The sequence below is a fragment of the Lampetra fluviatilis genome, chromosome 44, assembly GCF_964198595.1.
Source record: "Lampetra fluviatilis chromosome 44, kcLamFluv1.1, whole genome shotgun sequence".
NCBI lineage: Eukaryota > Metazoa > Chordata > Hyperoartia > Petromyzontiformes > Petromyzontidae > Lampetra > Lampetra fluviatilis.
In genome coordinates, this window is record NC_136318.1 from 8,713,595 (window position 1) to 8,769,106 (window position 55,512).

General features: G+C 46.3%; 3 protein-coding genes and 4 non-coding genes across 11 annotated transcripts; 4 read left to right on the top strand and 3 right to left on the bottom strand.

Moving 5' to 3' along the window:
- Positions 1-12,796: 12,796 nt before the first annotated feature.
- On the bottom strand, positions 12,797-17,491 carry RPS23 (ribosomal protein S23). The gene is made up of 4 exons (XM_078876386.1): positions 17,407-17,491; positions 14,868-15,027; positions 14,167-14,287; positions 12,797-13,013 (listed from the first exon to the last, which is right to left on the bottom strand). Exons 1-4 carry the CDS (start codon positions 17,408-17,410, stop codon positions 12,867-12,869), a joined length of 432 nt encoding a protein of 143 aa, XP_078732512.1. The 5' UTR covers positions 17,411-17,491; the 3' UTR covers positions 12,797-12,866.
- Positions 17,492-18,190: 699 nt separating this feature from the next.
- Positions 18,191-36,663, top strand: LOC144947358 (V-type proton ATPase subunit S1-like). The gene is made up of 10 exons (XM_078876633.1): positions 18,191-18,347; positions 22,299-22,422; positions 22,910-22,981; positions 23,718-23,911; positions 25,092-25,132; positions 27,579-27,664; positions 28,482-28,762; positions 29,959-30,021; positions 31,015-31,306; positions 32,680-36,663. Exons 1-10 carry the CDS (start codon positions 18,211-18,213, stop codon positions 32,893-32,895), a joined length of 1,506 nt encoding a protein of 501 aa, XP_078732759.1. The 5' UTR covers positions 18,191-18,210; the 3' UTR covers positions 32,896-36,663.
- A 793-nt stretch (positions 36,664-37,456) lies between these two features.
- LOC144947394 (U4 spliceosomal RNA) lies at positions 37,457-37,597 on the bottom strand. The gene has a single exon (XR_013640051.1). It is a non-coding gene; the product is annotated as a U4 spliceosomal RNA (small nuclear RNA).
- Positions 37,598-39,811: 2,214 nt separating this feature from the next.
- LOC144947400 (U4 spliceosomal RNA) lies at positions 39,812-39,952 on the bottom strand. The gene has a single exon (XR_013640056.1). It is a non-coding gene; the product is annotated as a U4 spliceosomal RNA (small nuclear RNA).
- A 951-nt stretch (positions 39,953-40,903) lies between these two features.
- LOC144947395 (U4 spliceosomal RNA) lies at positions 40,904-41,044 on the top strand. Its single transcript, XR_013640052.1, has one exon. It is a non-coding gene; the product is annotated as a U4 spliceosomal RNA (small nuclear RNA).
- A 1,254-nt stretch (positions 41,045-42,298) lies between these two features.
- On the top strand, positions 42,299-42,439 carry LOC144947396 (U4 spliceosomal RNA). Its single transcript, XR_013640053.1, has one exon. It is a non-coding gene; the product is annotated as a U4 spliceosomal RNA (small nuclear RNA).
- A 995-nt stretch (positions 42,440-43,434) lies between these two features.
- On the top strand, positions 43,435-54,354 carry LOC144947359 (uncharacterized). 5 transcript variants are annotated; one of them, XR_013640034.1, is made up of 10 exons: positions 43,444-43,519; positions 43,917-44,145; positions 44,769-44,878; positions 45,000-45,063; positions 45,412-45,479; positions 46,076-46,178; positions 48,210-48,328; positions 49,241-49,389; positions 51,020-51,208; positions 53,449-54,354. XR_013640034.1 is itself a non-coding variant. In XM_078876635.1 (9 exons), exons 2-9 carry the CDS (start codon positions 44,082-44,084, stop codon positions 51,123-51,125), a joined length of 783 nt encoding a protein of 260 aa, XP_078732761.1. In that variant the 5' UTR covers positions 43,435-43,477; positions 43,917-44,081; the 3' UTR covers positions 51,126-54,354. The 5 variants fall into 5 exon arrangements, 4 of the variants coding, with proteins under 4 accessions (XP_078732761.1, XP_078732760.1, XP_078732763.1 ...); XM_078876635.1 differs by having other exon boundaries at positions 43,435-43,477; positions 51,020-54,354; XM_078876634.1 differs by having other exon boundaries at positions 51,020-54,354.
- The last annotated feature ends 1,158 nt before the right edge of the window (positions 54,355-55,512 follow it).

Sequence of the window (55,512 nt, forward strand, 5' to 3'; positions counted from 1 at the left end):
ATGGAGGAGGGGGGAGGGAGGGATGGAGGATGGGGGAGGGGAGGGATGGAGGAGGGGGAGGGAGGGATGGAGGAGGGGGGGAGGGATGGAGGAGGGGAAGGGAGGGATGGAGGAGGGGGGAGGGAGGGATGGAGGAGGGGGGGGAGGGGAGGGATGGAGGAGGGGGTAGGGAGGGATGGAGGAGGGGGGAGGGAGGGATGGAGGAGGGGGGGAGGGAGGGATGGAGGAGGGGAGGGGGGAGGGGAGGGGATGGAGGAGGGATGGAGGAGGGGGTAGGGAGGGATGGAGGAGGGGGGAGGGAGGGATGGAGGAGGGGAGGGATGGAGGAGGGGGGAGGGAGGGATGGAGGAGGGGGGAGGGATGGATGGAGGAGGGGGGAGGGAGGGATGGAGGAGGGGGGAGGGATGGAGGAGGGGGTAGGGAGGGATGGAGGAGGGGGAGGGAGGGATGGAGGAGGGGGGAGGGAGGGATGGAGGAGGGGGTAGGGAGGGATGGAGGAGGGGGGAAGGAGGGATGGAGGAGGGGGTAGGGAGGGATGGAGGAGGGGGGTAGGGAGGGATGGAGGAGGGGGGAGGGAGGATGGAGGAGGGGGGAGGGAGGGATGGAGGAGGGGGGAGGGAGGGATGGAGGAGGGGGGAGGGAGGGATGGAGGAGGGGGAAGGGAAGGATGGAGGAGGGGGGAGGGAGGGATGGAGGAGGGGGGAGGGTGGGGAGGGATGGAGGAGGGGGGAGGGAGGGATGGAGGAGGGGGGGGAGGGAGGGATGGAGTAGGGGGGAAGGATGGAGGAGGGGGGAGGGAGGGATGGAGGAGGGGGGAGGGAGGGATGGAGGAGGGGGGAGGGAGGGATGGCGGAGGAGGGAGGGAGGGATGGAGGAGGGGGGAGGGAGGGATGGAGGAGGGGGGAGGGATGGAGGAGGGGGGGAGGGATGGAGGAGGGGGGGAGGGAGGGATGGAGGAGGGGGGGAGAGATGGAGGAGGAGGGAGGGAGGGATGGAGGAGGGGGGAGGGAGGGATGGAGGAGGGGGGGAGGGAGGGATGGAGGAGGGGGGAGGGAGGGATGGAGGAGGGGGGAGGGATGGAGGAGGGGGGAGGGAGGGATGGAGGAGGGGGGAGGGAGGGATGGAGGAGGGGGGAGGGAGGGATGGAGGAGGGGGGGAGGGAGGGATGGAGGAGGGGGGAGGGAGGGATGGAGGAGGGGGGAGGGAGGGATGGAGGAGGGGGGAGGGTGGGGAGGGATGGAGGAGGGGGGAGGGAGGGATGGAGGAGGAGGGAGGGAGGGATGGAGGAGGGGGGAAGGAGGGATGGAGGAGGGGGTAGGGAGGGATGGAGGAGGGGGGAGGGAGGGATGGAGGAGGGGGGGAGGGAGGGATGGAGGAGGGGGGAGGGAGGGATGGAGGAGGGGGGAGGGAGGGATGGAGGAAGGGGGAGGGAGGGATGGAGGAGGGGGGAGGGAGGGATGGAGGAGGGGGGAGGGATGGAGGAGGGGGGGAGGGAGGGATGGAGGAGGGGGGAGGGAGGGATGGAGGAGGGGGGAGGGAGGGATGGAGGAGGGGGGAGGGAGGGATGGAGGAGGGGGGGAGGGATGGATGGAGGAGGGGGGAGAGAGGGATGGAGGAGGGGGGAGGGATGGAGGAGGGGGTAGGGAGGGATGGAGGAGGGGGGAGGGAGGGATGGAGGAGGGGGGAGGGAGGGATGGAGGAGGGGGTAGGGAGGGATGGAGGAGGGGGGGAAGGAGGGATGGAGGAGGGGGGGAGGGAGGGATGGAGGAGGGGGGTAGGGAGGGATGGAGGAGGGGGGGAGGGAGGGATGGAGGATGGGGGAGGGAGGGATGGAGGAGGGGGAGGGAGGGATGGAGGAGGGGGGGAGGGATGGAGGAGGGGGAAGGGAGGGATGGAGGAGGGGGGAGGGAGGGATGGAGGAGGGGGGGAGGGAGGGATGGAGGAGGGGGGTAGGGAGGGATGGAGGAGGGGGGGAGGGAGGGATGGAGGAGGGGGGAGGGAGGGATGGAGGAGGGGGGGGAGGGAGGGATGGAGGAGGGATGGAGGAGGGGGGGAGGGAGGGATGGAGGAGGGGGGAGGGAGGGATGGAGGAGGGAGGAGGGAGGGATGGAGGAGGGGGGAGGGAGGGATGGAGGAGGGGGGAGGGATGGATGGAGGAGGGGGGGAGGGAGGGATGGAGGAGGGGGGGAGGGATGGAGGAGGGGGTTAGGGAGGGATGGAGGAGGGGGGGAGGGAGGGATGGCGGAGGAGGGAGGGGAGGGATGGAGGAGGGGGTAGGGAGGGGATGGAGGAGGGGGGAAGGAGGGATGGAGGAGGGGGGAGGGATGGAGGAGGGAGGGGGGAGGGAGGGATGGAGGAGGGGGGAGAGATGGAGGAGGAGGGAGGGATGGAGGAGGGGGGAGGGGAGGGATGGAGGAGGGGGGGAGGATGGAGGAGGGGGAAGGGAGGGATGGAGGAGGGGGGAGGGAGGGATGGAGGAGGGGGGAGGGTGGGGAGGGATGGAGGAGGGGGGGAGGGAGGGATGGAGGAGGGGGGGTAGGGAGGGATGGAGGAGGGGGAGGGGAGGATGGAGGAGGGGGGGAGGGATGGAGGAGGGGGGAGGGAGGGATGGAGGAGGGGGTAGGGAGGGATGGAGGAGGGGGGAGGGAGGGATGGAGGAGGGGGGAGGGAGGGATGGAGGAGGGGGAGGGAGGGATGGAGGAGGGGAGGGAGGGATGGAGGAGGGGGGGAGGGATGGAGGAGGGGGAGGGAGGATGAGGAGGGGGAGGGAGGGATGGAGGAGGGGGTAGGGAGGGATGGAGGAGGGGGAAGGGAGGGATGGAGGAGGGGAGGAGGGATGGATGGAGGAGGGGGGAGGGAGGATGGAGGAGGGGGGAGAGGATGGAGGAGGGGGTAGGGAGGGATGGAGGAGGGGGGAGGGAGGGATGGAGGAGGGGGGGAGGGATGGATGGAGGAGGGGGGAGGGAGGGATGGAGGAGGGGGGAGGGATGGAGGAGGGGGTAGGGAGGGATGGAGGAGGGGGGAGGGAGGGATGGAGGGAGGGGGGAGGGAGGGATGGAGGAGGGGGGGAGGGAGGGATGGAGGAGGGGGGGAGGGAGGGCGGGTGGCGCTCCCTTCCCTGCACGTGACGAGCCGCTCTTGCGGCACGTGCGGTCGGTGGGTTCGTCGTGTGGGTCGACTCAGCCCCCTCGAAATATCGCCACTCGGGGAGAGACAAAGGCGGGCCGGGCGGGGTTCTGGCCACCCACCCCTCTTCATGTTTTGGTAGTACATGTTGTTTGTCGTTTATTGTGAAAATTCGTTCACAGTTCCTATGATCACTGTTTCATTGCTTTATTTTGGTGATTTCCAAAAGTTTACTGGTTTGGCCATGTTTGTTTGTTGTAGTACGGAGTAAGACTGATGGCCTTAATCTAAGTTGTATTGTGGTTGTTGTTTGACTTGCATCCCACTGGGATTTTTGCACAGCGTTGGTGTACGGTGTTTTTTTTGCAATATTTTGCTGTCTTTTCTTGGATTTTCTGTTTGCACTTAGTCACATAGTCACTTTAAGATGTTTTCTTGTTCATGTTTTTGTTTGTTGCGGTTGCACCCGATTCAAGAGCCGAATGGCTCACAGGGCTATACCTAATACATGAACTTGATGTGGCGGTTCAGGCTACCCACCTCTTCACATATCCGAACCCACACGGTGTACCCCGTATTCTTGCACAGGGAAATTGAGTTTTCAGGTCCATACGACGTTCATCAGTTTCAATACGGGCACATTTTTGTTTCGTCTTATTTGTTTGTGTTTCTCCCTTGTGGTGATGGGACTTTGTAGGATGAACGTTGAGATTTATAAGGGCACGGGGTGACCATTAAGGTGTCTGAATTGGTCTGTAATAAGGTAGCGCACCGATGAGGGGTTGACAGGTATGAAGAAAGCATAATGCGCTGGGAGGCACGGCTTTTATTCAACAGCAACAATAATTATGATGATGATGGCAATTGAGTTGTTTATCCAGTAAATCCACGCTTAGTCGTAGTACTCTTGTTTTGTTTCAAAGTTGTTATTCTTTTAATTGCGAAGCGTCAACACAAGCATGGTAATGTGCGATACGTCGCGAATGCGTTCAACACGTTCACAATCGCGTCTGTTATTTCACAGGCATTGTCAGGAAATTGGACTTGTACAACCATTTCAAACGCACAAACTAGGCTAACGAAAACTGACGCCACAATTATCGTGGATTTCTATCAAGGCCGTAATTATAATATATATATTGGGGGAGGGGGGACACATCCCCCCTCCTCCAATATTCAAATATGATAAAAATGTCCCTCCCAGTATATTGCTATAAAATGGATTTCTGTTTATATGATTGTGGTTATGGTTGCATGTTGTTAATGCCTAATCTCTGCCATTACATACAATGAAACAAGAAAATGTAAAAAAGAAAAAACAGAGCAATGTAATACAATACACTATTAGACATTATTGTAAAAAAAAAGTCCATCCCATGTGTTGGTGAATTTTGTTATATTTTAGGCAGAAAATTCGTTTTATTTTTTATTTATTTTTTTCTCGGGGGGGGGGGGGGACCCCCAGACCCCCTGGAAGATTTATTCCCCCCCCCCCCAATGTTGACTCCATGGCTACGGCCTTGATTCTATATCGTACGATATATCTCGCATCGCCCTATCGTGGCAAACACGACATCCCCCCCACTCCTCCTGGTGAGAAAGGGCGAACATGAACGCGGCCGACGGAGTCTCCCGCGCCACGAAGCAGCACGTGGTGGAGGGCACCGAGCCCTTGCGAGAGAGCCGTGACCGCGGAGTGCCGTGCGGATGCAAGTGTTGCATAGTTGACGGGTTTAATCCCGCGAATTAACAGATTTAAAGGGTCGCGGCATGAGTCGCTAAGTGGCGGTTGTTTGTGTTCTTGGTGGAAATGTGCAACGCACAGGACGTTCAGCAAGGGTAGCATATCCATCATTAAAGAATTATCAGTAGACAGCGGTTTAATCCGAAACCATAAAACTACACACAAAGACCAAGGCTGTAGGGTCAAGTGCGCTTAGCGAGCACCTGTCAAGGCCGGCACAGCACACGTGGAGACGGGTGGCCCGCACCACGCCTGGCCGCCTTTGTCTCCCTAGTGGCGATTTTCGCAAACCGCATTAGGTACTCATCTGAGGCTGAGTCGACCTCGAGGAGACCCTAGACCGGTTCAAATGATCGACATTGGTATTGGCAGTGAGAGGGAATGGAACACGGGTTGCCGGGTTCGTAGCGCAGCACGCAAATCACTACGTTACCGTTCCTCATACAAAAAATAAAGACAAATATGAGAAAATGGTTTCCCCTTATTTCTGGCAACAAAACAGGTGTTAAAATGTTAAAACACCAAACTGAAACCTTTTGCAAGGAATCATGTCTGTATTAACCACAATACTTGTGGTCAGAATGCAAACAAAAAACGTACTCTGATAATATATGCATTCTTGATTTGAAGCTTTCGTGACTGCAGAAATTAATATTATTGGTTATTTCGGTAAAGTCACATAGGTAGAAAATTAAAATAATAAAATAAATTTTGTATTTAAAATAAAAGCAAAAAAACCCACGACGTGCCTGATGAAGACCGCCTGTGTTGCGATCGAAACGTCGTGGGGTTTTCTGCTTTTATTAAAACATTATTTTGTTATTTTTTATTTTCTATCTACGTGACTTTACCGAAAAACCAAGAATATTGATTATTATGATGGGTTGTATAAAAATAAATGTTTTTTCTCGAGAGGGATTTGAGTATGATTATGTATATTTTGTTACTATGTTGAACTTTTATCGCATCGTACGTAGCCAACCGCGCTTATCGGAGGTGCAGGTGAAGGACAACAAACTAACCACACACACATCTGATTTAAAGAATTTTTTTTCAAAAACTGCGGTAAACTGCACAGTGATGACAGACAGACCTCGTGCTGACTGAGAAATACGTGCGGGTTTGGCCTCCAGTGCGTAAAAAGTGTCGATCCCCGAACCGCGTGTTTGTCAACATCTGAGCTGTGACTGTGTCTCACGTCTCCGTCGTCTTCTGCTAGAGCAGCAGATCACCAAGCGTCACGGTTAGGCGAGGCGGGCGAGGCGGGCGAGGGGGGGAGACAAAAAAACACCTCTCACGTGTATCACGAACAACGTTGACCAACATTTTTCAAACAACAGGCAGTTCAAAACCGCCGGTTCATTGTAATTCTTTGATAACTCGCCTTTTGCCCGTCCTACAACGGAAGCTGTAATATGTACGTAAAGAAACGTCTGCGTAGAGTTATTTATTTGAGTAACTTTCAATAAAGAAACGTCAAATTTAAAGCGAATTTGCGTAAACATTTTTCTTGCTTATGATATTAATGACGGGGGGAGGGGGAGGCTCTTTTCGGTGACGTCAAGTACTGATGTAGCACTGTGCTGCGTATTTTTATCTTTGACCGTCAGTTTCTATAAAGAAACGTCGTCATATTTGAAGCGACAGTGCGAAAAAAAAGATCTTTCCACTCGACCTTCTTCCGCGTGAGTGTAAAAATCCACCCGCTCATGATTATTTTATTATTAATGACGGGGTGGGGGGGGGGCATGTGGAGTGAGGTCACGCGCGTTACACACATTTCTAGCCTATTATAGTAGTAATACCCTGAGTCGTTCAGTCGGATCATCGACGCCCCCCCCCCCCCCGATTCGTGGGCACAGACCCACGTGGTCATGGTCCCGCAAATCCTTCCAGCTGCGTACGGCTCTTCGGATGATTCGAAGCGCCGTTAATACCTCTTCATGGATACCCCCCCCCCCCCCCCCCCCCCCGTACGTTGATTCATTTTAAATCGTTAATCGGCAGCTGTTGGGAAAAATAAAGGAAGCAATTTTGGGTTTCGTGTTACGAGACCCGTGTCAACGAAAGGTGGGGCCGGAGGAAATACGACGACTCATAATTTGCACCCATTACAGCAAAGTCGTCTCCCAGCACAGAGATACGACGGAGGAAACGGGAGGGAATGCATACCACCGTGTGCTAGCAATGCTAAGGATGGGGATGGTTTAGTTGTATGTGTATGTTCTATATTGGGGGGTTTGTTTGGCTTTCCTGTACTTTGCACGATCATGTTGTTTAGTTTGTTGTTGTAACGTCATAACCCCGTGCCCCTTACTGGACTTGTGAAGAAGAGCTTTGATTTGAAGCTTTCGTGACTGCAGGAATCCATAATCTTTGGTTTTTTCGTTGAAGTCACGTAGGTAGAAAAATAATAGATCACGAACGTTTCGATCGCAACACAAGCAATCGTCATCAGATGGGACAACCACAGCAAGACAATAACCTGCTGAAGTATGCGGGGTAAAGAAGAGCTTTATTGCTCATCGGATTCCTCCAGAACAAATACATATTCAGACTTTCTGATTATTGCCCCAGCGACGGTGGCTACGCAGGTGGTCTGTAGTCCGACCACGTCCCGTCCAGTGCCCGCTGAGATGAATTGGCTTCCAGCTGACGAACGAATACGTTATACATGAGGTCGCGCTCACTACACACGAAGCGCTTGCCACAAATGAACCACGATACCTCGCTGACCTCGCCAAGGAGCACGAACCATCATCACTCGAACTAGGGTCATCCTCGCAGCAACAGCAGCAGCGGCTTTAGGCTGGCCATCGAACAAAGGCAGTCACCGCATCGCGCGCTTTCAGATGCGCTGCTGCGGCCGTCTGGAACGCTCCTGCTTCCGATATTAGGAAGCCACTGGAGCTATGCACTTTTAAATCTAGATACATACTAATTTCTTTAGAAGTGCTTTTTGTGTCTAGTTTGTTGTCCTTCCCCCGCACCTCCGATCATCGCGGTTGGCTACGTACGGTGAGAAAGAAGTTCAACATACATGCAGTGCATTCACTCCAGCACTGTGGAGGCGGCGAGGGTTGGTGGATGACAGCTCCAATGCTGCAAAACTCCTTCCCCGTGGACGTCGAGGGGCCATAGCCTGGCTAGCCAGGAGAAGCGGTACAGCAAATGTGGACTTCATCTATTCGACGTGCTGAGGATAGTGTTGCGAGCACATCTGCTCTGGTTTCCACACACGTGTAAACACTCAATTATTGGCTGATGACACCTTCATATATAGAGGACGCGGGTGGAATTTGACGCCGGCATATCACGTGGGGCTGCCGTTCCGCCTGTCTGCGCTTCCTTGCGCCTCTGAGTGGAATAACGCTGTGAGATACAATTATTATTATGAGCGTTTCACATTAGGGACGTGCATAAATTACGTCACGCACCTGGGGGGGGGGGGGTCAGACATTTGTGACGATGTGTGACGAGGGGGGGGGGGTGAGAAATGTGACGTCACATCAAAATGCGCAACTTTAAATAAATATAGACAACACGTTCTACTTAATTAAATATACTTTTTTATAAATGTTTTCTCCTACAACATCAGAGTGCAGCGCCACATTAAATACGCACTACAATGACAATAGTTTAAAGCGATTTGAAGCATGTTTTACTTTTTGGGGGGGGGGCAGAGCTTTGTGACGTCATATTTGAGGGGGGGTCTGACTTTTTGTGACGCCGTGTGACGATGAGGGGGGGGGGGTCAAAAATCGTCCACAATCGCGTGACGTCATTTATGGACGGCCCCTTACCAATGTCTCCGACATTTCATTGTGACTAAATGCCCCCCCCCCCCCACCAGAATGAGATGTTGGAGCCCACTCACTAAACCAGAGTTCTTTAGTTAGATGTTGGTCCGTAGCTTTTCTTGTCTATTGTGTACCGTATCTGCTCATCTCACTGATCTGCATCTCCTTGTGTCTCAGTGAGCCGTAGTTCGGCAGTTGACTCCAAGACGCTTCGTGGGACACATCTTGGCTGTGTTGGGCCGCAATGTCGTTTTGGTGCTCTACGATATGTTTTTTTGTAAACCTATCTTGCGACCTGGAATGGTAGCGGAGGTGTTGTCGTTCAAGTGCATTTTGTTTCACCAGGTGACGCAACTCAATGGACGAGGGCAATCTGATTTGCAAGTGTGACCTTCACCATGGGAGCTAGATGTTACCTATCTCGCCTAATATACAGGAGGTCGTGGGTTCGATCACGACCCTGACGCCTGCTGTATATTTGGAGTTTGCAAGTTCTATCTCCCCGTGGTCACGTGGATTTTCCTCCGGGTTTTCCTTGCACATTTAGAAATATACGTTTAGAGTATTTGGCCGCTGCTATACATTTCCACACGATGATAATCCACTACGTTGAGTTCTAATTTGTGGCCAGGTCGCTTCTGAAAAAATAGCTACACCGCTCAGTGGGCCTTACCTGGTAATATATAAAATATATAATAATAATAATAATAATAGGGTTTTTACCCTTTTTTCTGGCAACTAAGCTGAAACCTGTTTACAAGGATTGATGTCTGCATTAACCACAATACTCGCAGTCAAATGCAAATATTGTGGTTAATGCAGACATGAATCCTCGTAAAAAGGTTTCAGTTTTGTTGCCACAAAAAAGGGGAAAAGCCCTATTATTATATTTTGGTACTGGCAAAGGAGGTCTAATGATGAAATATAAAGAAAGTTTAGTTCAGTTCAGGAGTCTATACCAGTAGGGGGCAGTGACTGCTGATTGTTAGCTATCAACGCACCGCAGTAATAACCAGGGCGGTTGCTGGATTCGATCCGCGTGAACCTCTGTGACAAGCGATGAACGCTCTCTCGCTAAGCCATGCGTGGTCACTCTTCCAGCGATGGGGAAGGCTCACGTGTTGACATATGGAGGAGGGGAGTGTTTTACAATTGTAATGCCATGGTGACACCTGCTGCCCAGGAAACAGAAGCACGGGGACGGCCACGGTTGAAGTAACAACCAATCAGAGAAGGAGGTGTATCTGGGGCAAAGGTAACAGGTGGGGTTAGCCGAGATACTCCGGGAACCTGATCGAAGATTCCACGAGAGGGCGTGGCCAGAGGCGGGGCCTAGCCACGCCTGGGGGGATATAAGGGGGAGTGGACCCGGGGCTCGTGCGTGGATTCTTGGCTGCTCGCCAACATCTCTCTCCGTCGTCTGGCCACGTGGAAGATCTCCTGCGTGGTTTCCATCGCCGTCATCGTCACGCCGCCAGCCAGCAGCGTGGCCGAGTGAAGGCGGTGGGACCACGCCGAGTGATCGGCTGTGTGTAGCCAGTAGAGACTCTAATATCGAAGTGTTGTACTCAGAGTGAGAAGAATAAGGTTGGTCTGTGTTGTGCCCAGTGTGAGAAATAAAAGACTTACCCTCTACATGATGTGTCATGGAAGTCGCTCATTACACAATGATGCAGAAGGCTCCTTCTTCCACTCGCTGTGATATTGTATATTTGAGCCGCGTGTGTTGGTGCCAGTACTTCTGTCTGTGGCAGCTGTGTTCCACTGCGGGGGTGGGGGGCAACGTTCCGCTACAACTCTTGAAGCACGCGCAGTGCTTATACATGGCAGCTTGACTAACAATTTATACCAGCTGCTGGGAAGCTTACACAAAGGAAATGTTCCCCTCTCCGTCTCTAAACATTCAGCTTAAGTTACCACCGCAGTATCCCAATGCAGTCAGGTGATTTTCCGATTTTTTTTTGTGGGGGGGGGGGGGGTGTGAGATTGCATAAATATGAATGCGTCGTGAAACCCGCCACCACCCGACACAGCCAATTAGTACGGTTTATCCTGTAAACAAAACGTGCCAATTGGTTACTGCTTCAGCACATCGGTGTGTTGGAGAGTAAACCCACAACGTTTACATTTCGAGTACGACGTTTCGTTGGTGATTGCAACCAGCCTCATCAGGCGATTTGCCAGAATTGTGAAGAGGTCTTCCTGTTTCCGGTCTCCAATAGAAGGGTGTTGTCATCACGTGTTAGCCTATCATGTGGGAAGATCAGAAGGGGGTTTCATGTGATCATACAATGCAGTGTTCTTCTTCAACGCAAGGTCACCAGGGGCCACTGTGGAGGCCCTGGTGGTCTTTCGCGCGGCCCCCGACAATTATAATACACACATAACACACAAATAGTGCACAAATAATACACACATAGTGAAGGCACCCCTTATTATCGTGCTGCTGTCAAACCCCCGGTGGTTTCAAATGGTGTGGCGGCCCTCACACTGATGATGTCTCGTCGGCGAAATTGCCACCCTCCCCCCTCTGAAAATAAGTGAAGAACACTGATATAACGTGAACTTGCACGGAGTTGGAGCTGCGAGGCTGGTGTATGGTGCCCTCTAGTGGCAACATTAACACGGAAGTGAGTAATACCACAGATCTCTTCTAAATCAACACGCTTGTTTGTCTGTAACGCACACCGGGACACACAGGAAAAGATAACACAGTTTGGCCAGGTGATGAAGGGGGTTATGACGTCACACCACGCTGGTGAGGAGGTGGGGAGGGGCTGATTGGGCTGAGATGGCGGGGTTGATGACCTCAGAGGCACTGGGATGTTGGGGAGCGGAGTACCGACGTCACGAAAGATTGCGATGAAGATGTGAGTGATGACGTCACACCCCACTGGTCGAGTGAAGGGATGACGTCACGCTGGACTTGGGTGGTGGTGAGATGGGTTGAGGTCACGCGACAACGGGTAAAGTGGACAGGGAGTGATGACGTCAAGTGACGCAGGAGCGGGCAATTTATGACGTCACGCGACATTGGTGAGGTGTCAGATGATGAAACGTACATTTTCACCATCCTTTTACTACAGAAGTTCCACGGGTTCCTACTACAGTGATTACATGACTCAGGTTGTAATTACAAATACATATATAAAAACGAATTTATTTAATAAACACTTGTTAATGGACAAGCTAATGGTTCATTCCGTGTTGGGTGCAACATCTCTAGATGACTTACATTGACAGTAACGTCAGCCACTGGTACGCACATCACTCGACAACCCACTTGGGACGTTGAGTCATTGCATGTCGACTTATGACTAATCACACAGCTGGCTGTCCAGTTTACGGTTCAAATTTTGGCCATTTGAAAAACAGCCTCGTTGCCATTAAGTACAATGTCGAGACTGTTATCCCGGATTTAATTTCACTCACTTGTTACCCTAAACCAGTTATTTTCAACTTAAAAATGGCTTTGAAAAAAACTTTCTATCCACAAACATCAAATTGCAAAACAATGGTTGTGTATAAAAAGCATGACACACCCATGTGTTAACATGCCCTCGTGTGAATATGCATCATAAAAAAGACCAACATTATTCTGTTTCTTTGGATAAAATGACAAGTTTTAGATGTGCATCGGGTGCTGCAGTGGCAGGATGCTATCTGCCAGGCCTGGTAAACTGGAGGTTGTAGTTTCAATCCCAACACTGATGCCTCTATATTTGGAGTTTGCATGTTCTCCCCATAGATTTTCCTTCACATCCTCCATTTTTTTCCTCCACATTTAAAAACAAACAGAATATTTGGCTTCAAAACATTCCCACATAAGCCACTTCTCGTTGGGGTATCATTTGTGGCCAGGCCACTTCAGAAAGAGCTTTACAGCTCAGTGGGCCTTTCCTGGTAAAAAACAAAGTGGGTCCTGGAAAATTAAGATGACCACACGGGAGCTGGAACCAAACAGTGCAGAACTTCTACAAGAATTACAGGGCAAGACCTATGATGGGACAAGACCATGCCATGTGGCAGTACTGGGTTGCCCGGATGTGTCAATGACTACCTGGGATGGACCAAGTACTAAGTGTGTGTTACAGAACCATTCGCACAATGACCAGCAAGACATGAGTAAACTGTGTCCATGGGTTTATTGATGAAACTGCACAAACGCGCCTGCGCACACATGGCAGTGTGACGCTTTATGATCGGGGCCGCTCCTTCTTCTCCTTGTAGAGGGCGAGCAGCGACACGTTGGCCACCTTCACCACCTTGAAGCGAACGCCGGGGATGTCTCCCACGGCGTGGCCCTTTCGGCCGAACCCGGCCACCAGGACCTCGTCGTTTTCCTGCGCGAGGGCGAACGGTTCCGGGGATGGAGGGGGGGAAAATAAAAAAGAGATTCACAATTAAAGTCAGAACAATCGCAATCGCCAATAGAGCCAACAGATGCTGCATAGAGTACAAATGCAATTCGAACGGCGATATAATACACGCGAGGTCAGCATGGTGATATATCCTACGTTGATGCTGTTGTTGATGAAAAGGGACATTTGCCAAAATGTACATCGGGACCAAAGGTTTGAACTGGCAATGTTGCCGGGACTGTGTTGGGCTGACCAATATTGACGATGTACATGCGTATGTTGAATTTCTTTCGCACCGTACGTAGCCACACATGCTAATTGGATATACGGCAGAACAAATTAGATACAAAAAGCTAAATATATCTTATATATATCTTGTATATGTATTTTGCTTTTAGCTTGAATATAAGATATTTTGCTTCTTGCATATTCCTGCCTATTGCTACAACTAGGCAGCATCCCAAATGGGACCCTGGGAGTTTGTATCACTCATGAGAAACTAATTCCTTTACAAAGTAACACTATTCACACCATTGCAATGCCCTTGAGACATCCAATTGTGTAAATTAAAGTAACAATATAACTCTAGAACGAATGGTGCCTTTGATGTCTTTTCTTTACTGTTAAAGTTGTGGGGAAAAAAAAGAGTTGAGCTTTTTGGTTGTATCTTCCGAAAATCATTCTCCATCTAGGATAAAAACCTGAAAAAAGGGACCCTTAATCAGAATACAAATCTGTTGCAGCAGTTTTGACCATAACCATGAGTTACAAAAAACTCCCTTTACAGAGTTATCTATGTATTTAATCTATTTCAAAATGAATAATTTCAACGAATTTCATTCATATCAGTTGCACGCATGCAGTGTTATTATTTTTCAAGTGAAGAATGCATAATTGTTAACATGCAGTAACCTTGATTTAAAGCTTTTGTGACTGCAGGGATTCATATTCTTGGTTCTTTCAGTAAAGTCACGTAGAAGGGAAAAAAATAAAATAAAAATATAAAACAATAAAATTCTCACGACGTTTCGACTGCAACACAAGCAATCATTATCAGGTGTGAAAAAAAATCAGTGACTTTACCGAAAGAACCAAGAATATGCAGTAAACTGTTTCATCAACCGAGCCTGGTCACCTCAATGAAGTTGAGGCAGCCATCGTTGGGGACAAAGGCGGTGATCTTCTTCCCGTTCTTGATGAGCTGTACACGCACACACTTGCGGATGGCGGAATTCGGCTGCTTGGCCTCAACGCCGCTGTCAACGGAAAGAGATAATAAAGCAGAAAATCATTTTCAAGGTACAATTCAAGTCAAAGAAAGCCAATCATTATTGATTAAGGTAACAAGTGCAAGTATATGACCATTGTATTCACAATGACATGGTACAAGTTTAACATCTCCCTCTCAATATTAAAACATGACCTAAAAACTCCCATTAACCTAACCGTACCTTCAGATTAGCATGGTTGGCTCCATACGGTGTGAAAGAGGTTCAACATACATAACAACATGCTACAGATTTTTGCAGAAAAGCTTAACCGAATCCAAAGACTTTCACGAGGAACCTGCATTGTAATGTTTGGCCAATTCCATTCGGAAGTTTCACAAGTGGCAGAAAACCAGTGAGAATTCACTCGTCTCCTACCATATCCTGGCCACTATTCCCGTTATTGCCTGTGCTCCCCCCCCACTACAACCTAACACCGTGCTAATCGGAGGGGTGATTGGCTACGTTACGGTGCAGAAGAAGTTCAACATCCACACGTACATAGGCACAACACACGAAACGCACGCTTGACATTCACTCCACCTCGCTCGCTTCCCCAACCACGTACATCTTTTCGAGGACGATCCCCTTGGCGTGAGAGGCTCCGCCAAACGGGTTGGCCTTGAGCGCCGTGCCCAGGTGAGCCTTCTTGTAGCTCTTGTCGGACCAGCGCTGCTCGCGGCGCAGGTTCCTCAGCTTCCTGGCGGTACGCAGACCTCGGCACTTACCTGGCCACAACAAATAAAACGCACACATGATCACATTATATTTCGATTTAAAGCTTTCGTGACTGCAGGGATTCATCTTCTTGGTTGTTTCGGTAAAGTCACGTAGAAGGGAAATAATAAAACATAATAAAATAATTCTCACGACATTTCGGCCACAACGCAAGCAACCGTCCTCAGGTGAAGAACAGGTCTGTCGGAAAGACAGCGTCTGATGGTGTTCATTCAGACGCTGTCTTTCCGACAGACCTGTTCTTCACCTGAGGACGGCTGCTTGCGTTGTGGCCGAAACGTCGTGAGAATTATTTTATTATGTTTTATTTTTATTATTTTCCTTCTACGTGACTTTGCCGAAAGAACCAAGAAGATGGATCACATTACACTCGAGGCATTGGGTGGAAGTGGCAAGTGCTCTTTACGATTCACCTACAGTGTGTCCTCAAAATACCATGACAATTTAGGGGTGGGCTTCCCTGGTATATCCATTCTCTATAAACAAAACCCCTCTTATTTCAAGTCCAAATATGGTCCATTTACAATTTCATTTATATTGCTTGTATATTATACGAATATATAAAACAATATACAAATGTAAATAAGCAAGTACCGAAAATCACAAGCCAATTCTCGCTTTCTTCATAGCCACCTTCTATTACCAGTAGCACTACCGACTTGCCAACTGGTGGCACGAATTCCACGTTTTTTTTATCAAGATCCAACCTCACTGTTTTACCACCGTTAGTTGTCCTTCCTCCGCACCTCCGATTAGCACGGTTGAATAAACCTCAACATGCTGTACGTATAAATGTTAGGCCTCTCCCCAAGCTGCTATCTTGCACGATTCTGCGATGTATCAAACTGGCGTCTGCACACGAGCTGATTTCATTTGCTTCACCTCCTCGTCAAGACGTCCTCAGAAGCGTTCCATTACTTTTCCATTGCAATCGATACGTGTTGCTCTATACCTAACAATGGCCGTTTTCATTTTGGTTGTCCTCTGGAACGCGTTCCATTTCTTGGCTGCCACTTCCATCCCACTGGGATTTTTGCACACAGCGTTGGTGTCTGGTGCTTTTTCTGGAAGTTTTTAGCTATTTTTCCTGGATTTTTGTGTTTGCGCATAGTCACTTTAAGATGTTTTCTTGTTCATGTTTTTTGTTTGTTGCGGTTGCACCCGATTCAAGAGCCGAATGGCTCACAGGGCTACACCAAATACATGAAACTGAAATTAAACCTCCAAATAGTCCAATGTTAAAAATGCAATAATCACAACACGCGTGAACTATACTTAAGCACTGGCCCTGCCACGTGCATGAGCGCATCGCCACATGGTTAGCAAAGGAAACGAATGCCCCTTAAAAATATATACCCGCAGTATCAATATATTGGGTCACGACATAGTCGGTAACATGATGAACGTGCACAGCTCTTTGTCAACCAAGTGGTAGATGAAAGCCTCCCCCCCCACACCGCGGCCATTCAGGTGGGTTGCTATAAGATCATAACTCACCCCACTGGTTTAACACGTAAGCTTTCGCGACCAATATCACCCATAATAAAGGTTTTTTGGGGTTTGATCGCGTTAATGTGCCCCTAAACCCGCCACCACCCGACAGCCAATTCGTTTCTACAATCTGAAACTCAGATTGTAAATGTTGTAGATTTATATTCTTGGTTCTTTCAGTAAAGTCACGTAAATAGAAAAAAAAAATCTCAAATAAAAGCAAAAAACCCACGACGTTTCGATCGCAACACAAGCGATGTGACTTTACCGAAAGAACCAAGAATATGAATTCCTGCAGTCATGAATGTTGTAGATTTGCTCTCCAACACACCGGTGCGCGGTTGTAGTAACGACTCGGCGTGTTCTGTTTACGCGACAACCCTTACTTGGCTATGTCGGGTGGTGGCGGGTTTAACGCCACATTTATATATTTACGCGATCTTACCCCCCAAAAAAACACATTTACGAATTCTTCACCACTGTGGTCAGAGCGGGCCTAGTAAAGGCGGCGCCGCATAGACGCTTGGGAGCATAGCAGTCCACACAACAAACGTTGCGGTGGTGGTACCACCTCTCCGCAGACGACATAACTACGACGACGCGAGCTAGAATCGCGACAGCTGCTCGCGGTAGGGCGAGGCGGCCTCTTCAGCGCGCCTGCTGGGAGGGTGGAAGCCGCCATGTTGAGCGAGAACTCCACACACACCACGCGGCCTGGCTAACCCACGCACTCACGGGGTCTCTTTGACCGCCTACTTCGCTAAAAACATATCGCGCGCGGTCGCCAAGACTCGGGCGTCTCGGCGAAGCGTTTTGAGCGCGGCGATCCCGCGCGAAAGTCGCGTTCGTGGCGCTTTTCCCGCGGCGCGGATGCTCACCCATGGCGGCTCCACGTTCTTCACGGGGCGGAAGAGAGAGATCCCAGAAGCCCTTGCGCCAAACTCAACCCCGAGGACCTCCCCCGACCCCCACCCCCTGACTCCCCACCCCCCACCGCCAACTTTAGGTGACTAAAGTTACTCCTGAGCGTACACCACAATTAAACACAATTAAACTACTGCTTTTTATTTGAGCAGGTAAGGCTAACTTGAGATACGTAGTTTTTTTTTTGAAGCGACCTGGACATTATAAATGGTGGCTTGTTGTGTGGAAATTTATATCGGTCAATTAATCGAGTAACAAAAATAAATCACACGCACCCTTACGATATCTTGCCATAAGAATTAACAGTTATTAAGCTCCTATTTTTGTTTAATTTATTCGGGAGGAATTGATTACATTTGATTTGATTAGTTTAATTAAATTAATTGAAAACTCACCTGGGTCCTACGGTTAAATTGAACAGGCACTTTCTAGGAGCGCGGTGGATGCCTATAACCTCGTGAGCGGCACGTGACCGGCAGCAGGGAAGTCGACATCGGAGCAGATTCGATTCACTGTCATTCCGAATTGCGCGGTTCGATTCACGATCCCATTCCTGATTATCGTCTGCACTTTCAAATCCATTCCATCCCATTCGTTGTGAATACGTATCCTAAACGCCATATACGGCGCGAACGATCTGAATAACCCCCCCCTCCTCAAAGTAATCGATTATTTTGCGCGGTTAATTGACACGAATCGTTAACGCAATAATCTAATAACGCACGATTCCGCATAATCGATTCTCGCCCCACTGAACCATGGCGTCGGCTGCCACTGCGGCATCAGCGTCCGTGGGGAGATGGAACTTCGCCCTGAGTCTCGTCCTTCTCGTGCTGTGCCAGCAGCGCTGCCTGTGTGTAGACCAAGTGCCTGTGCTGCTGTGGTCCACACAGAGGCGAGTGACTTTGTTTGTTTGTTAAGTTGCTGTTGTTGTTCTGTGTGCGAAGTTACCGGGTGTCAGCGAGTCCATTACCGCTCTTGGCCACCCGCAACATCGCTAAAGGAAATCCTCACACGAGTCGCTGATGTTGGCTTGTGTGTGAAACATCGCCGCTGGGGGAGACAAAGGCGGTCGGGCGTGGTGTTGGCCAGCCACACAGCCTTGTGGCGCCGTGCCGGACTTCATTCAGAGCTCGCTAACAAGTTTTCTGTTGCGTCTTACACGGGGGGGATGGTTGTGTATCTATGTACGTGTACAGTGCTAATCGATATGAATATTGATTGTAAGCTTTCGTGACTGTAGGAATCTATAGTCTTTGGTTCTGTCGGTAAAGTCACGTAGGGAGGTTGCTTGTGTGTGTTGCGATCGAAACGTCGTGATCTGTTATTGTTTCTACCGACGTGACTTTATCGAAATAATCAAAGGGTGCTAATCAATATAGTTAGAGATGTTAACATGTTAAAAGTCCCACTGCTGGATTAGGGTTTCCCTCACGGCACCCTCGGTGGTTAACCACTGATTTGCTTTTTATTTAATTGTCGTTTATGTCATTAACCGCTGGGAGTGTGTTAGGTTGTTATAATTGAAGTTAAACTGTTTTTTATCTCTCAACAATACTTAATTTAGTATGGATGTTTACTACCTATGAGCCATTCGCCCGGGTTGTAGCAGATCTCGTCAGAACTTTAGCAAAGTTGAGAGTCTTGATGGTGAATGAGCGCCCGCCGTACACAACGCGACTTAGGAGTTGAGTGGTGGGCACCAGGGGGCGATGTAAAACTATATATTGTACTGTACGTCTATGCTCCCCACATTTAACCCAGACTGGCTTGTGTGGTTCAGTACGGTCGATCATTTTATTCCGCACCGGACCGTCCATATATGACGTCACGCACCTGGGGGGGGGGGGCTGGGTCAGACATTTGTGACGATGTGTGACGAGGAGGGGGTGGGTTGAGATATGTAACGTCACATCAAAATGCGCAACTTTAAATAAATATAGACAACACGTTCTACTTAATTAAATAGACTTTTTAATACATGTTTCTCCTACAACATCAGAGTGCAGCGTCACATTAAATACGCACTACAATGACAATAGTTTAAAGCGATTTGAAACATGTTTTATTTGGGGGGGGGGGACAGAGCTTTGTGACGTCATATTTGAGGAGGGGGGGTAAAAAATCGTTTAAAATCGTGTAACGTCATTTATGGACGGCCCCTAACGCGGGTTGATGGTTAACACCACCGGTGTCTACGCGGTAGGGATGTCAGGGCCAAGGGGGGTAACAACGTGCGACGCTTAGTCTCCAATGAGGAGCATGGCCAGTTAATTACCGAGATTCAAGCGAAGTCGGAGGCCTTCATCCAGCAGTGGATTGGCAGAGGGGCTGTCCAAGTACAACGTGCACAGATTGTGGATCAACTCGGCCTGGTTGGGTCGATCCATGGCCGAGTCTACTCGCCCTTGACAGAAGAGCCGTCTAGCTCAGCGGGTATTTAACACGGGAAATTACACCGTGACACTTCCTTGTATGGAATCAGAAATCATTAACGCAAAATCTTGACTTTAAGCTTTCGTGACTGCAGGAATTCATATTCTTGGGTCTTTCGGTAAAGTCACGTAGATAGGTTCAAAGAAAATAACAAAAAACTACGATGTTTCGATCGCAACACAAGCGGTCATCATCAGGAAAAGGGGGTTAGCCTCTAATGGCAAACTTTATAAAGGTACTTCATGGGACCTCCTTTGCCAGTACCAAAATATGAGAATAGGTTTTCCCCTTTCTTCTGGCAACAAAACATGTGTTAATATATTCTTGGTTCTTTCGGTAAAGTCACGTAGAAGGGAAGCAATAAAATAATAAAAATATCAAACAATAAAATTCTCACGACGTTTCGACTGCAACACAAGCAATCATCAGGTTTCCCTTCTACGTGACTTTACCGAAAGAACCAAGAATATGAATTCCTGCAGTCACGAAAGCTTTAAATCAAAATGTAGGTGTTAATACGTTAAAACACCTAACTTAAACCTTTACAAGGAATCATGTGTGCTCACCCCGAGCTCTCATTACTCTGATAGTGCGTTGTCTTTGTGTTGTACGCCTTTTGGCATCCTCTGGTCTAACACCGTTTGAGACTTGGCTCGAAAGAAAGCTGTCTCTGGTGTAGACCAATCCGTTTCGAAGACAATGCATATATTATCAGAGTATGTTTTTTGTTTACATTCTGACCACAAGTATATGTGGTTAATGCAGACATAATTCCTTGTAAAAGGTTTCAATTTGGTGTTTTAACATCTTAACACATGTGTCATCAGCGTGGGGGGGGGGCAGCTAATGTTAATGTAAGTGATGGTACTCGTAGAAGGCAACGACGGCGCTGGTGGTGAGTTTCCACCAATTAAAAGGCTGCCAAGTAATCACGGCACCTCGCTTCACACACTCACACTGTGAACGGTGGAGGTTGCTGCTCGAGGTGATGGTAATTGTAGAGGGCCATGACGGCACTGGTTTCGATGGCTAGACAAAAACCGCTGCTGCTGCTGCGCGGATCACCGGAGTTCGCGTGTCGGTTTACGCGCCTTGACGAGGTCAGCGAGGTATTGTAGTTCATTTGTGGCACGCACTTTATGTGTCGTGAGCGCAACCTCATAACTTATTCGTTTGGCAGCTGGAAGCCAATTCATCCCAGCGGGCACTGGACGGAACACGGTCAGATTACAGGCTGCCTGTGTAGCTACCGTCGTCGGGCCAATAATCAGAATCAAAGTTTGTATTTATTCTGGAGGAATCTGATGAGATATAAAGCTCTTTTTCACAGATGTCCAGGAAGGGGCAGGTAAGAACGTTACAGCAACAAACGAAACAAAAACATGATTGTGCAAAGTACAGGAAAGCAAACGAACCCCCAAAAAAACATACAAATAAAACTAAACCATCCCCATCCTAAGCATTGATAGCACACAGTGGCATGCATTCCTCCCCTTTCCTCCTTCATATTTCTGCGCTTGGAGACGATTGTGGCGTAATGGGTGTGTAGTGACTGGGAATGTCACTGTGTGGTGCCGGGCCTGCGAGGCCTTGGCGGGATGTCTACTGTTGTGTGTACACCCTGGACACGGGGTGTAGTACCAGCCCTAGTGGGGGCTTGGGTGAGTGCTGGTTAAGCGGCGTGGTGACACCACGCACAGCGTGCGGTGCGGGCTCCCGTTGAGAGAGCGAGAGAGTGTCAGCCAGCTAGGGTTACGTTGGGAGCATGATACTCTAGCTGACCTGGGGACATGTGACCGGATGATACTGAAGGGGGGGCCACTGGTGGAGGGGGCCAACGGGTGGTCACATGGTCCGTGAAGAACTCTCAAGAGCCTTCGGGCAAGGGCGAGAGAGATCGAGAAAGTGGGCGGGGCGAGAGGCAGAGCCAGTCCCTGTCCAGCCCAAGATAAGGGGGGCCCTGTGAGGGGCTTGGGGTTCTTCCTGTTGGAGAGGCAGGAGATCCACGTCAAGCTTGAAGAAGCCTCCAGCCACGCGGTCCGGGACCCAGCTTGTGGTCCAGACCGGCATAGTGGGACCGTGTCTAGTTCCGCCGTAGCGTGGTTAATTGGGTGGTCACCACCCGAGAGTATGGTGTGTCAATAGCTTGGAGTATGTTGTGCTGAGAGTTTAATAAAACGTGTTGCTCCCAAGACAACGTCTGCGACTCAGTTGGACTCACTACAGCTGCATCATAAATTATAAATCGTCGTTTTTCCTACGGCTCGCCTTTCGTTGACACGGTCTCGCATGGGTAACACGAAACCAAAATTTATTTTCAATTAACCGGAGGTGTGGTATAGTGGACACCTTGTTGCTATGTTATTTTAATTAACTGTTCCCGTCTGTTTGCGGCCTGCTCCTGTTTCAGTTCGCTGTGGAGCTCTGAGCCACCACCACACGTGGGCCACATCGTGTCGGAGTCACAGCTGGAGCAGCAGTTCCTCAAACCAGTGCCTCGGAGCCAGCTCCTACTGCTCTTCATTCAGGACAAGGTGATCCGTGGGTGGCGAGTTGGAGTGACCATAACCAGAGGCCTCAAACCCCTCCCGCCCCCCCCCCTGAGCTCTCTGGCATTTGCAGAGGAGTTTAAACTTTTTTTTTTTACCCACTGAGCTATATAGCTATTTTTCAGAAGCGACCTGGCCACAATTGATAGTTCAACTAAGTGGCTTATCACGTGGAAATTGTTATCAGATGAATACTCAAAACGCACGTTCATTCTAATTGGGGAGGGAAAAACCGGAGGTCCCGGAGAAAAATCCATGCGACCATGGGGATGAAGACACGAAAACTCCAAATATACAGGCATCGGGGTCGGGATGGAACCCACAACCTGGATACCAGGCAAGGTAGTTAACGTCTCGCCACTGTGTCGCCTGGATCATTGCACGTATACTGCCTGCGACCTACCGTGTCCATCAGTTTACCTGTAAAGCTTGACCACAAACTAATTAATGTTTCATGTTGGTTTTTCTTCAGCTGAGCGTTGACGACTTCACAAGATTTGGTGCATTTGCTAAAAGGAATGAAAATGCCTTCTCAAGTGTACAGGTACAAAATTAGGCTACTTTTATTTTTAGGTTGAATTGGAAGCGGAGCTTTAGGTGTGAGCATAGCATTTCCATAATACCAAAGAGTACATTTTTTGCACATCGCCTTGATGGTGTTATTGAAATAAAATATGAACAAAAACTTTAATTGCGTGACTTTTGTACGACCCATATTTACACATCCCGTTAACAAATTTAATACACTGCTTATATTTCTATTCAGATTTCATTAATGATAGTAATTGTTATCGGTCCTATGATGAAACAACCAGCAGTGCTCCCGATCTCATCAGATCTCAGATTCTACGCGGTTTTGAGCCTCCTCAGTACTTGGGTGTGTGACCACCCCGTACAACACCAGTCGTTATAGGCTGCAGGACCACGCTATGAGCAATAGCCGGCAGTGCAACAACATCTATAATGTTACTGTGCGTTCGGTGCTTCCATGTTCATGCTCCCCACCTTCATCAAACCCCTCTATGACCAGTGTGGTGACGCATGGTCAGAATAAGAATATTTATTTATACTGTAGGAATCCAATGAGCTAAAAAAACTCCTTTTCACAAGATGTCCAGTGGTCAAACAGCCCTTGCAAACCCACGCAATGTGGGGCAGGCCCTCGCCAAACAGCGGACTAACACGAGCGATAGTTAATTTCCCCTGGCTAATGTAATTAGCAGCATGCACACTTGTTAGCCTTGCCTCATGCGAGACGCCGCACTATTCTCCTCGGGCAGACGGCGCTCAGATCGTCGCCGTCCTCGCTCGTGCTGCCCGCCGTCGATTGGTGGGCCGCCAATGAGCTGGCGTCGAAGCTGAGCCAGCGTACGGCTGGTGCCGTCACGGAGGTGAAGGACTTCCCTGTTCCGCTGGCGTCCCTGACTCGAGACAGTCCGGGGCTCACCGTCGTGCATCTCCCAGCTACGGCAAGGTGATCGCTCAGGACGATTCTACGTGTGTGTGTGCGTGGTGTCTGTGTGTGCGTTCGTATGGGGAGCACATGGCCTGGCACAAGAGTTGTGGTAACGTCACCGCCACTTAGTGGTGAATGGCAGTTGTTGCTGTTGTGTGGGGAGCAGGGGTTGGCTACATATGGTGCGAAAAAAGTTCAACATATATACTGCGCTATGGACCTGGCGACCCGAGTTCGATTCCTGCTCATGCTTAAGTCCACTCACAAATACCCAAACTGGTGCTGGGGCTTCCTGATGTCGACTCAGACTTAAATGAGTACCGGGACCAGTGTGTAAACATCAGCATTGGGTAGACAAAGGTGGCTGGGAATGGTGCTCACCATCTACCCCTTCATGTGCTATGCTGGCCTTGATAAGTGCACGTAAACAGCACTTGTCCCAACAGTCTGTTTAAGGCTATACGGGGGATCTTAGTTTTTTTTTGCGCCAAGAATACTGGAAGCAGTCATGATTTTTGTCTTGTTGAAGTGTAAATATTAGATTGCAATGCAATTCAATTGCAATTTTCATATTGTCCAAATGCAATCGCGTCTCGGATGCGTCACAAAATAAAGGTAATAAAGGTTAAATTGATCTTGAACAATATTGATATAAAACATCAGCTGGAAAAAACGATCTGTCAAGACTCAACCCACCAGGTCAATAGACATTAAAGAAATGAATATACAAAATCAGGAACATTTTTTTATTAAATGGAGTTAATACAGTGCAAATGTAATTATAACGGAGAAATGTTTCAATAGTTTACTTAAACATAAAACGGATATATGTTTGTAGAGGTACACGACAAACTAAACACGTGAAACCCCTGGGGTAGGAGATTGTAATTGAGAATCACGCTCGCAGAAACGGATAACACAACAGATTGTCTGCAACTGAGAATGACACTTTCAGAAGCAGATGGACAAGATTATTTTAATTGAGAATCACTCTCCCGGAAACAGATTACATAGAACATTGTTTGGAGCTAGCAATCACACTTGCAGAAGGGAATAGGCGTAAGCCGAGACAAACACAATTGGAGGTTTGCCATTTGTCAGCCCATGTGGGTGTATAGCCTAGCCATTGCTAAGTCCAATTAAGTGAATGAGTTTTGTGAGTTTGTGCAACACGTCGCATTTATTTTTGTGTTCACAGCGCAAGTGAGGAGGCACGTGGAAGGGCATTGGCGAAAAATGGTAAGTGCTGTGTCCAACTTCCTCTCATTATTAAACACGGTCGCGTCATTAGAGGTGTATAGATGTATGAATTGACGCGTGAGTGAGTCTTAATGTTGACATCAATATTTGTTAAGTTCATCATTATTGAAAAAAAAAATACGTATATTTAATTCACTTGCCTCTAAACCAATTCACCCAAAATGCACCCAGTCTTATTCGAATCTCAGAAGCTAAGCGGGTTTTGAGCCTGGATAGTGCTTGGATGGGCAACCACCAGGCACAAACCGGTTGTTACAGACTGTTTCGAGGCTACGTTGTGGGCAACACACGGCAGTGCAGCAACATTCATTGTATTGTACTTTCATGCTCCCACATCTTTGCTCGCAACCTGCAATTACCAGCATGGTGAAGTATGGTCAAACGACTCCCAAGATCTTCGCAGCATCGGAGGAGGCCATTGCTTATCGATAACTTGACAATGGGCTGTACATGCACAATGTACGTCTCTAAATGAAAGACTCATCGCAGGTGTTAATTACTTGCAATACAGTACTCTACTGCTTGACAGCGATATGCTTTTGTCAAGATAAGTTAATTTCAGAAAATTTTATTTAACCCGTTTAAACTGATGAGTCTCCTTCGTGAGCCTTTTCAGCGGACTTTTCACCGACATGCTTTGTTTGCCATAAGCGTAGATTCAAGTTAATACTGGTAGGAACCCACTGGTTCCACCAGCCCACAGGGGATTATTGTGTCCGTCCGTCGTGCAGGGAAGGGCTGGGTGGGGAGGGAGGGGCTGGGTGGGGAGGGGAGGGTGGGGAGGGGCTGGGTGGGGAGGGTGGGGCTCGGAGGGGAGGGTGGGGAGGGGCTGAGTGGGGAGAGTGGGGAGGGGCTGGGTGGGGAGGGTGGGAGGGGTGGGGCTGGGTGGGGAGGGGCTGCTCACCCCGTGGTGCCCTTATAAAGCTCAACGTTTAACCTACTCACGCCGGCTTGTGCCCGCCCTCACTGTCGGCCATATTTGTGGAATACACCACGCCGCCGTTGACCCTGGCCATTGACCGAGCAACCCAACGTTCCTACCAGCTCCCTCCGCAGGAATGTGTTTTGTTGCCTGGCAAGATCTGGCACATTCCGGGTTATTTAGTGATGTTTTAAACACATGACTTGAAGATGCCTGTGGGTCTAAGCTACCGTCGAGTAGTATGCGTGTTGCGATTATGATGTAATACGGCGCTCATAGGTTAATTGGAATGAAGGCAGATAGCAATGAATGTTGCCTATTACACAACTTACCCATTACCACGGTGCAATATTTTGTATGCGGTAAGGAACGGTGAGTGCGGATGAAGATTTAAATGCATTACTGCACTATGGCCCTTTACAGCCGCTGTAAATGTTTAGACAAATTTACAGCTGCGTTACAAAAGTCTTTTCACAGCTTCTTGGCTTTGCCATGCAGCAATGATAGATCATTCATCAGCGGAGCAGAAATGACAGTCAGCATTTTTAGAGCAATATTGTCTGCCTCGCCCCTTCCTGTTGTGTACGTGTTGCTTGTACACTCATTAAATAAGGAATAGCGTGGCAGTGTTGTGCCAAAATCAATGTGAAGTCTGCATCTTGTAAATGAGCTGAAAGCAGCTTGATGGAGCCACAGTGTGAAATGGATTCAGAGTACATGTGGAACTATCGCTTTCCACATCCGCAACATCAAATGCACTCTGACTTTCAAGAAACACTTGAAGGCCTCTGTCTGTCTGGGTCAGGCTTACGAGCATCCCTGAGCTTGGCTCCGCGCCTCCGAGTTATTGACTTGTCTGCAAAATCTGGCACGTTATGAATGTCATTATATTAAGAAAATTTACAGCGCTTTATATACTGCTGGACGAAGGCCTCCCCTCCCGCACCGTTCATGGGAGTTGCTTCACCGCGCTGGTTAATTTGGATCCGTTCATGGGCATATCTAGGATCAGTTCAGATATCAATTGCCACGGATGTTAGCCGTGGATAGGAATCAAACTCAGGTCACCGGGTTCATAGCGCAGTGCCCAAACCTCTCTGCCACTGCTCCACCCCAACATCTAAGCACTAACATGGTTATTTTGTGTTATGTATAAAAAAAAGTTTGCGTAAAGGTGTGCTTTGAACACAAAAATTTGACATTTTTATAGATATTTTATCTGTGGTTAAGATGCTCATTAACGTAAAACGTGTTTGCGAAAACTTTTAATGTATTCTACTACACGGCGTCATTTGGTATTTATAAAGCGTTATGTTAATAAACACGGAATGTTACACACATTCTACGCCTTAATGTGATGTTCGCAAGTGGGCGTAATAGCCATGATATTATAGCTTAGCCGCGTGTGTGTGCAACGCGCACGGTCAAAGTCCCAGGCTGTTTATAAACAGCTGACCAAGTCATTGAGTGCCGAATGTCGGGTGTGGGTTGTCATTTGCACAGATGAAATCATTGGCCAGGTGATGAAACTGCTTGAGGAAGGGGGCCAGTCCTTCACAGCCGTGTACACGGCAAGCCGGCCGTCCAAGGTTTGTTCCCGCATCACATCTTCGTGTTAGAGAGAAACGGCCCACGGAAGCGGCTGTCATGGATCTACTTCTGAAATACCTTCAAGTGACCTCTATTCATCCTCAGCCGTGGTCTATCCACTGCTGGATGTAGGCTTCCCCATGCCGTTGCCACTCCTCCTATAGCGTTGACATACTGATGGGGCAAGTGCTGTTTGCGAGCATCTATTAAGGCGTGCACGGCACACGAGGGGGTGGGAGGCCAACGCCACACCCCTTGTCTCCCCAGTACTGATGTTTTTATACACCGCACCAGGTACTCATTTAAGGCCGACTCTACCTAGAGGAGGCCCAAAACCAGTTCAGATAATTGCCACTGGTGATGGCCATGAGCGGGAATCGAACTCGGGTCACCGGGTTCGTAGTGCTGTGTTCTAGACGCTAGCGAATTTGTTGTCCTTACCCCACCTGCCGCACCTCCGATTAGCACAGTTGGCTACGTATGGGGCGAAAGAAGTTTAACATACATATGAGAGGGGGGGGGGCAGGGGAAAAATGGCAAGGCAATGTAATAAAACACCACAAATGAAATAAATGACACGCGACATGCGAGCTTGTGAACTTACGTTGCTCTGAACAATAATCCACTCCCTCCAGTTCCCGGAAGAGGGGCGCACAACCGAGGACACCCGTCCCCTCCACCCGACCTCCCGACTACCACGCACCTCACACTCGCCTCCGTAAAAACTGTCTTCGAACGCCCGTGTAGTGTAGAGTGTAGTGTAGTAGCGTATAGTGTGTAGTGTGTAATTTTTTGTTATTTCTTTATCTCGATCAGGTGCCAACGGGCAACGACTGGGGACGGGATGAGCTCGCGGCCGACTGGCACGTCAACCGCCAGCTACTGCAGGCGGCGACCAAGGCCCCGCCGGCGCCTGCCGGCTCCCACGCGCCGCTCGTGGTGCAGAACGGCACGCAGCCGTGCATCGCTTTCTGGGCCCGCCGCCTCCTCGTCGGCTTTGGCAGCTCTGCCGCTGCCACGTACGACCTCACGAATGCCACCTTCGTCTCGGGGCTGGTGAACAGCAACGCATCGGTGTGCGACACGGACAACTCTACGTAAGCGCGCGCGCTCCGAAAGCTGCGAGCTAAAACATTGTCTTTGTTTGTGTTACCAGGTGAGGCCCACTGAGATACGTAGCTCTTTGTCAGAAGCGACCTGCCCACAAACGATAGCTCAACGAAGTGGCTCATTGTTGTGCGGAAATGTATAGTAGCAGCCAAATACTCTGAAAGCGCGGTGTTGATTATAAATGTGGAGTGAAAAACCAAAGGACCCGAAATAAAAATCCACGCGACCACGGGGGGGGGGGGCGGGGAAAGAGGTTATGCAAACTCCAAATATACAGGCGCCAGGGTCGGGATCGAACCCATGACCTCACGAAGCTTCATAGACCCACTTAGCCTTTATGGCTTTTTTTATAAGCAACCTGCCCACAAACGATAGCTCAACGAAGTGGCTTTTTGTTTGAAATTTTATAATAGCAGCCTCATACTTTGAACGCGTGGTGTTAATTCTAAATGTGGAGGGAAAAACCGGAGGTGCTGGAGAACCACAGGGATGGAGACACGCAAACTCCAAATATACAGACGTCGGGGTCGGGATCGAACCCACAACTTCCCGGATACCAGGCGAGGTAGTTAACATCTCGTCACCGTGGCGCCTGAGGGAAAGTGAATCCCAGTTCAAGCAAGCCCGGGGCTAATCTGAGTTGTTTCCTGGTAAAAGGAGTGTGGGTCAGTGCCCGTAGTTGCTTAAAATGTTAAGGCCCAGAAAATCGTACTTCAGATGCTGAACTGGGGGGCACAACACTCACTGGTTTCAAGTATCTTGGTGGGTGAATATCTGAAATAAACATGCTATTTATTATATGCCGAAGACAAATAATGCTAGACATTAACATGCAAAATGCAAGCGTTGTTGAATTTGCTGAATTAACTAAAACTGGGTTTTTGCTTTTTTATCGGGTTATGTTTACAATTTGTAAGTATTTGGGAAATTTCAACAGATTTACAATAACCATTAAGTCATAACAATACATGGCAATTAAAAGGGGCTTTTTTAGGTATTGCATAAAGCCTGCCACGAAATAATGCTGAGCCACTATTAAAGTCCTATCGATGCCTCTTACGAATTTTTATTGTCCGTTTCTGTGCCCTATGCATTTACATCGTATGTGGAAACAGTGTCTGATAATGAATAACCACTGTTATTAGAGATGGCACTGAGCTGTGTTGTGTCTCTTTTGTCTCAGGCTGGTCCTATCTTACTCAAACTTGAGAATCTCCAATCTGCCGGTCACCAACTTGAACATTGAGTATGTATCATTGCCACCTTGCGAGCACCAGAGTGAACATGTTCGAAAAGTCACGCGCGTGTGCATACATTTTTATCGCTTTGCAACATTTATATGCCTTCTGAAATATTTAGTTGGTAATAATAGCGTCACATTCAGAGCAGGTTTATACGATAGTAGAGTTCGTATTGGATCATCTTTCAGAGCATTATTGTGACCCCTTAGTACAGACAGTATCACAGAGCTAATGCATGAACACTTTCAAGCTGAGTTGGAAAGCATTAAAAAGTACAAGTTAATGTAACAACAAAGTTAGGAAAAAGTATTTGCTTTATATGACATTTTTTGTGACTCAATTATAAAGTCAAAGTTTTTGAAGCCAGCCTAAATGGAGAGCCATTACGGTTTTGGCAGATGTCCGGCATACTGAAGGTAATAAAGTAATTTAAAACACGACAGTTAAGTTTCATTGCATTTATACTGCAGTTTAATTAGATTCATGCAGCAGTTCTCACACAGCGCTATCAACTCCAGCTGCCCAGGTTCGGTTTCTGGCCACCGCTAACATCAGTGGCATGCGGTATGAGAACTGGTCATGCCCACCCCTACTGCTCATAAACCCGCACTTACCAGTGCGGTAAAGTATGGTCGAACAACCCAAATCACAGACACAGCATTTGGAGGCCATGGTGGATAGAAAACGGCTGTAATTTAATATTATGCTGTTATATTCCATTTGTACATTATTACCACGTAAGACGTTTAACGCTTAATAGCTTACAATTGAATGTTTACAATTGAAGACCCAAAAAATTACAGAGCACATCAGCAAAGCATATGGTGTCAAAGGAAACATTTGACTAAATTCAATACAACAGAGAAGTAGTGACTGTATACATTTAAAATTGCTAGTGCCTATCAGTACACGCCTGCCACCAAGGACAGCTTAATTAGCACGTCAACAGTGTTCCGTTTGGAGGTTTTAACCGCGTTTCAACCATCTCCCTGTTGCAGAATAAGGCTTTCCCAGCGCCATTACCCGGTGTCCAACCGGAACTGGATGACGGTGGAGCAGCTGATCGTGGAGGCTGTGAACGAGACGGCGGGGGGCGACGCCATATCGTGGAACGCGACGGAGCAATACGCGGTGCGCTGGGCGTCCAACCCCTCCGAGTACTCCTACAGCTGTGGCGCCGTTGACTCGGAGCCCCGGCACAGTGGCATGGTGCTCATGGGCAGCTTCGGCCCGGATGCCTCGCCCGCGGAACGCCAGAGGCAGATCCACTTCTCCATCGAGGGATTCCAGGTACCCAGGCCAGGGGAGGGGGTGAACGCATCACAAAAATCGGTTTGTTTGTACGTGTGTAGAACTTCTCTCGCACCGTACGTAGCCAACCGTGCTAAATTGGAGGTGTGGGGGAAGGACACCAAACTAAACACAAAAAGCAGTTCTAAAGAAGTGAGTTTGTTAATCTAGATGATGTAAAAGTCCATAGCTCCAAGTCGCTCCTAATATCGAAAGGAAGAGCGTTTCATACGGCCGTATCATCACCACCACCATCATACACGTATGTATGTTGAACTTGCCACCGTACGTAGCCAACTGTCCTAATCGGAGGTGTGTTGGAAGGACAACAAACTTAACACGAAACGCAGTTCTAAAAAAATGAACTGCTTATTGGGATTTGGTGAGGGACGCTTCAGGTTAACCCCCTTTGCAAAGTAATTTAATCGGAGGAGAGAACTCATGCGTACGCATGGGTTATGAAATGCATTCCAACTTTGGGGATATTTAATTAGCGGGATGAAAGCCAATGTGTAGCTGTCAAAGGAAACGTCTCCAGGTTTTAGATAAACCTTTGATGAATGTGGCCACTGGCTTTATGTTATCACAATTCGAGTAATTTTTCAGCATTGGGCGTGCTATGCGTTCCTGCCAATGTATCGATCAAATTCTGACCAATAAAGCTGGTGGCTTAAGATGTGAGATGATGCATGGATGAAGTTAACATTGGAATATTTGGTGTTTTGCTCACAATTCTTTTGAGCTCTGTAAGGCTGTGAACTCGGGGACATGTTCGCTATCAGTGTCTGGAACGTTTTGATGTTTACGCTGGAAAAAGTTTCTGTTTTTACCAAGGTCCTTCCGTGGGTCATTCTTGTAAAACAGCTTTAGGCTGAATATTTCTTACCCACGTCGCCAAATACGACCGAATCGCTACACGCTGCAGAAACAACGATGGCACAATGCGGCTGCATGCATGCCGAGCGTTCTCATACTATAAAACTACTTTTTATTTTACAAGATAAGGCTCATTGAGCCTATGCAGCTCTTTTTCGGAAGCGACTTGGACACAAATGATAGCTCAGCGAAGTGGTTTATCATCACGTGGACATTTGTAGCAGCAGCCAAAATACTCTTAAGCGCATGATGATTCTAAATGTGGAGGGGAAAAATCGGAGGACCCGGAAAAAAATCCACGCAACCACGGGGAGAGAGACGTGCAAACTTCACGTGATACAGCAGGCGTTGTCAGGGTCGGGATCGAACCCACGACCTCTTGTATAACAGGGGAGGCAATAACATCTCGCCAGCGCAGCATTCACCGTGTGACATTCTGAGGTTGGTATCCTCATGGTGCGCGTGTACCCCACACCCCACGCCCCCACCCCTCACAGATCCAGGGCTCGGCGGCGATGCGTAACGGCACAGCGTTCGCCTACGCCAGCGACTGTGCCTCGTTCTTCACGCCCGCCATCTGGATGGGCCTTGTGTCGGGCTTTGTGCTGCTGCTCGTCCTCACCTATGCCCTGCACATGCTCTCCTCCATCAAGACCATGGACCGCTTCGACGACCCCAAGGCGCCCGGCCTCTCCATCCCGCAGACGGATTAACCGCTCGCTTGCGCGCGTGCGAGAGAGAGTTAGAGAGCGTTAACCCCACACGCTCGCCGTTATTACGACCCACCCACCCCCCTCCCCCACTCCCTCCCCCCTGTAAAATGCAGCTGATAATTACACTTCCAAAGTTGCCAAAATTTAATTCGTGTTCAGTTGATTGTTGTATGCATTCAATTTGTAACAGATTAAGGGATGTATATAAATGTATACAGGGTGATCCGTTTATAGATACTCCGCTGATTAGTTAAATTACCCTCGTAATTATGTTCAGCACGTGATGGGATATCGTGAAAGCGGTGTCTGTCTGCATACCTTACAGGGAGGGGAGTTGTTAAGATTCTATTTGTGTATTGGTGAGAGATGCGCAGACGCCTTGAATTAAATCGAACGTTTTCCCTAGTCTCATTATTTTGGTGGGGTGTCTATACATGGATCACGTATAATACAGTGTTGATTGTAGGGGGGGAAAAGTCAAGCCTTTGAAAGATTCCGTTTTGTTTGTCAGTCGGAAAAGACTGACCTTTGCTCAAAGGTTGCTGCATTTATTAATTCGGTCATGCTCCATGAATATGGTGCCATCAATTTTGCTGTGAGCATAATCAGTGTAACCCAGGCTGCGAGTAACACACGGGTGAATATTGACTTGCCTAAATTGCCTGGGTGTCGTTGTACTCTTGGGTGACCTGGCTCAAGTGTACGAGTCAAGCTTCTACTTTTGTCCGCTGTAGCAGCAGCAGCAGCAGCGTGGAATCTGTCTTTGTGGGCCGGGTGTCGTTTGGAATGGGAAAACCGGACCAGATTCTGAGGCCAGTGACCTGGATGCTGATTGGGACTCGCTGCTGCTACCGCCGCCCGCCCGCATACTTGCGAGGACAACCAGAGGTGGTCAATTTGCAGTGCTTTTGACCTCAATCCACTTCAGGTTTCATCGTCAGCCAATCAACGTGTGTGTGTGTGCAATGATGAATTGAGTGACTATACATTTTATGAATGGGAAATACTGGTAGGTAGATTTGAGCTGAGCAGTGAGGAGGAGAGAGGATGTTTGCAAACGATTTGGAAGATCAGTTAATTAACTCGGCATGCACGGCATGTCGCGTAGGTGGTCCGCGTTAATTGAGAAGGGCACAGCACGTGGCTTGGCACACCCGTCCAAACATTTGTGCTTGGAGGCAGCTGCGTCCCTCGTCCCCACAATGTCTCACCTAAAGAAACCTCGGCAATGGGTTCGCTGCGCGTATTTAAATGTTAAAGTCGCAATTTGGCCATGAGAAAAGTTGTACACAAAATAACCAACATTTCATGCTTTAAACTTATCGGAAGGCTGCAGGAAGAACATTTAAAGCATATTACAGTTGCCTTAATGATGAGTGGTGATTTTGTGAGAAGCCGTTAAACCAGCGTGCAGCATTGACGTGGTACATTGTGTTACAGGGCAAACGTTTTCAATTGCCACTCGTTTTAATTTAAGTGTACTCATTATTTGCTGTGTTGGCACACGCAAATCCAGGAAAACACCCCATGCCGTTTGGTGGTACGAGCAGAGTTCAAGACAGACTCGGCACTTTAATTGGTCGTGCCAATGGCTGGTGAACCGAATTGGAGAGATGTACGATATTGTGTTGATTACATAAATTTTTGCGTGCTTATGGACCAATCACTGTCTGCAATTTACCTGGCAATTTTCCTCCCCCAAAATGGCCAACCCATGACTTCAAAAGTTGGAGTTAAAAAAATAAACTTGACCCACTTACGTCATCGTAATGATACATTTACAGCAACATCGGTGTACAACGCTTTGAAGGAATAATTCGGATGTTGAATATGCCATCTAAAATTACGGGCCCCAAGTCCCACTGCACTCAAACATCAGTTGTCAACAACATTCTGAACATCGCCCTCTGTTGGAATGGTTTTAAACTGCAGTGTTTAAACTTGGCCAGCTAGAATTACAAAATCAATTGCATTGCCCAGGTGACACCACTGGCACTTAAAAATAAACTGCAATGCTTACAAGGCGTACGTGCCAGCAGCTTAGGAAATATTTTGTTTACAATGCCTCTTCCGCTGTTGTATTGGGTAAAATGTGTGCCTTTTGAACTGTCAGAATGTGCCTGCCAAGATGCAACTTGCACGCATGTTCCTTAGTGTGATTTATTTAAATTTGCCACATGACGTTGTTTACTCCTTGGCAATGAATTGCCTTTTTTCCTAATCAACAGTTTAAATAAATCCAACTGGAAAGACAAATATGCCGAGAAATTTGACAGTTTTTTTTTTTATGCTGGCAAATAAATATGTTTAAGCCATCGTTGGCCCACTTATATAGATGGGTGTGAAACGCATAGTTTTTTTGGAAAGGTGCCTTAATATATGAATCGGAATCCCTAACAAGCAATAAAAAAACACCTAATTTGTGATTGCTGGTGTGCCAAATTCATCGGAGGTCCCATTTGAAAGCTGCAAAGACCCCGATATTTAATAATAATAATAATAAAACAGAATCGGCCTTGCCTTCTGAATTTTTTTTCTAATCTTGTGCCTATGTCGCACGGTAATAATGCGATATTGTTAATTGCGCTGTGTTTAATTGTCAGTTTTTGCTACGGGTTCCTGATCTATGCAGATGCTGTGCTTTTACGTTCACTGTAGAATGTGCTGTAGTTTATAGGCAAACAATTCTTCCCAGTGGCTTTGGGGGAAACACGTTTGTGTATTTGCGTGGCATTGCAATACTGCACTGTTTCGTGTGTGTAGCCATACACGGCTTAAACTGATTAACACCAAAGGTGTGCTTTCACTGGGCAGAGCACTCTGTCTTGGCGCTTCCAGGCGGAAGTCAGCTCCTGTGTACCGATGTTGAACTTCTTTCGTACCGTATGTAGCCAAGCACGCTGATGGACGGTCCCTGAGCGTTCGGCGGGCATTTCAATTTGTTTGTTTCAGGACACCGTCCACCTAATGTTCAGCGAGTTAGCTCCGTGAGCGCCCTGTGGTGAGCTGTGGGCTCACGGGTCGCTCGGTAGAAAAAGCGCTCCTAAGCATTCCGGCCCATTAAGCGCAACACCCCTTGCCAGTGTTTGCATAGCGTAGTGGCACGTAACGCATCACCTAATTGAATACAACGTCGCATACGCACCCTGACCAAATGAATCGTCAACAGCCCTGTGCACTAATTGTACGTGGCAGAACTGTCAGTTTCTCTACATGTTCACATATCTGACGTTAAAATATCCGCCGAAACGTCAGGCCCCATCGAGTCCAAGATGCGACATTATACTGCTCTATGTAATGAAATCCTGAGTGTCCTACACATTCACATTGCTATGAGTGATAGTGCTGTACTCGACTTTGTGAAGTTTAACTTTCATTTCTAACATTTCACTGTTCACCAATCCTAACAGCAGATGATTTAAACGTAAATATTTATTGGCTTGCAAATATAACGTTTAGGCAATTATCGTTTGCGGATTCACGTTGATTGTTTCTTATGCAGTGGCCTACTTTGCAAAGATTTTAAAACAAAGTAATATGTTGTAAATGTTTTTTATGCCTAAGAATAACGTTTGCAGATATGATTTCTTCATTTCGCATCACTGTACTACTGATTGTCACTGTAAATGTGTCCAAGAATGTCGTGTCTTGTTTTACGTGTGTCCTGGTAATTCTGCTAACAAGATGTGTGCTGTGAATGTCATTTCTGTATTGCTGAATTGCCTCTTGTTTAATCCAGGATGAGTCGGATGTAATAAAAATACAGGTTCCATGTCACTTTAAGACCATTTATTCCTTCCTGATCGTTGTTGCCTTCAAATGCATTTACAATGGTGTAACCTCATTACAACAACAGTGCCCTTTTGTCAAAATGGCACGTGTTTTCATGGATTAATATTAACACTGAAGGTGATATTTATACATGCCTTTGCCCATAGCAGAAGCCAACATGTAGCATATAACCAGATGATCCTAAACTTATACCCGATCCTGTCAAATGGCAGACGCTAAGCGGCATTGAGCCAGGTTAGCACGTAAATGGGTGTACTGCATATTTGAGGCTTCGTGGTGGCCAGTAGATGAGTGGTGAATTGCCTCCCTTACGTATAGGTGGCGGGTTTTCTTCGGGTTAAAGTATATATTTGAGGAATCCGTTGAGCGAAAAAGCACTTTTTCACAGATGTCCAGTAAGATTGCACTGTTATCCCACGCATCATGCCGGAACCTAATGAATGTACTTGGCCAAACATCCTAATGTAGCGAGGCACTCTTAAAATTATGAGACTCGCATCAGTGAAGCGATGAAATGCCTGTTCGGGATGGAACGAGTCGGAGCGGGTTTAACCCCCACCGCATTCGACTGTTTCAACTGCTGCACCGGAGTGAGATTTGAGCCGGAAAGATTGTGATAGCAATTCGATGATGAAATCTAGTAAACATCGCAGGTAGCACATTGTTTTAGCCCACCGCGTCTGTTGTGAGATCGGGTGAGAATACTTGTTGATTGCAAGCCTATTTTGCCACGCTAGAACCGCGTTCTCTTCTTTGTTAAAAAGCAAAGCTCTCGAGAGAGCTTGAAAAAATTGCCGACACTGACTATATTGCAAGTCAGCGTGGCGGGGTATTGGGAAAAGTTTTCAATTAGCAATAATCGCGCCTCGGATAAACCTCATTGGCTACGATACTGCCACTGCGCAAAGCTGGTTTGTTACAGCACCGACCGCTCCCTCTTAAGCGACGCGGCTGTGCCTTAACGCCGTGGGTCCAGTCGAATGCGAAACGAAACGTCTGTAAAGAAACAATTATACTTGCTGAAATGCTACACGTACGATTTAATTGTATATATTATAATATTTGTATGTGGACCATAATCCATTTACTATTCTAATTTGATGAGAAACTGTGCTGACAATTTGCGTACATCTTCCCGCACGTGGTTGCTGGACAGGATGTGACGGTGGGGCCTTGGTGACGTAATTGGAATGACCCACGTGACTCCAAAGGCGTGTCTGCTTAAAAAGAAAGATGGTTCTTCTTGGTGCTTTCGGTAAAGTCACGTAGAAGGGAAGTAATCAAATAATAAAAATAATTCTCACGACGTTTCGGCCACAACGCAAGCAGCCGTCCTCAGGTGAAGACCAGGTCTGTCGGGGAGACAGCGTCTGAATTAAACACCACCACGCTTGGAGCGTATATTTAAGCTGGGTTGGAGGGGGGGAAGGGCTGCTTGCGTTGTAGCCGAAACATCGTGAGAATTATTTTTATTATATTTTATTTTTATTATTTTATTACTTCCCTTCTACGTGACTTTACCGAAAGAACCAAGAAGATAAATCCCTGCAGTCACGAAAGCTTTAAATCGAAAAAGAAAGATGGTTGCCCACAACATTATTGACGAAAGCGTTGTTTGTTTTGTATAACACTGCAACGTGGAGTTAAGGAGTTGTAACGTATCCGTCTGTGGCTCATCGAACCTCGAAATTGAAGTTTACCTTAGCACATGTAATACGCCAGAAGATGTAGTCAAGCTTAGGGGCCGTCCATAAATGACGTCACGCACCTGGGGGGGGGGTCAGACATTTGTGACGAGGGGGGGGGGGTCTGAGAAATGTGACGTCACATCAAAATGCGCAACATTAAATAAATATTAACACGTTCTACTTAATATACTTTTTAAATAACAATGACACTAGTTTAAAGCGATTTGAAGCATGTTTTATTTTGTGTGGGGGGGGGGGGCAGAGCTTTGTGACGTCATATTTGAGGGGGGTTTGACTTTTTGTGACGCCGTGTGACGAAGGGGGGGGGTAAAAAATCGTACAAAATGGCGTGACGTCATTTATGGACGGCCCCTTCGTACAACGCCGCTTATCATTTGCTCACGCCGCTGCCGTCTCAAATCTGTTTTGTACTTTGGCTTCCTCTGCGACGCTGGCCAGAACCGCCAGATGTTATTACGTTCGGTGAGTCCCATAAGCGCGCGACCTTTTAATCGATAATCATTTGGGGCGGTTATCGAGTTAAGAAAGTAACCTTAATTCTGTACTCTTAGGTTTTTTTCGGTAAAGTCACGTAGGTAAAAATTAACCCGTAAAAACAAAGTTTTTCACTATAAATCCTTTATATGCGTGGCGGCTAGAGAGATGGCTGCCACCTATGGGTCAGATGATTGCCTGCCACCATTAAGCAATTGGTAATTACATATAAAAAAAAATTCCTAAAAACTGTAAAATTTTGGAAAAAATTTTTTCACGAAAATTAATTGTCACGCACAACGAGTCTGTGTGCAAAATGTCAGCTCGATTGGATCACGGGAAGTGGGTTAAAAAACGACTGAAAGATTTGCACGGTCGTAAGCGCGCAAGCAAGTGAACTTACTATAAAGGATTTAAAAAATAAAATTAAAAGTTAATAAAAGTAATAATGGGAATAAAATCAAATAATAAATCACGACGTTTCGGAAGCAACACAAGTCTCCGTCATCAGGTGGGACCGTCACAGCTAAAATTACTGCATCAAGTGAGGAAAATTTCAAAAGACCAGCCCTTAAATACAAGTTAAGGGGGGAGGGGCTTATCTGAATGTGGTAACCAGGGAATGGAACGTGGGGGTGGTGGGCGGGGCTACAAGAGAAATTGGTCAACGTCGTCATGTGCAAGAAAACAATCGGTGTACCTCGACCTAAACCGACGTTGGTTGAGAATCCAAACACAAAAAAGCAATATTGTTAAACGCTGGGGATGTCAACACTCGGTAAAGTAGAAAAGTACCTGTCAAATAAGATGGTACAAATATGTGTAGTTAAATCTTTTTTTTTACCTACGTGACTTTACCGAAAAACCTAAGAGTATGAATCCTTGCAGTCACGAAAGCTTCAAATCTAGACTTAATTCTGTACTTTGTTAAGAAAATAAAGCTCCCGAAGGAGCTTGCAAAAATTGCCGACACTGACTATATTGCAAGTCAGCGTGGCGGGGTATTGGGAAAAGTTTTCAATTAGCAATAATCGCGCCTCGGATAAACCTCATTGGCTACGATACTGCCACTGCGCAAAGCTGGTTTGTAGTCCCCGACCGCTCCACTCTTAGGCGACGTGGCTATACCTCAACGCTATGGGGTCAGTCTAATGCTAAATTAAACACGTAAATAATACACACGCAATTTCAATGCCTACTTTAATACAATAACTATTTCGGTGCATATATATCCACTCGGAAATTAAAACTATAGGTGTTCAATTATATTACTTGCAAGGAACTTGCAATTGTATACGAGGCCATTTGTCGCAATGGCTTCTGGGAGGCATGTATTCGCTCCGCCACCTACCGGATTGTATTGGGTACAGCCACATTTGGGACACTTGGTACAGAAACGATGTTAACCTACAGCCGAGACACAAACGCATCGTTTGTACACGGCAATGCGCATTTGTCGGGCGGACAATACCCGATTGGTGGGGTAGAGTATGAGTCCGTAACTCTAAACATCACTGCTGGCGTGTGGGCTATAGGTGACGTGTGAAAAAATAAAGTTTTATATTTTTTCTCATGAGCAACATACAGCCACGGTGCGACTTCTTGCTTTTAAGTAGTGTTGGGACGATAACATCTACTTACATTTTTTTGCTGCGAACAAACGACATTCTTCAACACTGCCATGGCTTTATTACCCGCAGACCTTTCTAAACAAACAGGAAAGCGAACACCCCTTCCAAGTCTCTTTGTAACGTGCCGATTGAGTCACCAAAGCAGCCCCAACCATCACCTCCCGCCTGTCTAGCGGCGACTCTTGAGAAGAGGTACGAGACATAAGCACATTAAATTAGTCGAGTAATTGACGACGGTTTTTCATTCAGTGTCGAAATAGATCAACTCAAAATCTTTATTGTATTATGTAAGCAAGTAAAATGTTTTTTTATAGATGGTTATTTTTGCATTCGCGACTGACCCCATAGCGTTGAGGCACAACCGCGTCGCTTAAGAGGGAGCGGTCGCGGCTTTAACAAACCAGCTTTGCGCAGTGGCAGTATCGTAGCCAATGAGGTTTATCCGAGGCGCGATTATTGCTAATTGAAAACTTTTCCCAATACCCCGCCACGCTGACTTGCAATATAGTCAGTGTCGGCAATTTTTTCAAGCTCTCTCGAGAGCTTTGTTTTTAACAAAGAAGAGAACGCGGTTCTAGCGTGGCAAAGTAGGCTTGCAATCAACAAGTATTCTCACCCGATCTCACAACAGACGCGGTGGTCTAAAACAATGTGCTACCTGCGATGTTTACTAGTTTTCATCATCGAATTGCTATCACAATCTTTCCGGCTCAAATCTCACCCCCGTGCAGCAGTTGAAACAGTCGAATGCGGTGGGGGTTAAACCCGCTCCGACTCGTTCCATCCCGAACAGGCATTTCATCGCTTCACTGATGCGAGTCTCATTATTTTAAGAGTGCCTCGCTACATTGGGATGTTTGGCCAAGTACATTTATTAGGTTCCGGCATGATGCGTGGGATAACAGTGCAATCTTACTGGACATCTGTAAAAAAGTGCTTTTTAGCTCATCGGATTCCTCAAATATATACTTTTTCAACCAGGAGAAAAACCCTCCACCTATACGCAAGGGAGGCAAATCACCACTCATCTACTGGCCACCACGAAGCCTCACATATGCAGTACACCCATTTACGTGCTAACCTGGCTCAATGCCGCTTAGCTTCTGCCATTTGACAAGATCGGGTAGAAGTTTAGGATCATCTGGTTATATGCTACATGTTGGCTTCTGCTATGGGCAAAGGCACTGTTGTTGTAATGAGGTTACACCATTACAAATGTATTTGAAGGCAACAACGATCAGGAAGGAATAAATGGTCTTAAAGTGACATGGAACCTGTATTTTTATTACATCCGACTCATCCTGGATTAAACAAGAAGCAATTCAGCAATACAGAAATGACATTCACAGCACACATCTTGTTAGCAGAATTACCAGGACACACGTAAAACAAGACACGACATTCTTGGACACATTTACAGTGACAATCAGTAGTACAGTGATGCGAAATGAAGAAATCATATCTGCAAACGTTATTCTTAGGCATAAAAAACATTTACAACATATTACTTTGTTTTAAAATCTTTGCAAAGTAGGCCACTGCATAAGAAACAATCCACGTGAATCCGCAAACGATAATTGCCTAAACGTTATATTTGCAAGCCAATAAATATTTACGTTAAATCATCTGCTGTTAGGATTGGTGAACAGTGAAATGTTAGAACTGAAAGTTAAACTTCACAAAGTCGAGTACAGCACTATCACTCATAGCAATGTTTCGTTACGCATTCGACTGGACCCATGGCGTTAAGGCACAGCCGCGTCGCTTAAGAGGGAGCGGTCTGGGCTTTAACAAACCAGCTTTGCGCAGTGGCAGTATCGTAGCCAATGAGGTTTATCCGAGGCGCGATTATTGCTAATTGAAAACTTTTCCCAATACCCCGCCACGCTGACTTGCAATATAGTCAGTGTCGGCAATTTTTTCAAGCTCTCTCGAGAGCTTTGTGACCTAACAAAGTGCAGGCTTTTCTGTTGCAGAGGTGGACCCACGGCGCAGTGGTTTACCGTGATGACCAATGGGCAGCTGTTAAAGATTGTCTTCTCGGTCGGGCTAATCATTGAATTGCTTGACTTAAAGCTTTCGTGGCTGTAGGAATTAATATTCTTTGGGTCTTTCGGTAAAGTCACGTAGATAGGTTGAAAGAAAGTAACAAAAAGCCACGACGTTAAGATCGCAACACAAGCAGTCATCGTAGTTTTTGGTTATTTTGCTATTTTCTTTGAACCTATCTACGTGACTTTACCGAAAGTCCCAAAGAACACTGAGTTGCTTTGAGAGTTTGTTGGACTGTAACCTAAGTATTTGTTATTCTTTTATATATTTTATTATTTCCCTTCTACGCGACTTTACCGAAAGAACCAAAAATATGAATCCCTGCAGTCACGACAGCTTAAAATCTAAATTTGTAACCTTAGTAGTATTTTTATTCAAACGTTGCCGGATTTAAAAAAATACGTAAGCAAAGGCTTTCTCATCATTTTAAGACTGCCAAACCGAGTACGTAATTAACTATGTTCAAACTTGCATTGTCTTTGTTACTGCCTTTTGGCGTTCTCTGGTGTGGTACTGGTGGTGAGACGAGGCCATGAAGAAGCCTGTCTCTGATGGAGGCCAATCAGTTTCAAGCACAACGCGTAACATCACGCCGTATTTGCATGTTTCGCCACAAGTGCGTGTGGTGACTGCAGTACTTGGTGCCTTACAAAGGGTACCTATTTGGTGTTTGAACATAGTAAGAAGTGTTTTATTGCCAGAAAGGGTTAACTGGCCAACAAGAAGAACGTCCCATGGATAGAAATCGTTTCCCAAACGCGACGACCCTAAATGGACTCGCCGCGTAATTGGTCGAGCAAAGTCACGTGGGGTCGTCACTTTTCGAGTTGCCATGACGAGAGAGGACCCGGCCCACGTGACCTTAACCGGGCCTCCTCATTGGGCAGAGCCAGCGCCCCCCCTCCCCCGCGTGGGGTTGCCACGGTAACGCGCAAGGCGATGGTGGAATGCGTTTAATGGCTTAAAGTTCGTCCTAATTACGCGAAAATCGCACGCTTCGCCACGTTCGCTTTCTGCACGCATTGTTTATTTCTCACCTTTGGGGTATTTTGCCTACAATTCTCGTCGTGGCGCAGTATAATCGCTTAAAATCCCCGCAGGCCTTGTCTAGGATGCTAGGCCTGCGTCTATTCTGATCGCGCTGTGCAAATCGATACATTGTCGCGAACGGAGCGTCACGTTTCAGTGCAATAATAATAATTCAGTGCAATAACAATCATTTACGCCGCGGTGAATGTAGCGGCCGCTCGTGGCTCCAGTCGGGGTGGGGGTAGAGGAGAGAGGGGCGGTGTTGAATCTTTAACAAGCAACATGCGAATGGCCAAGCGTGGGTTCTTACACTTCGATTCTCCTTATGTTTCAGCGTAGGAATCAACATTTAAGAGACGCGTCCTCACCGTTGCCAATACCCTGGCTATTATCTCCTCCACCGCCCTACCGGGGGGGAGGGCAGGTATCCCGCAAGCTCTCCGGGCAATGGTTGATCGCCTAGACTTGTTGTTGTCCCTGCTTTGAGCTTCACCTCGCCATGACTGCAATCGCCAGGAGCGACCCACTTAGAGTGCCTCACACCTACGACGCTCATTGTCAAGGTGAACCCCTCGGTCGGTCGGTCGGTCGCAATTCAACGTCTCCCCCCCCCCCTGCCCCCCCCTCCGAAACCATCGCTGAGTGCGGCACATGGTGATGCGTTTGTTCCACTTTGTGTTTGATGCCATCTCCGTTGCTGCTGATTGAACCGCACTTGGCAATTACCCTCGTTGTTTGATTGTTGGACGGGACTTTTTATGGCATCATAATGATAGCCAGATAAGGCTCATTGAGTCTGATTTTGTGTTGTTTTTTCAGGAGGGTCATGTATTTGGATATTTGCCCAGTTCCATGAGTGAAGTGTGGCATTGTGTGAAGATTCTGGAGTAATCCCCGGAGCTTTACCCTCCCATACACGTTTTACATTAACGGAGCTTAGCCGCTTTCCTTCTGAGATGTGATGAGGTCACGGTGATTCTATCACGATTAGCAAGGTGCCTAAGGCAGTGTATGTAAAGTTGCCTGCTTAAGTGTCCGCGTTTGGTTGTTTGCGAAGCTGAATTGAGTATAAACGACGCTTAGAACAGTCCATGAACGTGGTGGGTGACAGGCCGATCTAATGTCGTGAGTGAGTGAATGATGGCTATGTACTACTTCTGACTGCCCGTGTTCTGCCCTTGTTTAGTGGAGGTGTGCATTCAGGAGCCGTGCTCTGTCAAGTATCTGGACGAAAATGAAGTGTCCCAACGTATTCTTGCACTTTGCTTCAACCTTGACCTCCTCATCCGCACCGAGGTCTGCTATGTTTATTCACCATGTACACTTGGTCAACATTTGTCAGTAATTTAATGCGACCCTTGGGGTGTACGTGTGCCCAAGAATAATAAGTGTGTCATTGGTTGATGTCCGTTCATAGCTGCAACAACAGCAATCGTCATTGGAAACCAGCCCTATAGAGTCAGATGCTTTTCAAGCGGAGGGTGAGTGCATGAGCCCCCATTTTTTGAAATGCATTAACATTTTCACGCGTCTGGCAATTCAATGAATTGTTATGGTTTTGAATAATTATTTCTTTTTAAAAAAATGTGTTTCATTTTTTTCTTGAACATTTGACTGTTTCATTTTATTTCTCGTATTTGTAACATTAGCATATACTTTTCATACATTCTTACACGTGATTTGATGCATGTACCGTAACGTGAGGTTTCAGAATCAATAATTCTTAATTCGAAGACGTTGTCACATAGTTGTATAGTGTTAACAAATTGTGCCTTTCGTTAGGTCATTAGGTATGTTACATTGAACCACTTATTTTACCTGTTATCTAGCTGCGGATGTTTTAGAAAAAATAACAAGGACACTACAGCATCTGCCTCCACCGGTTCCTGAGCTTGAGGTAATATGTTCATCTTTTTATGGCTGTTAAAATGGTGCTAAAAAATGTAACATCAGTATAAATATAATTCCAGCAGATGGAGCTGTTTACATTGACATTTCATGGGTTTTCAATGTACCCCTTTCGTATAATAAGTGGCCTTTATTTAAATAGAAATTGTATCATCAATAGGATGAATAATAATTTATGTTTGTGGTTGAGATCAAGGGAGATTTAATTTGGAGATTCAAATTCACATTGCCTTCTTCCACCTATCTAATTAATCTTTAATTTTCCAAACTTTTTTTCCCACATATGATACGCATAACATCAAAACTGTATTATTCTCATGACTGTCTAAAGGTTAGCGCGACTAAGCTGTGTGTGTGTCTGGTGGCATCTGTGTGTTAGCATAACACAATACAAGATGGGGGAGCGATTAATGCCCACCAAGTGTCTTCCGTTCAGTTTGTTAATTCATAACTACAGGTCATATTTTATCTTTAAAAAGTCGTTATCAATTTACATTTCTTTACATTTCAGCGTTATTGTCCTTGCCTTTTCCATTTAATGCCTTGTGTTTGAGAAGAGTGACATTTTGGCACTTGCAACTTCAGGATTATCTGGACAGCCGTGGTCTCTCGCTCTTCTTCCCCCGAGTGGAGGTTTACATCATCCACGGCCGGCCTGTAGACATGCTGGAGCAGCCTCCACTTGACGGTGCAAACTGCAACATTTCGAACGTTGGCTTGAATCGGTCATGCCCGCTTTGAAGTTTAGTTGCAGTCAATTCTCAGATTATCTGGGATAATTGAAACTATTTTTTTACGATTTTTATTTTACCAAGCAAGGTCCACTGAGCTATTATATAGCTGTTTTTCAGAAGCGACCTGCCCAAAAATGATAGCTCAACAAATTGGCTTCATGTGCAAATGTATAGCAGACAGATATTCTAAACACATATTGATTCTAAGTGCGGAGGGAAAAACTGGAGGACCCGGAGAAAAATCCATGTGGTCACAGGCAGATAGACATACAAATTCCAAATATACAGACATCAGGGTCAGGATCGAACCCACGGCCTCCTGTATACCATTTGAGGTAGATATCATTATAATGGGTGGGATGACCCAGAAACATAAGTAATTTAAGCTATACACATATCTTAATTGTTTACATACGTAGAAGGGAGGGAGAAGACAGAACGTGGTGTCTGATTTTATTGTGATGGGCTTACTTGAAGCGTTTGTGCTCACGTGGAAACTGAGTCACAGGCCCTCGAGGAGTGAGAAGCATCGAATTAATAAGCGCAAGAATGAAATGATAATTGGTTTTTTACCCTTTTATCTGGCAACAAAACTAACACCTTTTTTACAAGGAGTCATGTTTGCATAGACCACAATACCTGCAGTCATAATGCAAACAAAAAACATAACTCTGATAATGTATGCAACTGTCCTTGAAGTTGATTGTCTCGGGTGTGAAGTTATGTTTTTTGTTTGCATTATGACTGCAGGTATTGTGGTCTATGCAAACATAACTCCTTGTAAACAAAAAGGTGTCAGTTTTGTTGCCAGATAAAAGGGTAAAAACCCAATTATCATATTTTTTACTGGCAAATGAGGTTCCAATTGCGCAAGAATGAAGTTATATACGTTTCTGCAAGCACAGTTAATTCGCAACTTGTGTAATGTGCCCATGGATAACCTAGACTTAACCGCACTTTGTGAACCATTTAGTAGGGAACACAGCATTTTTGGTCAGCTGTCAGTTTTGCGGCATATCTCTAGGCATCATGTGCAATGCTTGCACATCATTTTCCAGTGTGTAGTCTTCCATATTTTTTGATGTGCTGCTCGAGACGCTTGATGATTGATCTACGCGTTAAACTGTGCTTAAGGTTGAAAATTAATGATCTTGCACTGTATTGCATTTTGAGCAATTTATATGTGAGGATTTTGTAGTCTTTTTTTCACAAATCTTGACTTAGAGCTTTCGTGACTGCAGGAATTTAATGTTCCTTGGGTCTTTCGGTAAAGTCACGTAGATAGAAAAAATAATAACAGCAAAATAATAAAAATGAAAAAATAAAGTGAATGAAACACAAAAAAACTTTTATTATTTTTCATTCACGTTATTTTCATTTTTATTATTTTGTTGTTATTTTTTCTATCTACGTGACTTTACCGAAAGACCCAATTTTTTTTTGTTTACAAATGTAATGGTAAATGTTATATAGGCATTGCTTTATGATGTGTTTTGTTGCGTGCAATCATTGGTGAGATCGGGTTATAAGACCTTTTGATTTGCTACACTTGAGAATCCAGTGTCATTCTGAGTGGTCGCCTGGATTCGAAACCGGATTCCAATTTCAGCGGCGCTGCCTCAACCACCCAACAGACTCAAGGCACTTTGTGTTATAGTCTACATAATAGTACAGTAAAACCTTTGATTGCGAGTAACTTGGTCTGCGAGTGTTTTGCAAGACGAGCAGATTTTTAAAATAAGTATAAATTTGATAAACGAGCGAGGTCTTGCAATACGAGTAGTACGTATATACGTTTTATCTGCCGAGCGTCACGTGATCACAACTGATATACGAGTGCTTTGGATTACAAACACGTTTCCGGAACGAATTATGCTCGCAATCCAAGGTTTTACTGTACCTCTTCAGTTGCACATCTTTTTTTTCATGAAGCTTCAAAATCTCCACGATTAACTGATGGTGTTATGTAAAAAATATTTTTTCAGATTACTTCGAAAACGTGTGCAGACTAAATCAGATACTGGTTCTTAGTCAGCAGTTGCAAGGCGATGTATATCAACTCAATAGGCATAAATATATCGCACATCGCATCGCCGTTCTCTATGTAAGTATTAAAAGCAACTCCCTACATTTTACAGGGTTGTGGTTAATGAGGTTGAAATGGTCTCGTTTTTAAAAGAAATATAAATATATTCGTCTGTATGCACAAAAAAGACATGGAACAATTGAATAAAACCAATACTTACGTTGACAAAACCTGTATAAGATTGTGTGCATAATAATTGATTATTTATATTCGTAAATGTTTTATGCGCTCAGTTCACGAGATATTTTTCATGCACCAGAATAGCAAACAGAAATGAGTTTTGAATCGTTTTAAAGTGGGACAATTCATCAAATCTCTGGGGGGAGAATGGGGTGCATGCATACATGCCTTCTGCACAGCACATTGCATTCCTTCATTTATCTTGGAGTAGCTATTCAGATCAGTAGGGAAATACGTTGTTAAGGTAGCACTCATTACACACAAAGTGCTTGCCACAAATGAACCACAATACATTGCTGATCTCGTAGAAGGAGCATACGCCATCACTTGAACTCCGGTCATCCTTGCAGCAGCGGGTTTTGGCGTACCATTGAACGAAGACGGTTACCGCATTGCGCGCTTCCAGATCCGCTTCTGCGGCCGTCTGGAACGCTCTTCCGATATTAGGAAGCCACTGGAGCTGTGCACTTTGAAATTTTGATTGAAAATGTATTTCTTTTAGAACGGCATTTTGTGTTTAGTTTGTTGTTCTTCACACCGATGAGCACGGTTGGCTACGTATGGTGCGAAAGAAGTGAAACATCCATGCATGCTGTTTAAAATCCAAGCATTTAGGTCAGGCATTTTACATCAACTCCACGCACGTGCATGTGCTACCGATACGCATAGCTGCATTTTATAGTTCACATAAATTTGTATATATAAAAATAACAGTACGGAATGATCAATAAATGTGTCCGTGCTTTTCAGCGAGCGATGCACCAGATGGGAGACGTCGCCCTCCTGGCTGCCTACAGGAGAGACGTAGAAGCTCGCTTCCCCAGAATTAAAGCCTGCCTCAGTGTGGAGGAGCCCGGGGAAGGCCCACCACCGACGCTCCCAGACCACCACGCCAAATGGTACGTCGCGCTGTTAAGGTGAAACGGTTGAACTTTTCTGCGCAAGAGTGAGTGTTGGGATCGGGGATCAGAATCTTTATTTAGACTCGGGGAGGAATGCGATGAGCTATGAAGCTATTTTTCACAGATGTCCAGTATGGGCGAGTCATCAGGTTACAACAACAAACAATACAAAAAGCTATCGGAGTGCACAATAGAGAACATGATAAGCATATTCTTAGTTCTTTCGGTAAAGTCACGTAGAAGAGAAACAATAAAATAATAAAAATATAAAACAAAATTCTCACGACGTTTCGATTGCAACACAAGCAATCATCAGCAGGTGGTTGCTTGTGTTGCAATCGAAAGGTCGTGAGAATTTTATTGTTTTATATTTTTATTATTTTATTGTTTCCCTTCTACGTGACTTTACCGAAAGAACCAAGAATATGAATCCTTGCAGTCATGAAAGTTTTAAATCAAAACATGATAAGCAATTAACTAAATCTAAATGAATAATAGATACATTAATTACACAAACAAAGTAGCACATTCATATAAGACATATTTAACAAATTAATTATTTATACAAGTCCGATTTATCAAGATTGGGCAAGGCAGCAAAAACAACAACAAAACGGTCCCAGGCCACACCAAGATAACACCACACAACAGGAGCCCCTCAATGAAATGGCACACGAATGGCCGTGCACACCAGGTGCTCTCTGCTGGAGAACCTCGTGTGTGGCGGAGGCCGAGCGCCCGGGTCGAGCTCAGGGCCACACGGCTGCGTCAGATTCCACCGATGCTGTCGAGACTTGGGGATGGCAAGGCGGGGCTCGCTTGGGAGCCGTGCCATAATGATCCCCAGGGGTTGGTGCCAGAGGGTGGGTGTTACTGAGCGCCGTCTCGGCATACGCTTCCACACTTGGCTTTCCTGAATGTAACTTTGTTGTACTCTCAAAATGTTGAACATTCTGTCGATCATAAACTCTGCTGTTTGTTGCTGCTGTTTTGCAAGCCGGTTGCTCATGAATGGCCCATTCAGTAGAGGCTAGGAGGCCCTGCTCTGTCATTGTGCCTGTGTGGCCCAGCCCAAAGGATGTTCACCGAGCTTGGGAGGGATCTTGGAAAGGAAGTGCACGTGTTTAACACCTTCATCTACCTGCTGATAGTTGATAAGACATCTCGAGTGAGGATTCACAATCGGCCAATCACTCCATTCGACAATTTTTCCGACTCTTAAGGGATGCTTATACTGTGCTAAAAAAACGTACGGTACTTGTTGTTGCTCTGGAGACCCGAGGAGATCGATGATTGATGTTGGGTCGCCGCGTCGGTGGCATCCGCCGCGATTTCTCACTCAGCTGAGCGAGCTGCGTGAAGGTTGCCATCTTCCACACCGTTGTTTCTTGAGTTAGAATATTATTTTAAAATATTATTGTATTTTTTTCATCACAATTTTTAAAGTACAAAGAGGCGTTGTGATTTATTTTATTTATTATAATTTTTTACCGACGTGACTTTACCGAAAAAAACTAAAAGTATAGGCATCGTCATTTTTATTTTATTTTACTTTTATTAATTTTGATTTTTTTACCTACGTGACTTTACCGAAAAACCTAAGAATATCGTCATGTTTGTATTGCAGGCTGTTGCAGCTGACAAGTGGGCTGGTGAAGAGTCTCCTGTCCCTGCCCTACGAGCTCTCTGAGGGGCTCTCTCCAGCAATGGCTCTGCTCTCCCACACCTCCTGATAGTTCAACATTGGTTTTCTGGCTGCTGCAGTGGTGGCTGCCCGTTGTGCAATGCGAGACACCGGGTCTTACGCTTGTGAGAGGTAGAAGCAACACAAATGATAATGCCACTGCCCTCTGATGGACATTCACACTGCAAGTAGACAAATATGCATGAGATGAACACAACAAGCCACACAATTTATTTGTAAAATGGCTATGAAATTATTAATTGCTTGTCTTCAAATGGGGAAAAAGCCTCACCACTCATACTTGCAAACATAATGTTGGCATTGACATTGATAACACTGGGCAACAAAAAAAAAAATTCTGGCCTGGACTTTTGCAGCTGTGTTAGACTAATTTCAGGGTGCTGATTCCAAATCTGATCTCAGATTTGCTCTATCACATCATTTTTATGCTATCGGCATACCCCATTGTCATTGATTTTACCTGAAATTAACTCTGTCACTTATGATTGAAAGTTGTTGCGAGTCAGTGACTGCTTTAGTGTTAAAATATGGTGCTGTATTTTTAGGATAGTTTGGTTATAATATAATTTTATGTAGATATCCACATTTATTTAATATTTTTCTTCTGCAGTTTGTATTGAAAATGCAATATTTGATATCTCAAAAACCTGCCAGATTTGGAATCAGCACCCCAAAATTCCTTAAAACCGTTGGAATACCTTATGCCAGAAAAAGTGTGTTGACCAGTGTATAATTTGTCATTGTGGTCCTTTCACCACTTAGCGGGATTTATTTAAAACAAATGTGCGTGAAAGTGCTACCTCTAGGCCATGTAATACAGATTAGTGAGAGGAGATATGTATGAGCGTAGCCAGCAACTCCGTGCAGTTGCGCAGTCACTGCACGTTGCTGTGTTATTGTAAGTATAACATTTCCGAATTATAATGTAGTACAATGAGTTGCAGTACAAAAGCAAGTTTTAGATTGTGAGTTCAACTAGTTTTGCTAACGTTCCTTGACCGGTGTGTTGTGTGTGAAGGACTGGGTGTTTCTGTGTGAGTTTAGTTTCTTGTACAGTTGATAGAGTGCAGATCTGGCAGATTGAGAGAGTGGGGATTTGCCACTTAAAGAGGGTGCAGGTTAGACCTCTTAAAAGGGAACTGCACTGCATTAAAAAAACGAGGGGCAATTGTGCATTACTTGAGGATAGTTAAATATATGCTTTGAATTCATTAAAAAGCATATTTTACAAATCCTGCCAACGTGTTAATAATGGTTTGTTATTTAGTATAGTTTAGTATATACGAATACACGATTTCGTCGTCAAAATTGGTGTATTTTTGTTCTTATAAAGGCCTACACGCACTGAATTTTAAACGAAATCTAAGGAATATAATCCTGTCACCAGTAGTCATTTGCACCAGAATTTAAGTAGATGGGATCCATCATCAGACCCCAGTACGTGCATGTGCACAGTAGCCGCAGTGTAAAATTGTTCCACTAGAGGGCAGCGTGGTGTTACATTGTTGTTGCTATTTTTCTTAGGTTTTTTCGGTAAAGTCACGTAGGTAAAAAATAAAAATTAATAAAAGTATCAAGTGATACAGCTATCGTGCTGTGACTGTTCCACATGAAGACGGAAGCTTGTGTTGCCTCCGAAACGTCGTGATTTTTATTTTTATTTTACTTTTATTAATTTTTATTTTTTACCTACGTTACTTTACCGAAAAAACCTAAGAATATGAATCCTTGCAGTCACGAAAGCTTCAAATCTAGAATTGTTGTTGCTCTCACAGTCGTATGTGGCCATTGGTTTTAAAGCTGTGAATGCACGTGCTCTGGGTGCTGGAAATTTCACCCCACATTTGAGAAATAATAAATTTGAGATAATGCAATGTTGAGGTGCAAGCTCCATGCACTGTCAGGCTTAAAGAGAGGGATGTGTGTAAAACTCTGTTCATGGAAAATAATGTTCCGTGCAATTTTGAGAAAATAACATTCTCCGACACTGATTTGTTAGCACTGATGGGGCTTTGTGTCTTACATTGATTGCACGGTATGACGCTTGTCATTTCCTTACAGGAGTGTTCTTCGGCTATGTTTTTTTGTGGGCCACTTAATAATATTAGCATGTGCTGGCGATGTCTCGCACAGGCATGACATCGTACAGTGTCGTGATGGACTGACATCCGTATGTGTGACTTCTAATCTGTCTTATCTCCAGGACTCGGCTCACTCGTTTATCTCGCTTTCGTCTCATCTTCATCTCTTGTCTACAACTCTATTGTCTCTTATCTCTCGTTTATCTCCTTCACCTAACTCATCTGTATTTCATCTCACTCGCTAATCTGCATGACACTGCTACGCGGTAGCATGTTTCTCGCCACTTCTTGCAGATGTTCGCGGCTCGGTTCCAGTGGCCGCCCTGATAAACACATTCCTGCGGAGGGAGCTGGTAGGAACGTTGGGTTGATCGGCCAATGGTCAAGGTCAACGGCGGCGTGGCCTATTCCGCAAATATGCCCGACTGTGAGGGCGGGCACAAGCCGGCGTGAGTAGGTTAAACGTTGAGTTTTATAAGGGCACCACGGGGTGACCAGCCCCTCCCCACCCAGCCCCTCCCCACCCAGCCCCTCCCCACCCTCCCCACCCAGCCCCTCCCCACCCAGCCCCACCCTCCCCACCCAGCCCCTCCCTCTTCCCCCAGCCCCAACCCCTCCCATTTTTGGATGCAGGACGGACGGACAGAATAATCCCCTGTGGGCTGGTGTAACCAGGAGGTTCCTACCAGTGTCACTGTGGGTGTCATTACCGTGATGTCGCTTTACTCCGTCAGCGCAGTGGACGTTAGAGAGATCCCCCCACGTCATGCGCAAGAGTAGGTCATTATGTCAATTACCTGCAGATCGTCCAATTGGGATTGTACGTAACAATTGTTGCCCTCTTCTGGAACACTGTCCCAGGATACTCTTGCAATTGAGACTATCCTGGTTACTCTCTTCGAGTCCTCACCTGGTGAACAAAATTTACTTGAAATGTAACTTTGTCTTGGTGAGCGAAATCTCTCGCTGGGCCAGCCCACAGGCCACCATTTCGAGAATATTGCCTTATGCAACATTCACAAGTATTTTATCATCATATCAAAATGTCTTAAACTGCACTTGCAAATATGCAAACTGTATACTGTAATGTACGTATATTCCTAAACGTTGATAATCTTAATGTAAACATCGTTGTAAACATTCATGTGTATATTTAATAAAATGTTTTATTATTATTATTATTGCCCGTCTGTTAGTGGCGCACAATCACGCTCATGAAGTTCAATTACAAACTAAAATTACCATAAAGTTGTGTTGCTCTTAGGGACTTGCCCAATAGTAAACTGGCCATTTGATGGTAGGTTTGCCCAAAACGTGCAGGCAGCCCAGAGTACCAAGGATAACATATATTTGCAAATGTCAAAATGCATTTTGCCCTGACAGCAGGCCCCGTTGGCTTCCATCCTGCTAATTCAACATTTCTGAGAACCAACCCACTTGGGAAAGTGTTTCAGAATCCATTCATATGCATGAGATTTCTTCCTTGTTTTAGTTGAAAGGTAATATTGATTGAGCAGCCTTCAAACAACGTTCAAAAAATGCGTGGCAATTTCTAATTTTATGCTATCACTGTTGTGGGCCAAGTGCAGGTCTCATCCCAAGGCAATGCATTGACTGTAAAAAAAATATACAATCACTTAAAGTTACTGAATTATTTAATTCTTACACCTCGAGCAGTCAGAATCTGCCCATAGGTTTACAATGTCTCCCCCAATGTTCTACAAAAACGATAATATGAATGCTCTAGATTATTCCAACATTTTTTCTTATTAATGCTCCTTTGACCTGACCAACGTAATCATTGAGTTAAAATAAAAAGATTCACGCCATTAAATGTCTGAAAAACAATATGCACCAAAATATGATAATATATAACAAAAAAAATTATTGGAAATATAAATGTGACCTTTGCATGTGGAGCTACTGGGAATTTATTTGATTTTTAATACCATTTGACGACTCCCAAATCGCAGTCCTCATGCCCCCTTATCACCAACCACGCACGAGCCAAGAACCTCTTCGTTTGCTCCCTCCCACCACTGCCAATCTCACTGCTCGCACTCACCAATCTCATCATTTCATCTCGCCACTCGCTCGCCAATCTTAATTACCCTCTCAGTACTCACAAATCTCACCCCATGCATCTTCTCACCACTCGCCAATCTCGTCAATACCCTGTCATCACTCGCTAATCTCGTCACACCCTCTCCCATCACTTACTCTGACCCTCTCACCACTCATTCGCCAACCTAATAACTCACCACTTACAAATATCACCGTGCACCAATCTTGTCCATACCCTGCCACAGTTCACGACTAATCACACCCTCTCTG

Coding starts and splice junctions, on each gene's coding strand:
- RPS23 (XM_078876386.1), bottom strand. Junction 14,288..14,867: donor GGGATCGTCCTCGAAAAGAT/GTACGTGGTTGG, acceptor TTCCGTTGACAG/CGGCGTTGAGGCCAAGCAGC. Junction 13,014..14,166: donor GCTGCCTCAACTTCATTGAG/GTGACCAGGCTC, acceptor GCCCTCGCGCAG/GAAAACGACGAGGTCCTGGT.
- LOC144947358 (XM_078876633.1), top strand. CDS start 18,211: ATGGCGTCGGCTGCCACTGCGGCATCAGCGTCCGTGGGGAGATGGAAC. Junction 18,348..22,298: donor CTGCTGTGGTCCACACAGAG/GCGAGTGACTTT, acceptor CTCCTGTTTCAG/TTCGCTGTGGAGCTCTGAGC. Junction 31,307..32,679: donor TCTCCATCGAGGGATTCCAG/GTACCCAGGCCA, acceptor CACCCCTCACAG/ATCCAGGGCTCGGCGGCGAT.
- LOC144947359 (XM_078876635.1), top strand. CDS start 44,082: ATGACTGCAATCGCCAGGAGCGACCCACTTAGAGTGCCTCACACCTAC. Junction 44,879..44,999: donor ACCTCCTCATCCGCACCGAG/GTCTGCTATGTT, acceptor GTCCGTTCATAG/CTGCAACAACAGCAATCGTC. Junction 45,480..46,075: donor CACCGGTTCCTGAGCTTGAG/GTAATATGTTCA, acceptor TTGCAACTTCAG/GATTATCTGGACAGCCGTGG.